The 68,913-nt window shown below is 44.3% G+C and overlaps 5 protein-coding genes across 7 annotated transcripts; 3 read left to right on the plus strand and 2 right to left on the minus strand.

Annotated features, from left to right (window-relative positions):
• Nucleotides 1-16,386: 16,386 nt before the first annotated feature.
• Nucleotides 16,387-17,428, plus strand: LOC119328037. Its single transcript, XM_037601087.1, has 2 exons — nucleotides 16,387-16,730; nucleotides 16,817-17,428. The coding sequence occupies exons 1-2, from the start codon at nucleotides 16,645-16,647 to the stop codon at nucleotides 17,367-17,369; spliced, it is 639 nt and encodes a 212-aa protein (XP_037456984.1). The 5' UTR covers nucleotides 16,387-16,644; the 3' UTR covers nucleotides 17,370-17,428.
• Nucleotides 17,429-28,899: 11,471 nt separating this feature from the next.
• LOC119334031 (putative F-box protein PP2-B12) lies at nucleotides 28,900-30,884 on the plus strand. Its single transcript, XM_037606706.1, has 3 exons — nucleotides 28,900-29,181; nucleotides 29,273-29,397; nucleotides 29,939-30,884. The coding sequence occupies exons 1-3, from the start codon at nucleotides 28,900-28,902 to the stop codon at nucleotides 30,456-30,458; spliced, it is 927 nt and encodes a 308-aa protein (XP_037462603.1). The 3' UTR covers nucleotides 30,459-30,884.
• An 8,769-nt stretch (nucleotides 30,885-39,653) lies between these two features.
• Nucleotides 39,654-41,826, plus strand: LOC119334032 (putative F-box/LRR-repeat protein At5g54820). Its single transcript, XM_037606707.1, has 5 exons — nucleotides 39,654-39,710; nucleotides 39,822-39,932; nucleotides 40,282-41,154; nucleotides 41,249-41,410; nucleotides 41,491-41,826. The coding sequence occupies exons 1-5, from the start codon at nucleotides 39,654-39,656 to the stop codon at nucleotides 41,824-41,826; spliced, it is 1,539 nt and encodes a 512-aa protein (XP_037462604.1).
• Nucleotides 41,827-45,483: 3,657 nt separating this feature from the next.
• On the minus strand, nucleotides 45,484-49,291 carry LOC119331147 (receptor-like cytoplasmic kinase 176). Of its 3 annotated transcripts, XM_037604321.1 has the most exons (6): nucleotides 49,237-49,291; nucleotides 48,496-48,764; nucleotides 48,207-48,342; nucleotides 47,940-48,082; nucleotides 47,725-47,848; nucleotides 46,001-47,002 (listed from the first exon to the last, which is right to left on the minus strand). In XM_037604321.1, exons 2-6 carry the CDS (start codon nucleotides 48,760-48,762, stop codon nucleotides 46,596-46,598), a joined length of 1,077 nt encoding a protein of 358 aa, XP_037460218.1. In that variant the 5' UTR covers nucleotides 48,763-48,764; nucleotides 49,237-49,291; the 3' UTR covers nucleotides 46,001-46,595. The 3 variants fall into 3 exon arrangements, with proteins under 3 accessions (XP_037460219.1, XP_037460218.1, XP_037460217.1); XM_037604322.1 differs by lacking the exon at nucleotides 49,237-49,291 and having other exon boundaries at nucleotides 45,484-47,002; nucleotides 48,443-48,568; XM_037604320.1 differs by lacking the exon at nucleotides 49,237-49,291 and having other exon boundaries at nucleotides 46,002-47,002; nucleotides 48,496-48,797.
• Nucleotides 49,292-51,202: 1,911 nt separating this feature from the next.
• LOC119331146 (pentatricopeptide repeat-containing protein At4g15720-like) lies at nucleotides 51,203-53,669 on the minus strand. The gene is made up of 2 exons (XM_037604319.1): nucleotides 53,550-53,669; nucleotides 51,203-53,140 (listed from the first exon to the last, which is right to left on the minus strand). Exon 2 carries the CDS (start codon nucleotides 53,018-53,020, stop codon nucleotides 51,233-51,235), a length of 1,788 nt encoding a protein of 595 aa, XP_037460216.1. The 5' UTR covers nucleotides 53,021-53,140; nucleotides 53,550-53,669; the 3' UTR covers nucleotides 51,203-51,232.
• Between the last annotated feature and the right edge of the window lie 15,244 nt (nucleotides 53,670-68,913).

Genomic DNA, 68,913 nt, shown 5'->3' on the forward strand with positions numbered 1-68,913 from the left:
GCAGCAGAGGCCCCGCCGCCACCTTCCTTGGCGACGTCCCGGGATTGCCCGGCGGATGCCTCTGGTGGCGGCGAGGAGGGAGGGGAGGAAGGGGGGAGGCGGCGAGATCTAGGGTTGTCGCCCTCGAGCCGCCCGAGAGGGGCGACGCGAGGGAGGGGGGGGGATCGAATCCTTTGCGTTGAAGAATCAGTGTCCCCTTCAGTTTCCAGCGAAGCCACGACCTAAAAGGGAGAGAGAGAAAAAAAAGCGAAGCCACGATCTCTCCTCGACCCCTCCTGTTCCTCGCCGCGATCCCCTCCGCGTCGCCGGCAGCCCAGGGTACTCCCACAACCCCCTCCTTCCGCTCGCGCCTCCCATCCTCTTCCTTCCGCTCGCGCCTCCTTGTTACTCCCTGGAGCCGCAGACCTCCGCCGCCGACGCAACCGTAACCAAGTTTCCTCACCGCGACCCCCCTCCACGTCGCTTCCTTGCCGGCAGCCCCGGATCCTACTGCAGCCCCTTCCGTGGTCTCCAGCTCGCACGCCTCCGGTCGGTCTCTCCTCGCCGGCAGCCCGGGGTCCTCCTGCAGCCTCCTCATCTGACGCTGCCGGACGTTCTCTTCCTCGGAGGCCGCTGCCGGTGCGCCTTCGACTTTCGAGCTGCTGGCCCCGTCGCCGGTCTTCCATGGACTCTGGCAGGTGCGTTTCTTCTCTCATTTAGAATTTCTGCATTTGGTAAGAGCTTCCAGAGATACTCTGTAATAGAGAAAGAGTGTTTTCCTCTCTTGTAGGATAAACAACCCTGTAGTGAAAGTAGATGTAGCTACTTGATTAGAATTCGTTCACCAGAATAAACAGCAACATTAGTTGTTTCCATCAGTCTATTCTCTGACTATTACTGTATTTTTTTCCATGAGCAATTTTGTATGGCTCACAAAATCAGCAAGTGGTTAAGACTTGAAATTAAATAGCCTAGATTGATGCTCGGCCACCAGAAGGTGTGTGGTACTGGGTTTACAAGAGCTTGAATAAGTTACACATCAGGCTCTCTTGATAAGAATTCCGGTGAAAAGTTGTTAATAATTTGCACACTGAAGGCTTAATCTTTCCTCTGTATACAAGCGTTTTGCAAATCATAAAATAACACTTGGTTGGGATTGTTACAACTTTACAATTACATCAGGTGCAAAATTTGACAATTATAAAAGCTGATGGAAACAACTAATGGAAATAAAATTTCATGTTGGGAAATGAACGAACTTCGAAACCTTGATGTCATTGCACATCAGATTTGAGTGTACCCTTTCTATGAGCTATACATCCTTTGCAATATGTAGTTCTTTGTTGTTTTTTCATATTTTCATTTTTGCTACTAGCAGTGAAGATGGGATGGGTGATTTGCGTGGTGATTTATTTGGATACAATACGTCTGACAACCGCAACATTATGAACTGAACTGATAGGTAAACTGATTTGGAGGTCAGATTGTTATGTTATAATTGGTTTACTTATGTTGAAGTTTATGTGTGATAGGGATAGAAATCATTATGAACTGAACTGATAGGTAACCTGCTTATATTTTATGATAGGAAAATAACAATGTGATAGGATCTCATGAGTCTGAAGCCATTCATGGTATGTTTTGTAATTTGGGGGCAGAAAATGAGGCTCTAGATGAGTATTGGAAAATTGTCAACATGACCTTTGAAAGTGAAGAAGACTCCTATAACTTCTATAATGCATACACTAAAAACAAACGGTTCAACATTAGGAATGATATCATGAGGCATGAGGAAAAAATAGGAGAGGTTTTCTATACGAGATTTGTTTGCTCAAAGAAAGGGATTCGTGATCCAGCCATGAGGGACATCAAGGACCGAAAAAGAAGGTAAAGAGCTGAGACTCGAGAGTATTGTGCTGAGCATTAGACTTGATAAGCAGCGTGGAATCTAGTTTGTGGACAATTTTGTAGATGACCACAACCACATATTAACAAGTCCAGATGAAACCCGATTTCTTCGTTCCCATGGGAAAATCAAAGACCATCAGAAATCATAAATAGTAATGATGGAATCGATGGGCCTTCGTAAGCATCACATAATGGATGTCTTTCAGTGCATGAGTAGTGACAGAGCGGGCGCTGGATTTATCGATAAGGACCTGTAAAATTTCTCATCTAGGTGCAAGAGGTTGGGTATTGTGGATGGAGATGCAAATGCTACAATACGGGCATTGAAGGCTAGGAAGGATAAGGATCCAGAGTTCTTTCTTGAGTTCCGAGTTGACAAAGAAGGCCGTCTGAAGGACCTGTTTTGGTGTGACGGGCAGTCCCGAGTGGATTACCGGTCATTTGTTGATGTTGTCGTGTTCGACAGTACATACCGGATGAACAGGTACAAGATGCCTTTTGTTACATTTGTGGGACTTAACCATCATCGCCAAACCACCATATTTGGATATTTGTGTCTGATGAGTGTGCTGACTCGTACATTTGGGAGCATCGTACTTTTTTGAGGGCGATGTGTCGGGTAAAACCAAAGTCGATAATAACAAACAGTGACAATGCAATGATCAAAGCGATCCGTCAGGTACTTCGAGGAACAAATACTGGTTGAATAGAATGTATAGAAAGACGAGGTTGTGGGCTGCAACCTTTTGTGCGACAAGTATGTCATGTCCATGAAAACTAACCAACAGAGCGAGAGTCTGAATTTGGTTTGCATCTACATCTCAATGGTTACATGTCCTTGTTTATATGCTAGAACTCTATAAGGCATGTGTTTCGAACATGCGTCATACAGAGGCACAATCTGATTTTGTTGCATCACAATCTTGGCCTGTTGCTGTTACGGATAGTTGTGCACTTGAAGAGGCTGCATCACGTATTTTCACATTTGCTAATTTTTAGCTATTTCAGGAACAACTACGGAAGGTACACATGTTTGATGTTGGTGAGGTAATTCTTGAGGGAAACTATACGAGATATAATTTTATTTCTAACATCGTACATGGATGGACATTCTCAGTTGAGTACACATGTCTTGGGGATGATTCCGACATCAAATGCAGCTGCTGAAGGATAGATCATGATGGCTTACCTTGCAAGCATATTTTCCATGTGCTAAAGCATGTTGGGATGCCACATATACCTAAGTGTTGTGTGTTGGAGCGGATGTCCAAAAAGGCGAAAGGTGGCCTTCCTTGGCTTAAGCATAGTGATTTGCATATTTGGACACAGAAGCAAGTACGGTATAATGAGTTGATGAGATCACTAGGGTCTGAGTTGTTTGACATGGTATCCAACAGTGATGATGACTTTGTGGAGGTGAAGGAGTATCTTAGTCAGTTGCCGAAGAAGAAAAGCTGTTCCAAACCAGTCAATGATGCCCGAGCACATGGCAATAAGAATACTGGAAGTGGGGTTGTCCCGAGCCTGAAGGTTTGGTCCTAGATCCCTTATGTGTAGTCACCAAGGGCACACCTAAAGGAAGAATAAAATGATTTGATGAAGGCCCAAAACCAAGACTACGCGGTCGATGTCGCAAACCTAGTCATGATATCCGTACGTGCCCTGATGCAATGTAGCAACGGTAAGTTGTTGCTGCAGATTGAGTTATATCAGGTACAAATTTGTATTTGCATTTTTTAAATTTATTTGTTGTGCAAACATTGTGTAGCCTGAAGTCTCATAACTTGCATATTTCATTTTTATGCCTTCTTGAAGGATCACTTGATAAAAATTACTAAACATGTGGGAGAAAGGCCATCATTATTTACCGATACCGCAGAATATGTTCATTCTGTCCAAGCGGTAATTGGTAATGGCATTAGGAACAACGTTTCTGTAAGTGCTGGGCTCTGACTATGCTATCATTATCTTCTGTTTTTCTTTAGATGTTTCGAACATGAATGCACCTGTGACTTTGACTTTGCTATCGTTATCTGTCTTGTTTAGATGTTGTAAACATGACTGCATGTGTGACCTGGAAGAAACAGAATGGTGGCTTCCCAATCTGGGCTCTTGATAGACTAGTAAGAAATGTACTTTTGTGGCAAGATGTCTCCCTTTTGATCTTTGGTAATAATGCAGATGTGGGCCTCGCAATTTGGTTTTTTTCAGGACAAGGTTTGCTTGACCTGGCGAATGAGACAACAGAGTTGCGTACCATTAGGCTGTGCAAACAAACATGGCAATGTGTTGTGCAGGTGCGGACGCGCGGCATTCGGCGTGCCGGCTGGAACGGCTGGATACACCTAATGAACACTATTTTTTTCAATTCTGGGAGGTAGGTTTGAGCCTGTTCAAGCATGTCCCCATCCAGTAGATTCACGTTGCTGGTAAAAAAATTTAAAGTACCACCGTACCACAACATAAATTTTTAAAGTACAAACGTACAACCCTTTATTTTCTGTGAGCAAATCACCGTCCATATCCACCACATCACATTGCCAAGAGAATTTTTTAAAGTACCATCGTACCACCATTTTTTACTACGAGCAAGAACGGTCCTTATCCACCACATCCCGTTGTTGTTGCTAACTAACCAACAAATTCAAGATAAATCCACTATCCGAAAATCTATAACAGAATTTGGAGGCTGTTATATATTGCTACACCCCATGCCATTATCTCATGTTTCAGGGCATTTATGAGTCCTATCAACTTTGTGGTTCGGCGAAACCCTCAGCAGAACCTCGGACGCGGAGCAGCTTCCCATATATGCATTGTAAGTTGTCTTGAACTTCCCTCCCTTTTATCATTTTCACCTCGTCCATCTCCTTCTATCCGATGGAGTACATGTTTGTGACGGACGAGAGTAGGAAAGTATGTTAGCGATCGATGTGTCTTTGCTAATAGTTAACGGATTGATGTCATGCTTCTCTTTCAGTCCAATTTCTGATGATACGGAGTTTGTTTGTTCATCGAAATCTCTCTATGAACTCATCAAAAAATTGACCGATTCTCAAATTAAAGTTGTTAAAAATTTAGGTTTTGGATGCATTTTAAAAATTAGAGAAATTAAACTACGACCATGTTTGTTGAAGCTTATTATCACTTCGTACAACCCAGCAACTTGAACTTTCAAAATTGAGGATGCGAGTTTAGAAATAAACAACAATGATGTTTACTGTATCCTAGGTCTCCCTTTTGTTGGAACGGTAGTAAACAATATTAAACCACTACCCGCTGATAGTGCTATGGTCGAGAAGTACATGAATAAAAAGATAAAAAATAATGATAAAAGATCTGGTGAAAGAAATATTAGACAATAAATGTGCAGACGAGCACTTCATCAGGATGTTCATGTTAGTATTGCTGGAACAGTTTTGGCACCTACATCCCACGAAGAAGTGCCAACGTTGTATTTGAGTCTCCTAGAAAATACAACGAACATAAAAAACATTAACTAGAATGAGTTCACACTTAAATTTCGGATGGACAACATCAATAGTTGGCTACTGGACATGGGAAGACAACATCAATAGTTGGCTACTGGACATGGGAACCCATTGGCTACCGGACATGGGAACCCATTAATTTAGTTCGGTATGGGTTCCCATTTCCAATAGCCAGACTAGTGATGTTGTCCATCAGAAATTTAAGTGTGAACTCGTTCCAATTAATGTTTTATGTTCGTTGTATTCTCTAGGAGACTCAAATACAACGTCGACACTTCTTCGTGTGATGTAGGTGCCAAAACTGTTTCGAGCAATACTAACATGAACATCCTGATGAAGTGCTCGTTTGCACATTTATTGTGTAACTAGTAAGCGTGCACATGCAACGCATGTCTCTACTAAACACATGAGTATTAATTTTGAATTTCTATTCCATTTTTACTTTGGAAAATAGAAGATATGCAGTCCAAGAAGAAATCACAATCATACAGCTTATGGCAGTCAATAATCAGTTCGGTTTGTTGTCCCACGATTTGCCTATTTGGGGATGGCATGTGAAGTTCGATCATACCATTTACCAATCACAATCATACAGTATGTGTCACACATCCAGGACAATTATATTTAACCTAGTGCATAACAAAAATGGAATTAAATATGTCATGAATATTTCAGAATGTTTTTATGAACTTGATATGACTTATGATAAACATAAGCATTGTCCAAGTGAACATGTAAGAGATACAAACTTGGAACAAAGAGAGAGAAATAACGGTCGTTGGAAGATCTGAATCCGTCCCCTCTTGGGTTTGGGATGCTTGTTATCTTCAGAAGTTTAGGCTCCGCAATGACCGAGAGGTTGTCCATGGAATAACAGAGGGCACTGCTAGCGAGCTGGAAGAGTCCACGGATAGTTCGGACAATTTTGCCCTATTCCCAGTTTCACACAACAGCTTCTCTTGGAGTACAACTATGGTTCAGACATACACTATCTGGTAATACATAGTTGCATAACATCTTCAAGCCAAAAAACAATCCTTAGTAAAACATTACATTTGATTTGATAATGAAATGAAGAGGAGGATTTTAACAACAACTATTTTCATGGTGCAGAAAAAAACAAGGCTTAAATGAATTAAATCACACACCTGTTATGAGTAGCATACTCCTAACTTCCTAAGGAAAAATAACCCAACATGCAACAGTCATCGAGGACCTGCAGGAAGAAAAATAGCAGGTATATATGTTGCCAACCTGCAGAATCCATACCCAACTATATAATACAGATGCAAACTTTCTTGATGCCCAAACAGACACACTATCCATTCTAAACTTAAGGCAACTCATATGGCTTGGTGCAAGGATATAATATGAAGCACTAAATATGTCAAAACAACCTTTTTTAGTACTTATTGGAACACAACATATAGAACGGACATCGAATCTTTTATCAAAAATCTACATACCTTCATGTTGTAGAGATCAAGCTAGCCGAGTCTTCAGCTCTATCCTCCAAGGCTGCAGCCTCCTATGGGTACAATAAAGTAGAGTACTTCTACAACCTTTTGCTGGATAGAATTAATTTGGGAATGAAGAAATTCATGTTTCAGAATGTCAGCTCTTCCAATAGCCCGGTTCAAGAGTTAATAACAACTGAGGTGATATACATTCAATACAAGAATCCTTTAAACCTCGAGGATGTAAAACAACTTCACTGCAACTATTATTTTTCGTACATGGTTTCTATTCTAATTATTGCCAGATGTGACTGTAGCTAAAACAGAACAGAAAACACTAATGAACTTTTGCAACTATTATTTGTTGGACATACTTTCCATTCTACTCCCTCCGTTTCTAAATATACGACTTATTAGAAATTTCAATAGGGACAACATATGAAGCAGAATGAGTGAATCTACACTATAGAATATGTCTATATACATCTCTATGTAGTCCCTATTGAAATCTCTAAAGTCTTATATTTAGAAACGGAGGGAGTAATTATTGTACCATTCCTATAGAAAAACAGAATAGGGAAAACTAATTAACTTTTTGTCCCATCACAACTATCACTAACTAATGAAAACCTCATCGATACATAGCCCTTTCCCAGGGCCTACATATTTGATCAGTTGGTGCATCTATAACATGTTACATATATTTATTCTATCACTACTACTACTGCAGATTGGCAACACAAAAATTATTCTATGTTTATCCCTTCCTTCATGTGTTTTTCTTGTTTCCCCCAATCCAACTTCTTGATCTGCGAATCATCATCTCAATCATGACTGAACACAAGAAAACATCCACCAAACGCTCGCAAATATGTACACGCTCGGATGCAAATGCAACAACTGTGCGTGCTAATGCAATAATCCAGAGAACAGGTTGCAGGTTCTCTGATTATGCAAAAGCTCATGGAAAACACAAATTGGCAGGTTCTCAGATTATGCATAGCTCATATATAAAGCAAATCTGCAGGTTCTCATACCATGGTAACTCAAGAAACTCAGACGCTATACAAAGTTCCTTGTACATCTCCGGTAATAGAATGTTTCTTCTATAAAGCACTTTATCAGTCTATCTCTTGACGGCAAATATGGAACAGGCTAAATAAACATTGCAATAGAAATAAAAATAACAATTCTTTGCACTTCCCCACAACCAATTTGGTTTGCATCTTGTATTTCAATTAAAATACTATGGAAGGCAACATGATTAACAACTTCAAAGAGAAATTAATTGTATACAAATTGCATACAGACAACCCTGGATAATATTGATTGAAGTGAAAGATCAATATTATATTACCACTAATATTTAGAGCAAAGAATGTAAATGAAGTATAAACTGGAATTTCTACTAACAAATCACAAAATGGGAAATAAGAAAGAACCTAGAAGATACAAAATGAGAATAATCTTCAAGGTAATGAACAGAAAAAAGAATGGAAAATAAGAAAGAACTGATAGATTTTATGTAATGGCTAAAAAGAAACTTAATGGGGGTATGTACTTACAGAATGCGTATTTTTCAAATATATGAAAACTATGTAAGATTGTAGGCAGCAAGACAGGACCAAGGCCCTAAGGGGGAGAGAACAACACGTGAATATGAGAGAGGCCTGTCAAGCCAACACGAAGCCTGTGAATTATAGAATGACATTTGATACTACTTCCACAATTATTCTCTGGTGAAGAAGATATTTATCAGCAACACACAATGCAACATGCAAAAGGAACTATTTTGCATGATGATATTTGTCTGGTGGTACAACGACGAAGCAAAAAAAGGCAATTATCATTTAACTACTATTATCCTATTTCACATCCATAGAATATGTGTAGGGAAAATGATAATAATCAGACATGTTCTCTACAGAATAGTAAACATGCACGTGCATAAACACTTGGAAGATATATTTCCTCATTCATCGTAGTTAAGAGGCACTTATTCAAATAAAAAATTTATAAGAATATTTTGCATGGCATGAAACGACAAATGTTACGGTCTCATTTGGGAAACAGTTGCGGCTCTTGTGATGTATAGGAAAAATTAATATGGCATGAAACGATGAATGTTCATGTCTCTGACACACAAAAATACATGAAGCTGGACAACTCCCTAACTAACATGGAACTGCCTAAGATACGGTTAGAACTATGCACTGGAAAAAATAAGTTTGAAATACAAAGGCCTAAGATTTCAGAGTATTGCGTCATCTCATATGAAACTAATAATTTGGGAACAATTCCTACATGCCTAGCAACAAGAGCAAAGATATGTGTACGAGCATAATGAGTAGAATTCAATTCTGAATATAAAGAAAAAGCCACAAAGATGACTTTGTTTTTCATTGCCATGTGAGAATCGAGGCTTGAATCTTTCATCATTTACGTCCGATGACATACAATATACTCATACAGCTCCTTGCATTAGTGTTTTCATAATTAACAAAATGAATAAAAAGGCTAGAAATAGAGCCTTATGTGTGATCAATGCAGCATACTACTAAACAATGGATCCAGAATGCACCGGAGCTAGTCTGGAAGGCAGAAAACAAAAGGCCTCTTTAAGACCTTGAGGGAAAAAAATACCAGGGAAAGTAAAGGTTAAATATGAGACCAAAATCATTTCCTTGTGGCCAATCCTGTATTATTATGCTGCTGCTACTACTATTATTAGTAAAACAGATGGTCTAAAATTTTCTGCGGGGTCTAGCTCGACACCTGTGCATGGCCGAAAAAGATGAGGAGGGTGACGCCATGGAGGTTGCACCTGTACATCAGAATAGTAGACCAACTCATATTTTAGAATGAAGATGGTCCATTTGTATCTCCTATTTGGAGTTCATCTTACCAATTGGAAAAGAGGAATTATGGGTGACATCGACATTATCTTTGTTTGAGGCATGTTTTCCTTTTAGCCGCGCAATCCGTTGCTTATTTAAGCACTCTGCCCTCTGTTCTTTGGATAGGTCGGCATACCAACTGGTGCCACTTCTTAATTTTCAGCCACCATTTACTTCTTCGAGACGATGACTCGCGGAGCTTGTAGATGTACACCCTACAATAAAATAGGAGATGAATTTATAGACAAGTAGTAATAGGTGCAACAATACAATCTTATATGAAGTGGATGAATATACCATCTGTATGTGTGTTGGTTATGTTGCTAAAAGCAGTACATTGCACAGACCCTACTGAAGAAACATGTATGTGTGCCACCGGATCATGGGTAACACTATCCCCAGCTGAAGGAATCTTCTGTTGGAGGTTTACATGACGCCGGTGCAGGGATGTTGGAGGTTTACACTATCCCCATCTGTATGTGATTTAAAATGTCAGGGTCATATATCAACATACGTCCAGATTGCCCGTCTTCAGTAGCAGACGACAAGAGGTGTACCACATCAGTGATGACGATGCCAATTTATTTGACGAAGTTCTCCCGTCTCTTCTCGTACTCGACAGCGGTATGAAACAAACAGAGCAGCAACAAAAAAGGGTCAGACAAATTAAAACACGATTTCATTAAGAATAAGTTGGAAAGCATTCATGATTCATCCATGTCGATCCCACGGACCTTGGCGATCATGCCGACGCCCATCTCCATGGCGAGCTTGGCGAGGAAGAGGTCGTCGGCGAGGAGGCACTCGCTGAACCCTCTGAAGCCCAGCAGCCAGCGGAGCAGCGGCGATCGCTCCATCTCCCCGAAGCGCCGCATGATGTTGCCCGTGACGCGGCCTCCCTCCACGGCCGCGGCGATGTCCGCCGGCAGGCTGGAGAGCTTCCTCCCTGCCTGCGCCAGCACGAACAGTGCCTCCCCACTGGCCGCCGCCGTCCCCTGTTTTGCGGCGGCCGCGGCCGCCGCTGTTGTTGCCACCGCCGCCGTCGTCGCCGTTGTTGCCGGGGAGGGTGAGGGGGACGAGGGTGGGGAGGCGGGGGCGGGGAATGGCAAGGCGGGGGCGGAGTGGGAGGGAGCGGAGGAGGGAGAGGCGGGAGGGGGGATTTTGGCTATGAAGGCGAGGGTGGAGGTGGAGGTGGAGCTGGCCGAGGTGGGGTGAGGAGGATTGGTGGCGGTGGGTGGAGGGGCAGGAGGGTAGCATTGGGGAGGGGGAGGCCATGGCTGGTGGCGAGGGGAGGGGGGAGGGGGAAGGCGGCGGCAGGGACGGCGTGAGGAGGATAGAACAACCGGCGGGAGAGCGTGGGGCTCTCGTGTTTTTTTCCTCGAGCCTGGGGGACGGATGACGAGGGTCGATCGTGGGATTAGTGGGCTGAGCTAACCATGGTGTTTGATGCCAAACATTCAGATGATTTGGATCGTTAGATCTTTCGATTGAATGGATGAGATGAATTGGTTCTCCGCCCTCTCGTGCTTTTATAGGAGTAGTAGATATTTCTTTCACATGATCTTTTATAATTATTTTGTATTATTTTTATTCATGTATTTCTCGACCATAGCACTATCAGCGGGTAGTGGTTTAATATTATTTAATACCGTTCTATTAAAAGGGAGACCGAGGATACAGTAAACACCATTGTTGTTTATACCTAAATCCGCATCCCCAATTTTGAAAGTTGAAGTTGTTGAGTTGTACGAAGTGATAATAAACTTCAACAAACATGGCCACAGTTTAATTTCTCTAATTTTTAAAATGCATCCAAAACCTAGATTTTTAACAACTTCAATTTGAGAATCGGTCAATTTTTTACGAGTTCACATAGAGATTTCGATGAACAAGCAAACTTTGTATCATCAGAAATTGGACTGAAAGAGAAGTATGATATCGATCCGTTAACTATTAGCAAAGAGACATCGATCGCTAACATATAGTTTCCTACTATCGTCCGTCACAAACATGTACTCCATCGGATAGAATCGAGATGGACGAGATTAAAATGATAAAAGGGAGGGTAGTTCAAGACAACTTACAGTGCAAATATGGGAAGCTGCTCGGTGTCCGAGGTTCTGCTGAGGATTTCGCCGAACCACAAACTTGGCAGGACTCATGCGTACCTTTGAAATATGAGATAATGGCGTGGGGTGTAGCAATATATGACATCCTCTAAATTATGTTATAGATTTTCAGATAGTGGATTTATCTTCAATTTCTTAGTTAGTTAGCAACAACAACGGGATATGGTGGATAAGGAGTGTGCTTGCTCCCAGTAAAAAACGGTGGTACTTTTAAAAAATTCCGCTGGCAACGTGATGTGGTAGATAAGGAATGTGCTTGTCTCCCAGAAAAAAGAATGGTACGTTGGTACTTTAAAAAATTATGTTGGCAACATGAATCTACCAGACGGGGACGGGCTTGAACATGCTCAAGCCTAACTTCCAGAATAGAAAAAAATAGCATTCATCCTATTAGCTAGCTTGTTGCATCCTGGTTCCTTAGCCCTTATGCGCGTTAGGCGTAGCCAGGTGGCACGCCGAATACCGCATGCCCGCACCTGCACAGCCTAATGGTACGCAACTCCGCTCTCTCATCTGTCAGGTCAAGAAGATTTCCAAACCCTGCCCTGAAAAATGTTACCTTTCTTACTAGGCTAGCAACAGACCAGGTTGGGAAGCCACCATTCTATTTCTTCCAGGTCACACTTGTAGTCATGTTTACAACATCTAAACAAGAAAGATAACGATAGCAAAGTCGAGTCATAGGTGCATTCATGTTTGTTCAAAACATCTAAACAAAAACATAAGATAATGATAGCATAGTCAGAGCCCAACACTTACAAAAACGCTGTCCCTAATGCCATTACCAATTATCACTTGGATAGAAGAACATATTCTCTGGTATCGGTAAACATTGACGGCCTTCCTTCCACATGTTCAATTATTTTTGTCAAGTGATCCTTCAAGAAGGCAAAAAAATGAAATATGCAAGTTATGAGACTTCGGGCTACACAAATGTTAGCGCAACAAAGAAATTACAAAATGAAAATACAAATTCGTATTGTTGACCTGCACCAACAACTTACCATTGCTGCATTGCATCAGGGCACATACAGATATCATGACCAGGTTTGCCACATTGACCACATAGTCTTGGTTTTGGGCCTTCATCAAATGATTTCAATCTTCCTTTAGGTGCGCCCTTGGTGACTACAGATAAGGGATCTAGGACTGAACCTCTAGACTCGGGAACAGCTCCACTTCCAATATTCTTATTGCCATGTCCTTGGGCATCATTGACTGGTTTGGAACAACTTCTCTTCTTCGGCAACTGACTAAGAAGATAGTCCTTCACCTTCAATAAGTCATCATCACTGTTGGATACCATATCAAACAGATCAGACCTAGCGATCTCAATTCATTATATCATGCTTGCTTCTGTGTCCAAATATTCAAATCACTATGCCTAAGCGAAGGAAAGCCACCTTTCATCTTTTTGGACATCCGCTGCAACACACAACACTTGGGTATATGTGGCATCTCAACATGCTTTAGCACACAGAAATATGCTTGCAAGGTAAGCCATCACGCTCTATCTTTCGGCATCTACATTTGATGTCGAATCAGCCCCAAAACATGTGTACTCAACTGAGAATGCCCGTCCACGTACGATGTTAGAAATTAAATTTTATCTCGTATAGTTTCCCTCAAGAATTACCTCACCAACATCAAACATGTGTACCTTCTGTAGCTGCTCTTGAACTAGCTGAAAATTAGCAAATGTGAAAATACGTGCTGCAGCCTCTTCAAGTTCACGACTATCCGTAACAGCAACAGGCCAAGATTGTGATGCCACAAAATCAGATTGTGCCTCTCTACGACGCATGCTGGATACACATACCTCATGGTGTTCTAGCATTATCAAACAAGGACATGTAACCATTGAGATGTAGCTGCAAAACTAAATTCAGACTCTCGCTCTGTTGGTTAGTTTTCAAGGACATGAAATACTTGTCGCACAAAAAAGCCGCAGCCCACAACCTCCTCTTTCTATAGATTCTATTCAACTAGTCTGGGTTCCTACTAGTTCGGTACTTCTCAACAAATGCATTCCACTTGTCCTCAAAGACATCAGGTGAGCAAACCATGTATATGAATGACCTAAATAAGTCGAGGAATGAAAAGTGAAGATGCTTCTTGATTCCCTTCTCGATATGCCAAGAGCATACACGATGATTTGTTCCTGAAAGTACCTGACGGATTGCTTTGGTCATTGCATTGCACTGTCTGTTATTACCGACTTTGGTTTTACCTGACACATCGCCCTCAAAAAAGTACGAAGCACCCAAATGTACGAGTCAACACACTCATCAGACACAATACCACATCGAAATATGGTGGTTTGGAGATGGTTGTTAAGTCCCACAAATGGAACAAAAGGCATCTTGTACTTGTTCATTCGGTATGTGTTGTCGAACATGACAACATAACCAAATGACCGGTAATCCATCCGGGGTGGCCCATCACACCAAAACAGGTCCTTCAGATGACCTTGTTTGTCAACTTGGTACTCAAAAAAGAATTCCGGATCCTTATCCTTCCTAGCCTTCAATGCCCATATTGTAGCATTTGCATCTCCATCCACAATTCTGGACCTCTTATACCTAGATGAGAAATTGTACAGGTCCTTATCGATAAATCCAGCGCCCACTTTGTCACTACTCGTGCACTGAAAGACATCCATTATGTGATGCTTACGGAGGCCCATCAATTCCATTATGTGAAAGAGATCCATTTCTGATTTCTGATGGCTTTGATTTTCTTATGGGAACGAAGAAATTGGGTTTCATCTGGAGTCGTTAATATGTGGTTATGGCCATCTACAAAATTGTCCACAAACCAGATTCCACGCTAGTTATCAAGTCCAATGCTCAGTTCAGCCCGACAATACTCTCGAGTCTCGGCTCTTTCCCTTCATTTTCGGTCCTTGATGTCCCTCGTGGCTGGATCACGAATCCCTTCCTTTGAGCAAACAAATCTCCTATAGAAAATCTCTCATATTTTTTTCACACCTCACGATATCCTTCCTAACACTGAACCCTTTCTTTTTATGTATGCACTATAGAAGTTATAGGAGTCTTCTTCACTTTCAAAGGTCATCTGGACAATTTTCCAATACTCATCTAGAGCCTCATTTTCTGCCCCCAGATTACTAAACATGCCACGAATGACTTCAAAATCATGAGATCCTGCCACATTGCCATTTTCCTATCATAATATAAAGATATTTGGATGCAAATTAGGAAATGGTGGAGTGTTGAGTGAATTTGTTGAGCCGCTGGTTAACTCATTAGACTGCTGGCTCAATCGTTCCAATAAGAACACCATACTTAATTGATACTTAAACTAATTTAGAAAAGAATGTCCTCATATCATATATATATGCGCATAATATGCGATGTATTTTATCATAATAAATCATATAGCCAGCTCAGCCTAGTTGTTCGTGGGCCAGTAATGGAGGCGCTTCTATGTGTGTTTGAGCCTACGGTTTCGCCCCTATCAAATACTCCTGCCAGTCCAAAATATAAGGTGCATTAGCTTTCGAAAAGTCAAACTTCTCTATGTTTGATTGCGTTTATATAGAGAAATGTCAATATAGAAGATACCACATCAGTACCATTAGATTCATCATGGAATATATTTTCATAATTTTTTTATTTTATATTGTATATGTTAACTTTTCTACAAACTTGGTCAAACATTGAAATGTTTGACTTTCGAAAAAAATAATAGACCTTGTATTTTGAGGAGTGATTACAACTAAATAATGTAGCATTTTCCGGATTTTATGTCCAAATGGTATATTAATGAGGGTCCATATTAATCAAGATGAGTAGTTCTACCCTATCAGATACAACTCAGAAATCCTTTGAAAAACAAAAATGCAACTCAGTAAGCTTTGTCACCGAAATAATATGAGTTTTCCAAACAGCTGCTTTTGCACCCAGTGGAAATTTTCTCCTTACCAAGTTTGTACTATATTTGTAATCAAATCTTAATTTGTAATGGATTATGTATCTTCATTTTAATGTTTTGGTTTAGAAGGTAGTTATGATCCAGCAATTATATTTGTCTTTCAATCTAGTTCTATTTTTTGTCACTTTTCTCTCTCTTTCTCTTCAACCATGGGGCCAAAAATTATGTTTGCCCAATCAGAGAATAGAAGAGTACGTATCACACTAGTCCACTAATTACGTGTGCTACCAAAATAAGCTTCAGGAATGTCGTCACTATGTGCCCACAGCCAGCCATAGCCATAGCTTAGTCGCAGCGCAGAGCAAGAGATGTTGTCATCTTGGCAACACACTGTGATCAACATGTGCAAGCATCCTTGTGCAAGTCTGTATCATCGCTTCCAGAGGCAAATGATCAATCAACGCGCACGCATGGAAACGGAGACGGGCATCTGCGACCTTCCAGCGGACTGCCTGGCTCTCGTCGCCTCCCTGACCTCCCCCGGCGACGTGTGCAGGCTGGCCGCCACCGCCCCAGCTCTCCGGGCGGCTGCCAACTTCGACGAGGTCTGGGGGAGCTTCCTGCCGGCGGACTGCGTCAACATCCTCGCGCGGTCTAGTACTGCCAGTGAGGAGCACCGCCGGGAAGGTGAAACGAAGAAGGAGCTCTTCTGCCGACTATGCGACTGCCCTGTCCTCCTCGACGGCGGCAAGCTGGTAAATCTGTTGATAACTTGTTATGATTCGAAAATGCATGTGCGTATCAAGAGATCTCGTCTGACAGTGGCATCATCCGGCCGGGCAAGAAGAGCTTCTCTTTGGACAAGCGTAGCGGGGCCAGGAAGTACATGATACCAGCGAAAGCTCTGTGGTACGGGTGGAGTGGCTACCACTACGGAGGACTCGTGTGGTCACGCTGCCACCCTCACTCCAGGTTTTGCTTTCGTGGCAACAGATTAGGCTGCATTATTTAGGCCGCAGCACAAAATTTCAACTGAGCCTTACTCTTTCGTCCTGTAGATTCCGCGAGGTGGCGGTTCTCTCGTACCTGTGCTGGGTGGACGTGGACGTGACCTTGAACACCAAGAACCTCTCCGGCATCGATAGAGGCTATGCGGCCTATCTTGTATACAGGGTGCATTGGTTGCACGCAGACACGGCTCAGAACCAGAACCAAGAAAATGCAGGGTCATCGTCCGCGGCCATTTGCTATCATGAGTGCAACCATCTCGTGCCGCAGAAGCACTCGCGATCTCTGTTATGGGACAGGGGCTGGGAACTCGATGGATCACCATCGCCGTCGATGTCAGCAGACACAACGGAGAAAATCCGAAGTCACAAGCAGCGGCTCATACCTGATGGCGTGGGCATGAGGAGAGATGGACAATGGATAGAGCAAGAGATTAACATAGAGTTGGACGAGCAGTGTCTGGAGGGGAAGGAGAGCAATGTTTCCATTGAGTTTAGAGGGTTCACTAGGTCACATAGGTGCCAGATTATCATAGAAGGGATCGAGATAAGGCCGAGAGGAATGGAAAAGTTCAAATCACGACTAAATTCATTAGATAGATAAATTCACCGCATGGTTAAGCCTGTTTTTGGCAATATTGCAATTTGCAACTATGATGTTGTGTTAATTTTTTGCCTTGTAGTTATTTATTGTTTTAACAAAAAAGAATCGAGAACAGAGCTCTCATTGCATCTTCCACACAGAATTATCGAAGAGCATAATTCTTAATTTGTTTTCCTAAGGTTTGAAGGCCAAACACTTTCCTAATTCATCTGTCTAGAAATAAAATACTTCTCTCTTGCTACATCTGACCTTTTGGTTCTTTCTTCTTTTTTTGCGGAAAAATTTATGATCTACTCATCTTTAGACATGACAGTACAACGAATAGCAGAAATAATAAAAATTACATCCAGATCCATACACCACCTAGCGACGACTACAAGCATTGAAGCAAGCCGAAGGCGCACCGCCGTCATCACCCCTCCCTCGCCGGATTCGGGCAAAACTTATTGTAGTAGACAGTTAGAAAGCCGTCGTGCTAAGACCCCATAGGACCAACGCACCAAAACAACAGCCACCGCCTATGAAGAGTAGCGTAGGTCAAAAGAACCCAACGTGAAGACACACGAACCTAGACGAACAACGAACAGATCCGAGCAAATCCACCAAAGATGGATTAGCCGGAAACACACCTCCACACGCCCACCGACGATGCTAGATGCATCACCAGGATGGGGGCTAGGGGGGAGAACCTTATTCCATCTTCAGTGAACCGCCGCCATCTTGTCTTCCTTTTCTCGAAAAGGGGGGACTCCCCGGCCTCTACATCAGAATGATGCATACGACCATCTTATTAACCAAATGAAGCAGTGCCAACATGGTTCCAAGGTCTCCAAAAGTAATAAAAAAGCAAAGAAAGCTCACACAGAGCCAAAAAGGGCTAGAAACACCAACTAGCCATGAAAAGACGCCACAACCGGCTGGCTAAAACTAGATAGGTAAACTAAATGCCTATCCTATTACATGACCACCATCCAAACCGGTTGAAGATATCCCGAGCTACCATCTCCCAGCGGAAAGATCCAGTAACCAAATGCTCCCTGGCCTCCGTTGGGGTGAGTAGTGACCATGAACGAATCAGTGCCGTAGTTCGGAATATAACCTGCAAAAAATGGATATATGATATTCTGTTAAAAACCAAATCATTTCTGCAAGTCCAGAGAGTCCATAGCAAAGCGCAAACTCCAACCCGAATGTGTCTCGCTAATGCAGGCTCAATCCCATTAAGCCATGTCCCAAATAATGCATTAACAGAATTCGGTGGATTGATATTAAAAGCAATGTGGACCGTCTGCCAAAGTACTTTGGCAAACGAGCAATCAAAAAAGAGGTGTTTGATTGTCTCATCCCGATCACAGAAACTACACCTAGTAGGTCCTGTCCAATTACGCTTTATCAAGTTGTCCTTGGTTAAAATAACTTGTTTATGGACAAACCACATAAAACTTTTATTTTCAAAGGAACTTTGACATCCAAACATGCTTGGAGGTAGGAATGGAGTTCGAATTAATAACATCAATATACATTGATTTAACAGTGAATACTCCAAACTTAGTCAATTTCCAGCGTTATTCATCGAGTTGTTGAGAAAGCTGGACCACCATCGGTCTCCTAACTAGACGGAGCCATTCTTCCCAACGATTGCCCGCTAGGGTCCGTCGGAACTGAATATTAAGGGGGATAGATTGAAATACCGATGCGACGAACACCTCACGTTGTTGAACAATACGGTACAAAGACGGATATTGGATGGCCAAGGGTGTCTTGCCGAGCCAAGTATCCTCCCAGAAACGTGTACTAGTGCCGTTTCCAATAACAAACTTCATCCTATTAAACAAAGATTGTTTGACTTTCATCAGACCTTTCCAGAAAGGTGAATCGGTCGGCTTGACTGTAACCTGGGACAAAGTTTTTGTCTGGAGGTACTTGCTGTGAAGGATTTGAGCCCACATGGCATCATTCTCCGTTGAGAGCTTCCACAACCACTTGCTAAGAAGGCATATGTTCTTAACTTCTAGATTCTCAATACCGAGACCCCTTGGTCTTTCGGTCTACAGATGATATCCCATTTAGCAAGCCGATATTTTCTTTTAATCTCATCACCCTGCCAAAAGAAACGCGATCGATAGAAGTCCAGTCTCTTCCTAACACCAACTGGGACCTCAAAGAACGATAGGAGAAACATAGGCATACTCATGAGCACCGAATTTATCAGGATTAATCGGCCTCCGTATGACATGAGCTTACCCTTCCAGCAACTCAGTTTCTTCTCAAATCGGTCCTCGATGCACTTCCACTCTCTGTTTGTCAGCCTACGATGGTGGATTGGAATACCTAGGTAAGAGAAGGGTAACTCTCCCAACTCGCACCCAAACAATTGCCTATAAGCCTCCTTTTCGTCTTTGGCTCTACCAAAACAGAACAACTCGCTCTTATGAAAGTTAATCTTTAACCCGGTCAATTGTTCAAATAGGCATAACACAAGCTTCATATTTCTCACCTTGGCCAAGTCATGCTCCATAAAGATAATTGTATCATCAGTGTACTGAAGGATGGATACACCTCCATCAACAAGATGAGGTACCAATCCACCTATTTGACCATTTTCCTTAGCCCTTCCTATCAAAATTGCTAACATATCCACCACAATGTTAAACAGGATAGGGGACATCGGATCTCCTTGTCTTAGGCCTTTATGTGTCTGGAAGTAATGACCTATGTCATCATTAACTTTAATTCCCACACTACCTTTTTGCGTAAATGATTCTACCTGTCGGCGCCAGGCTTCATCAAAACCTTTCATACGCAATGACTGTTGGAGGAATGGCCATTTGACCTTATCGTACGCTTTCTCAAAATCCACCTTAAAAATTACTCCATCTAATTTTTTGGAATGGATTTCATGGAGCGTTTCATGCAGGACGACCACCCCTTCAAGGATATTTCTGTCCGACATGAAAGCAGTTTGGGACTGTTGCACCACAGAATGCGCAATCTATGTGAGCCTATTAGTCCCGACCTTGGTGAAAATTTTGAAACTAACATTGAGGAGGCAGATCGGCCTGAATTGCTCAATTCTCACAGCATCCGTCTTCTTAGGAAGCAGTGTGATAGTTCCAAAATTCAAGTGAAATAAGTGAAGCTGTCCAGAGAACAGATCATGGAACATAGGTAGCAAATCCCCCTTAATAATGTGCCAGCACTTTTTCTAGAACTCGGCCGAGAATCCATCCGGTCCGGGAGCCTTATTGTTTTTCATCTATGCAATAGCATCAAACACCTCCTTCTCTGAGAACGGGGCAACCAGAATATCATTTTCGGCAGCCGATAGCTGAGGCACATCCTCAGTCCTGGACTCGTCGAGGGACACACAATTATCCTCCGGAGGTCCAAATAACTGCTTATAATACTCGGTAATATATGTTTTTAGGTTATCCTGTCCTAAAATAGTGCCCTCATCTTGTTCAAGCTGAAAGATACGCTTCTTTCTATGCTTACCATTAGCTATCGAATGAAAGAATTGAGTATTCGCGTCCCCTTGGACCACTTTGCGGACTTTAGCACACAAGGCCCACTTCAATTCTTCTTCGCGGAGCAGTTCTTTCAACCTCTTCTCCGCCTCAGTTTTAACCTGAAGCTCAGCTGGCAGTAAAATCGTGGATTCGGCCTTTATGTCCAGGGCCTGTATAAGAGAAAGGAGTCTATCCTTTTCAATCTTATACACACCACTGAGGTGCTTAGCCCAACCCTGTAAGAAACTTCTCAAATGCCTAATCTTATTCTGCCAACGCTCGATCGCAGTCGTGCCTCCTGCACCTCTATCCCATTCCCTGGCAATCAAGTCCAAGAACCCCTCACGTTCGAACCATGACATCTCGAAAGAAAAGGTGTTCTTGTTACCCACGTGGTTCGGCTCCCCTGAGTCCATGAACAAGGGTGTGTGATCGGATATTCCCCTCGAGAGAGCTTGCACCGTAACCACAGGGAACTTTTGTTCCCACTCCACGCTCGTGAGAACTCGATCAAGTTTTTCATAAGTTGGGTTTGGCAGAGCATTAGCCCAGGTAAACTTTCTACCAGAAAGCTCTATCTCCCTCAAATCCAAGCTTTCAATAATGGTATTGAACATAAACGACCATCTACCGTCAAAGTTATCATTGTTCGTCTCCTCTCTCCTCCTAATGATATTGAAATCACCTCCAACTAAAATTGGAAGCTGTTCTGACCCACAAATCCAAACAAGGTCCGCCAGAAACTCCGGTTTAAGCTCGGGCTGTGCGGCACCATAAACCGCCACCAAAGCCCAGTTGAAACCATCTATCTTAGACCTGACTCGAAACTTCACCGCGAAGTCACCTATCACTACACTTCGGACTTCAAGCGAATCGCATCTCACACTGAGTAAGATACCACCCGATCTTCCTCGCGGAGGGAGGCAATGCCAATCGAAATCAATACCACCCACAAGAGAAGAAAGAAACTGGGGCGCAAAGTTTTCTCTACCAGTCTCTGATAGAGCAATGAAATCTAACCGCTGCTCTAAAGATGCCTCAGCAAGGAACCTTCTTTTAGCCAAGTCCTTCAGACCTCTGCTATTCCAAAAGATTCCTTTCATATTTCATCATGGAATTTTTTAGTGATTCGAATCCTAGCACTCCTACGAACTGCGGAATCGGGATAGATCTTCCGTTTCCACTTACGCTTTGGTTTACTAGGCTCTGACGCTCGGTCCTCATAACTGGGTTCACTTATACTACCAGCATCATTCTCTAGGGGTACATCATCGTCCTCAGACTCATGATTGGGGGGTGCTAGATCCGCATACAGATTATCGAGCACTCTAACCCCTAACGCATCAATCTCATCATCATTCATTGGTTTAACCGCTGCAAGATTACGAATAGTCTCTAAGGCACGTTCCGCCTCCAAATCTAACAGATCATTCACCAAATTGGTAATCGCACTATCCGTAGCACCTAGTGAAACTCCTAATTGGTTTGCATTATTTATAATCTCCTCATTAGAAAAATGCAATAAAGAATTAGATATGTTGTCTTCCTAAGCAGGACACAAACCGTAACAAAACTCGAAGAAACATGAAAAAAATGGAGCCCTCCCGCCGGCAAGGTCCGGGATCCACCACGCCCCCATGGCCCTAAGGCCATCAGACGAGACTGACCGGTGACGGCGCCGGCAGGAGGCAGAAAGACCATATGTCCTTTATTGGAGCCGAGGGGACGCGTGCTCTACTCCTATCAGGTTTTCTTCTTCTTTTAAAGTGTTGCCTCGTGGTTAAACCTTGTCATTTGGAAATTGCTACTGCTAACTCTAGCATTTGGAAATCCGATACACTAGGACATGCAAAAAAGACTTTACCTCCTTTGATAGGTCTTCTTCAAATCAAGTTATGCAGATTCCTATTGTTAATGCGGAGTTTGATGATGAAGTTTGTTGAAGCATGCTCCTAATGCATAAGTTCTCCCACAAATATGGGTACAATGTATGTTGTAGGAATCGGCTGCTCGTTCTAGCCATCTAATCTAAGGCCATGTGATAAGAAAAATAACTTTGCACCGCTTGAGAAGACCAGATCATTCTAAACCATTAAAACATTCACATGGAGGCTTCACACCCATTGTTGCCTTTTGCTGCCTCTAAGTGTATAGAGGCAGGCTAACAAAAAATGTTTGGCATCGCTCCAAAGGCTAGAGGCAGCTGCAAGCTGAATGCACACTAGGTGACCGTCGGGACGTTCAGGGCTCATTCGGTTTGGAGGAAATCTAAACGTAGGAATTTGGAGTAGTATAGGAATTTGATAGGATGACACTTGCCACCCTAAGGAATTGACTTGCCTCGTTCCTACGTGCAAAATAAGCTTTGAGTGGATGTGTAGTTTGCTTCAAAAGCATAGGAAATGAATAGTATTCCTACAAAATTCATGTACCCATTTCCTACAAACCGAATGCATATATAGGAAATTTTCCTCTGAAATTCTTGTACCCATGTTTTTCCTATAAAAATCCTCCAAACCGAATGAGGCCTCAACAGTGAAATTGGAAAGAGTAAAACTTTCTCTGCATCTGACGTACACAGCACTCACATACAAATACAACCGTTGCTTCTGAAGAAATAAGAAATAATTTCCATGACCGTTGCAGCCAGTGTGCACCCAGCCACACACAAACACATATTTATACCAATGCTTTGAAAAACAAACTTCACACAAGCGTAGCAATCATCAAGGCGTTCTTAACAAATTGTATGCTACTTCGGCGATGATCATTCACACATGCATAGGGTTTTTTTTTCTTTCGGTCCGAAATTCGACCGCTTACCGGAATTTTTTACGGCCTCCGAATTTTTTGGTTACCAACCATTCTTTTTGAATTTAAACAACAGACTAACTGTAACACCCTCGATGCGGCTATATCTCCTACGTGTCGAAGCACGACTTAGAGGCATAACCGCATTGAAAGCAACGTCGCAAGTGAGGTAATCTTCGCAAACAACCCATGTAATACATAAGGGAAAGAGATACATAGTTGGCTTACAATCGCCACTTCACACAATACATGAATAAAGCATTACATCATCCAGATACAATCGAGGTCCGACTACGGAACCAAAATAAAAGAAGACTACCCCAAATACTACACAGATCCCCGATCGTCCCAACTGGGCTCCACTACTGATCAACTGAAACGAAACAACACTACGAATAAGGTCTTCATCGAGCTCCTCCTTGAGCTCGGTTGCGTCACCTGCACGGTATTATCGGCACCTGCAAACTGGTTTTGAAAGTATCTGTGAGTCACGGGGACTCAACAATCTCACACCCTCACGATCAAGACTATTTAAGCTTATGGGTAGGTAAAAGGTATGAGGTGGAGCTGCAGCAAGCGACTAGCATATATGGTGGCTAACATACGCAACTGAGAGCGAGAAGAGAAGGCAAAAGCACGGTCGAACAACTATGATCAAGAAGTGATCCTAGAACAACCTACGTCAAGCATAACTCCAACACCGTGTTCACTTCCCGGACCCCGCCGAGAAGAGACCATCACGGCTACACACGCGGTTGATGTATTTTAAGTAAGATCAACTTCAGGTTTTCTACAACCGGACATTAACAAATTTCCATCTGCCCATAACCGCGGGCACGACTTTCGAAAGTTCAAATCCCTGCACGGGTGTCCCAACTTAGCCCATCACAAGCTCTCACGGTCAACGAAGGATATTCCTTCTCCCAAGACAATCCGATCAGACTCGGCATCCCGGTTACAAGACATCCTCGACAATGGTAAAATAAGTCCAGCAAGACTGCCCGATGCGCCGACATCCTGATAGGAGCTGCACATATCTCGTTCTCAGGGAAACACCGGATGAGCGCTCCGTACAACTAAAACCAGCCCTCAAGTTTCCCCGAGGTGGCGCTGCAAAGGACTCTAGTTCGGACCAACACTTAGACAAGCACTGGCCCGGGGGGGGGGGGGTTAAAATAAAGATGACCCTTGGGCTGGCCTAATCCAAGTGAAAAAGAGGCTAGGTGGCGAATGGTAAAACCAAGGTTGGGCTTTACTGGAAGAGTTTTATTCAAAGCGAACTATCAAGGGGTTCCCATTATAACCCAACCGTGTAAGGAACGCAAAATCCGGGAACATAACACCGATATGACGGAAACTAGGGCGGCAAGAGTGGAACAAAACACCAGGCATGAGGCCGAGCCTTCCATCCTTTACCAAGTATATAGATGCATTAATTAAATAAGAGATATTATGATATTCCAACAAAATAACCATCATGTTCCAACAAGGAACAAACTCCAATCTTCACCTGCAACTAACAACACTATAAGAGGGGCTGAGCAAAGTGGTAACATAGCCAAACAACGGTTTGCTAGGACAAGGTGGGTTAGAGGCTTGGCTTAACAATATGGGAGGCATGATAAGCAAGTGGTAGGTATCGCAGCATATGCATAGCAAAAGAGCGAGCAACTAGCAAGCAAAGATAGAAGTGATTTTTTGATCCTCGTAAACGTACTCAACGGGTCCTCGAACACGAACTCGTCTCCCGGCTCTACCCAAGCAAGAACAACAAGCAAAAAGGAACACAATCAACCACGTGCAATGCTCAAGCAACATGATGCAAAACATGTTATGATATGCGGGATGCGATATGTGATGCATATGCGTGATTTGGAAAGGAATGATTGAACCTGGCCTCAACTTGGAAATCCAAGAGTGACACTGGAAAGATGAGTTGATTTCGGTCGAAATCGATATAAAGATCACCGGAATAGGATGCACGGTTTGGAAATGGCAAGCAAAACAAATATGGCACCGGTCTGTGATAATCAGCACGAGACCATCTAAATGCATCAAGAACAACATGCTACTGCACCCAAACATAGCAACAAAATGCATGGCAAGGATCCACTCATGATGCTTGACAAAAGATGAACACTGAGCTATGGCTAAATGACTCATTAACAGGTTCAAACAAGCATGGCAAAAATGCAAAAGATAACAGATTTCAGACTTAGTGAAATTAACAGCATGTCAGGAATTTATCATCAGGAAAGCAATTTTTAGAGCACGAAAGCTACATGCTACAGGAACATATCATGGCAAAGCAAGGCATGGAATGAAGCTACTCAAAGCATATAACAAAAGTCCCTTAGTGACCATGAGCCAAAAGAGATCAGAAAATACAATTGCAAGCATGTGAACATAGCAAAAATATAAACAAATTCAGACTTAGTGAAAAACTGGAGCATGGCAAAACAGATAACGAGTAGGCATGTTTACGAGCTCGACGCACTCACTACAAAGTATGGCATGACAAACTAAGCATACACCCAGTAATTAGACATGACATAGAAGCTAGACATGGCAAGAACAACAACATAGCATGCACGGATCAACAACAATAAGCTCGGCAAAATTGCTAAACATGTTAACAATCTGCCAGGAACATTTTATAGCAAAAGTAGAGCTCGATTGACTCAAGTTAGGGTGCTCCATAAATGCAAACAAAGATATGTATGGATAGAGCACCACAATATCTACAAAACATCCTTACCGATCCTCCTCAAAATAGGCATGGATCACTCAATATCAACATGAACATATGGCATAAAGATAATGACAGGGCAAGGACTTAGTGAAATTCTAAGTCCCTGAAATCAGCATCATTGAGTAAGCTACTTTGCATGCTTGCGCTAGTCACCACAAAGATCACAAAAATACATGACATACACTCCTGTAAAGATGGCATGGCATATTTCAAAACACATGTAGAGCTCAGGATCATAGCGTGCACACATTAATCATGGCAAAAATGACAAAAATGCATTTGCTGAATCAGATCTGGAACTATCATCACATAGCCCTCTTCCAACAGAATTTCGGGCATCAAGATGAGCTCAAATGAAAATGATGTAATGATATGAAATGATGTACTCGTCGAGACGAACATTTTGATATGCTACAAGCATGAATCGGAGCCACGATGATGAAGTTATGGCATGTCAAAGTATGCAAAAAGTATCTGGGAAAGGGGGAAGTCAACCCTAGTTAGGGTTTACTGTAGCAGCGGCGAATCCAGATCCAGATCGCGTTCGGGCACTGTAGCAGCTCGCCGGACATGGCGCCGTGGTGGTCGGAGCAATGAGGGCGCTCGTCGGAGGGGAGGGACTTGCCGGAGAGCTCGCCGGCCGGACTTGCGGGAGGAGCTGACGGCGCGGGGGAGACGGGGCTCGTCGCGGGCGCGGGGCGGCTACCGGAGAGGAGTGGAGGCGGCGGCTCCCGGTGCGGTCGCCGGCGAGGCAGGCTGCGGCGGCCGGAGCAAAAACCGGCGGGGTTCGTCGCCGGCGCAGGAGGAAGTAGCGGCGCGCGGGCGAAGGGGGCGCGGCCCAGATCGGCGGCGGGGAGGGCCGGCCTCGGGCCCGTGCGGGCCGCGGTGGCGGCGGGCGCCGGTTGCCATGTGTCGGCTCCCGGTTGGCGGCGGCGGAGGAAGCGGACGTGTCCGGCCCAAATCGGACACGTCCTGCGGCGAGGGAGGCGGATTTCTAGGGTTTGGGAGGAGGGGATCCGGAATTTCGGAGGAGGGGCTTTATATAGAGGTAGAGGGAGGTAGGAGGCTCCAATTGAGGTGCGGTTTGCGGCCATGCGATCGTGATCGAATGATCTAGATGATGGAGGAGGTTTAGGTGGGTTTTGGGCCACTTTGGAGGAGTGTTGGGCTGCAACACACACGAGGCCTTTTCGGTCCCTCGGTTAACCGTTGGAGTATCAAACGAAGTCCAAACGGCACGAAACTTGACAGGCGGTCTACCGGTAGTAAACCAAGGCCGCATGACAAGTCTCGGTCCAATTCGAAAACGTTTAACACCCGCACACGAAAAGAGATAAAAGGGGACACCGGAGGACATAGGAGCGCCGGAATGCAAAACGGACAACGGGAAAAATGCTCGGATGCATGAGACAAACACGTATGCAAATGCAATGCACATGAAGACATGATATAGAATGCATGACACGCAAGCAAAAGACAAGGCAACAACAGCGAATAACTGGAAGACAAAGGTGAATCGGTCTCGGGGCGTCACACTAACGTCAAATAGTATTTTTTTTTCCAAACGGTACAACAACTAAGCGGTAAGGCGCGTGAGTTACTGTTCTCGTGTCGACTTAGCAGTAGGGCGCACAAGCTACTATTCTCGCATCGCAAGTTCGAACCCCACTTAGCGGAATAATCAACTTTGTGTGTTATTCAAGCATTTAAAAAAATATTATTCACAGTGCGGACTCTCAACCTTCAAAGAAATGAGACCAACCTAAGAGCTAACCCTCGTTGGCATTTTTTATAGGAGAAACTGTGCGAGCACCGGGTCGACGCCCCGTCCTCCGGACTCTCAACCTTCAAGAGGTAACTATGTGACCTAACCACTACAACAAGAGGCACTTCCTGTACACAAAGGGTTAAACTCAATACATTTTCACCCGCAAAAAAAACTCAATACATTTTGACATTAAAAAATTGAATTCAAAATCCATTTGAAAAAATCGGGCGAAGAAAATCCGAATTCCTGAGATTTATGAATGTGAAGAAGCTTGTTGTCCAAGCTACTAGAGGAGCTCTCCGAGGGAGATAAGGAGGACAGTAGTGTGGGACAGACAGAAATAAGTGGAGGCATGAGACAAATCTTGTTACAACGCTCGCGCATTTGTGCTAATTTAGATATAGAAGATTTGGATCAGTTTTTTCAAATAGAAAAATATATAGAAGGGTTGTTATCACACTAGGCCACCAATCACGAGTGCTAACAAAATTGTCTCGAGGGATGTCGTCATTATGTGAAGAGATGTTGTCATGTTTTTAGTTCTTATTTTAGGGAAGAGATGTCGCCATGTTGGCAACACCATGATCACCATGTGTTGTTACCAGCAAAGCCTACTACTAGTCTACTAGCATTGCTTTATCATCGCTCCAGGTCGAGGATCGACCAAAGCAAATTAATCAACGAGTACGCATGGAGGTGGAGACGGGAATCTGCGACCTCCCAGCGGACTGCCTGGCCCGCGTCGCCTCCCTGACCTCCCCCGGCGACGCGTGCAGGCTGGCGGCCACCGCTGCCGTGCTCCGGGAAGCCGCCGACTCTGATGAGGTCTGGGGCAGCTTCGTCCCGGCAGACTGCGCCGACATCCTAGCACGGTGGAGCACGAGTGATGAGCGCCGCCGGGACGGAGAAACGAACAAGGGGTTCTTCTTCCGACTCTGCGACTCCCCAGTTCTCCTCGATGGTGGCAAGCTGGTATATGTGCTGCTGCATTACTAGTATACCATGTACATGTGTGTATCAGGAGATCACGTCTGACATTGGCATCTATCGACGGGGCAAGAAGAGCTTCTCGCTGGACAGGCATAGCGGCGCCAAAAAGTACATGATACCGGCGAAAGCTCTGTGCTACGGGTGGAGTGGCTACCCCTACGGAGGCCTCGTCTGGTCACGCTGCCACCCTCACTCCAGGTTTTGTGTTCGTCCAATCTCGCACAATCTATTTAATTTCTGGTCAAATTTCAATCATTTCTGTGTTCCTTCTGCTCATTAGCTCACTTTGTGTAGTCACTGGATTGTTCCTTTCCTCCACACAACAAAATGCACGCTTCCATGCTGCCATTTTAATATAAGTAATGGGAAAATTAGGTGAGTGAAATCCACAATTAAATTCACTCAGCAGCTATGTTAGCAAAGTAACATTATGATATAGCCTCTCGGATGCTGAAGAGTACACTTTTAATTTTTTAGATTTCTAATGCCCTGCATGAATCCTTCAACTGGTAAATGAGTATAGGGAAGTACTCAAGCCCATAGTATAAGCTGCGTTTAGTGTTGCGGCGGCTTATATGAGAATCCCTATTGCCCAACCCATTTTTTTTCTTATTTGAGTGTTTGTGTGACCCAGTTTTGCTTACTTTTGGGTGGGTAATTTTGCACCACAAGTTATAAAATAAGCGCAACACACACGGTTCAACCACCGCAAACTGAGGCTAACTCTTTCGACATGTAGATTCAGCGAGGTGGCCGTTCTTTCATACATATGCTGGCTGGACGTGAACGGCATTTTAAACACGAAGAACCTCTCGGGCATTGGTAGAGGCTACATGGCCTATCTCATATACAGGGTGCATCAGCTGCACACAGACACAGCTCAGAACCAAGACCAAGAAGCTGAAGTGTTGTCCTCTTCTGCCAGCAGCAATCATGAGTGCAACCATCTCGTCCCTCAGAAGCACTCGCGATCTCTTTTATGGGACTGGGGCTGGGAACTCGATGGATCATCATCGTTGGCATCAGTAGACACGGAAGAGAAGAATCGAAGTCTGAAGCAGCGGCTAAAATCTGATGGTGTGAGCGTGAGAAGCGATGGACGATGGATAGAGCAAGAGATCAACATAGAATTGGACAAACCGTGTCTGGACGGGGAGGAGAGGAATGTTTCCATTGAGTTTAGAGGGTTCACAGGGTCGCATAGTTGTCAGATTATCATAGAAGGGATCGAGATACGGCCGAGAGCAATGGAAAGTTAAAAGCATGGCCAAATTTCTTAGATAGATGAATTCAACAATATGGTTAAGTTTATTTGCGGCAATATTGCAATTTTCAAGTATGTCGCTGTGTGAATTTTGTGCCTTGCATTCCATTGGTATTTAAATTTTGTGCCATGCATTCCATTTGTAACATATGAGGCATGTATATCTTAGCCTTTTTATTCACCCATAGACCAATGGTGAAACTTGAAACCTACCATATTGAAGGTGTGCCTAGCTTTGGTTGTAAGTGTTGTGGAATAAGTGGAATTCCGTAACTCATGCAACCAAAGCTGGCATACCTTCTATATATAACATAAGGTTCATGTTACATCACGGTGCATGGACAATATTTTTTGGTTTGCCTCATGTATTTTCTCGATCTCAGTTAGCAACCTATTTTATGAAGTCAATGATCGCTGTTAAGTTGTTACTGGAAGATAGATATTTGTTTCCTCTAACCACTAATTTGTACTTAAGCTCTTTGTCCTCATTGGTCAAAACTTGATCAGAGTTGTTATTTTGAAAAGAATAACTAATTTTAGTCGTAGTACACAAAAAAACATGTGATGGATTTGGCTCATGATAGAGCTTTGGGCATATGAAGAGCATCGACATAAGTAACAAGATATGCTCTGTTTTTGAACACTACCTTATTCTTTGGAGACGATGTGAGAGTCATCATAACGAATTCCCTTTCTTGAAGAAGCTGGGAGGGCTGGTTTTCTGAACTTCTTGGTAAAGTTAGGTGTTGTCTTCAATGAAGTTGCCTCATTTTTTAGGAGAGTGTTTTGTGCTGTCCGACCAAATTTTCACGACAGTGACATTGCTTGATTTTTGGTGGCACCGCACAAAAAAAGAACGGGTGGTTGAGCCTCTAGTCGGTACAATGTAAAGGTTTATAGATCAGATCGAAGAAACTTAAAGTCGTGCTTTAGTCTGCTTTAACTTTCTTAGATCCTCTCTTAAGCCCTTTGCACATGCGATTGCCTCGGTTGCCTCATAAAGCTGGGTAGAGAGTGTTGAGATAAATATTATTGCCATTTCTCTCATGACATATCCTCTACAATGCTAAGGTATAAACATTCTGAACTAGCTTCATTCATTTTAGATAAATTCATGTTTATATATTAATTCAAAAGTATCTTTAGCAGCATTGAGCTGAGATTCTCATAGTCAAGAATTAAGGACAGTATAACTGCACCTAAAGCGAGCCCTCACAGTGATTTGGATTTTCGGCCATCCGTTTCACGATCTAATCTTTCCTGGCCGTTAGATTTCGTGTGCAAAATCATCTATCCCGTAATTTGGGTAATCTGACCCGGCTGTCCTGTGGGCTGCTGTTCCAGAGGCCGAAACGAAGGCCAAGAATATATCTTATACTCGACTCGATAATAAGAGCTAACATGAAGATGCGAGATTGACACTTCTACTAGACGACGGCAATGACACAATTATATTTCCAGAAGAATCTACTTTTATGTTCTCTTTGCTTATGATTACACCTCTAATATTGCTCCCAAAGAATAATATTATATAGCCAGCTCAGCTTAGTTGGTCATGGGTCAGTAATGGAGGTGCTTCTGTGTGTGCTTGAGTCTACGGTTCTGCCCCTACCAAATACTCTTGCCATTTCAAAATATAAGGTCTATTAGTTTTTGAAAATTCAAACTTCTCTATGTCTGATTGAGTTTATAGAAAGAACTATCAACATACTCCCTCCGTCCGAAAATACTTGTCATCGAAATGAATAAAAAGGGATGTATCTAAAACTAAAATACGTCTAGATACATCTCCATCTATCCATTTTGATGACAAATATATCCGGACGGAGGGATTATAAGATAAGAGATCATTATCATTAGATTCATCACGGAATATATTTTTGTATTTCATTTATTTCGTGTTGTATGTGGTCCTGTAAACCTGGTCAAACATTGAAATGTTTGAATTTTGGATTAATTAATACACCTTGTATTTTGAGAAGGAGGGATTACAACTAAATAGTGTGGCGTTTTCCGGATATTATGTCCAAATGGTATATCAATCAAGATGAATGGTCTCAATGGCAATTGTTGTTGTTATAATTCGAAAATGCATGTGTGTATCATGGTAATTGATGTAGTTATAATTCAAAAATGCATGTGTTTATCACGAGATCTCGTCTAACTCTGACACTGGCATCAATCGGCCGGCAAGAAGAGCTTCTCGTTGGACAGGCGTAGCGGGGCCAAGAAGTACATGACACCAGCGAAAGCTCTGTGGTACGAGTGGAGTGGCTACCACTATGGAGGACTCATCTGGTCAATCTGCCACCCTCATTCAAGGTTTTGCTTTCCTGGCAATAACTTAGGATTGTTATGTTGTGATTCGAATTCAAGTATCATTAGTGCATGATCGGCCATTAATCCCGGTTCGTAAGGGCCTTTAGTTCCGGTTCACCAACCGAACCGGACCTAATAAGTCAGGACTAAAGGCCCACCACGTGGCACGAGCGTGCGCTGGGGACTGGGGATTCTTTAGTCCTGCTTGGTGACACCAATAGAGACTAAAAGGTTTAGGGGGTTATGGCTTATTTTTTTTTTAATTTTTTGCTTTTCATTTCAAACATATTATACGCTACTACATACTGTACACGTTATGCATATATAAATAGAATTTCTCGTAGAACCAATCATATAGAATAGAATTGCTCATACAAGCAGGCACACACACACACATAATTTGGTATATACAATTTCTCCTACAATTTGCAGATCATTACGGGGCAGTTTGGTTCAAAGCCTGGACACTATGCCTGAAGAGGACCCCTGCCTGAATCCAGCCTGGATTGTTGGAAAAATTCGCCTGGCCAGGCTAGCCTCGCACGGATGCGTTTGGCCTGCATCCTGGAAGTGCTGCTACTTTGCAGTATGATTAGTACATAAAAGAAGCCCATCCCATCACTTGTACGCAAAAGAAATAGTATAATATTACCAGGCACGGCAGCAGGCACACCCAGGCGTCCCTCTTCCAGTGCCTGGTCCAGACTAAATAGGATGCCTGGTTTATACTCCAGGCTGATCAAGTTGTCCCATCAACAGCCTAGGCTAGCACTCAATTTTCCAGGACAACAACCAAACACCACCCAGGCACACTTCAGGCAGGCTCCAGGCCAGACATGATTGAACGTGGACACCATCCAAACTGACCCTACATGTAGGCATTAGGTAAAATGGTATTCTCCTTTGGATATATGACCTGGTCAAGCAAAAATCCCGTCATTTTCTCTTGAAATACTCGTATGCGGTCCATTGGTAGGAGCTAGTGCTCGTATGCGGTCCATTGGTAAGAGCTGATCCCGCATCTATTGCATCTTTATTAAAGGAGATCAATATGATATATTAGTTGTGTGTGTATATATTACATCATGATAAAAATAATTGTGAATTGTGTTTACGTACCAAAAGATATCTTGCACTTTTGCTCCTTTCTGTCATAAAGCGAATGCTCTCGCAAACGTAATATGCACATAAATTATTCCCCAATACCTGCCTCATGCACTTTACGAGAATAAAATTCAATCAGACAATAATTAATGAAGCATGATAATGGTATTAAAACAAGAATTAAAGAGATGCGCGGACGTAGCTAGTACTACTTAATTACCCTGGGTCGCCACCATTTCAGCTCTGGTTTCCATGGGTCGATTACCTCTTTGATGAACTTTTGCCAAACCCTGCCCGACAAAAAAAATGAATAAATGAGTTATTAATTAGTTTATATCAGAAAATGAACTAAAGAGGCCGACATAGTGCGATAATGATTGAAATTGCCTGTCGAGCATCAACTTCACGTTGTGGTATTCTTTAGTTTCTTTAAGTAGTGAGTCCAGTACTTGAATTTTTCCCTCGTCAACTTCAATGATTAGCAGGATCCAGTGGAAACTGCATGCGCACATGTTAGTATAAGCGAGCATGTGCATAACTCATCAACTACACTTATTAACATCTAGTAAGCAAAATAGAATTTGTAGTACAAGACAGTAACACTCACCCGAAGTTGCAAGGAAGTAGTATTTTTGGTTGGGTATTTAGTTGCTCCAAAAACTCTAGCAAGCTATTCCCCGTGTCTTTTGCGCTGATTTTCCACACACCTTCATTAATAGTATTTGGGTCAATGAACCCAATGCCATAGACTCCATCTCTTTACATTTCATAAATCTTCATTCTGCATAATACCACAGAAAAGAATATAGTGAGGATAATTACAGGCAATGAATGAACACAGCTAGAGACTTACATTACAGAAATAAATCACTTACAGACAATAGCAACTAATGAGAGATTTGCCGAGTGTGTCTTGATTGAATAACTGAAACATTTCTTGAAACTCTACCCATAAATCTTTTTCATGGAAGTAATGCTCTTTCTTGACTTTTACCATGAGGCTCTCTCACCCGTTCTTTATTTCTCTCAGGTACCAGTCATGCAATCTGCGCATTTTTGTTGATAAAAACGAGACCTCCTCAGGCCTGACCAGAGGTTGGATGGGGACATATTTCCATACTATTTCCTCTTCTTGAATCATGGGAATAACCATCTGACGATAGCAGACGGCTACAACCGGCAACCAAGGAAGATGCAACCTGTAGACCAAAATGCTACAACCGGCAAACAGAAAAAGCTATGGCGCACGGAACTGATATGCTGCAATCGGCGAGCTGCAATGGTCACTGCACCGAGCTGCTGCGGTCACCACGGCGTTTGGGACCATGGCCGTGGCGAGCTGCGGTAGTCACCACCGAGTTGGAACCGTGGTTGCGTTTTGCTGCATCCGCAAACTCGGTTTCTTTTTCTGGAACCGTGGCTGCTCCGAGAGTGAGGATGGAGAGCGGCGGTAAGCCGGCGACCATCGATGCCGGTGTCTTGCTCGCCCTTGTGGTGGCTCGGTCGTCAGGCGGTTTTCTTTTGCGCATTGGTGTGCAACGACGCGAGGTGGAAGATCCATGAGGGGGCGAAGAAAACGGTTGCCGGATCACACATCTGCGAATCGTTGCACCGGACTGCGGGGCAGGCAACCAAAACCTCAGTCAGTCAACGCGCACCTAGCACTGGCCAAATTAAATTGAACTACAAACATAATTTGAATAGAAACAGCCTAAAATAGAAGATATGGATAATTTGTCATACGAAGGATATTTAATATTTTCGGGATGAATGCAAAGCCAAAAGTCTCTAAAAATGTCACTAAAATTCATTAAATATTATAGCGCTCACATTTACGGTTTGCTAGCCCTGCCCCCTTCTGTCCATCTTTCCCTTTTCCCTTTACTCACAACTCGGCAATGGCGTCGTGCCGCTGTGCTACGCGCCATGCGGCTTAGTTGACTGAACCTGGGTACTAAATGGATTCCGTGAGGCTTGCTCGCCATCGACTGCTAAGAGCAACTCTAGCAGAATCCGCATCCCGCCAGCCCGCAAAACGCGTTTGCAGTTCGCGCAAAATCATTTTTACGGGCTGGTACATATGCAAACTCCAAATGGATCCATAAAAAAAAATATTCATGGAATATACCTTTTTACGGGTCGGCTTTGCGGGGTCTGCTCTTCATCAGCCCGCAAATATCAAATCCAACATAATTCAACAATCGAAAACAAACTGAATTATTCAAATCAAACATAATACAATAATCATCCGCATTACAAATAATTATTCAAATCACCGTAGCAAACTTAAATGATGCAATACAAAATTAGTCATTGTCCAGCCCTTTGTCAATGATGCTCAATGAGATCCTGCTGAAGTTGAAAGTGTGTGTCTGCATTTTCAATCTCTTTGCATGTCTAAAGAAAAGCTCTAATGCGGGTTGGGTGGTTTGACACAGCTACCCACATTGTCGTAAAAGAATTCTAAGTTCATTCCTCTCTCATCTTCAATAATCATATTGTGCAGAATAACACAGCATGTCATGATGTTCTTCAAGATTTTCTTATCCCAAAAACGAGCAAGACCACGGACAATGGCAAACCTAGATTGCAAAACACCGAATACTCTTTCAATATCTTTTCGGGCTGCCTCTTGCACCCTTGCAAATTCACATTGTTTTTTTGTTTTGTTTTGGGTTCTTTGATACTTTTGACAAATATGCACCAAGAAGGATATATACCATCTGCAAGATAGTACCCCTTTGTGTATTCATGCCCATTGATAGTGTAGTTGCAGGCAGGAGCATCACCACTAGCAAGCCTGGCAAACAAATGAGATCGTTGCAACACATTGATATCATTGAGAGTGCTCGGCATACAAAAAAGCAATGCCAAATCCATAAATCCTCGGATGCTCCGGCCTCTAGCACAATTGTTGCATCACGAGACTTGCCACAATACATTCCTTACCAAGCCTTGGGGTAATTTTTCCAAGTCCAATGCATACAATCGATACTACCTAGCATGCCAGGCCAACCTCTCCTCTCATTAGATGCCATCAATTTTTTTGTGTCATCTTCATTGGGTGCCCGAAGATACTCAGGACCAAAGACACGGACGATCACTTTCGCAAATCTACGCACAGACTTAATTGTAGTATCTTCACCAATGCGAAGATACTCATCGGCATAGTCAGCCGGAACGCAATATGCAATCACCCGCATAGCTGCGGAGATTTTTTTGATATGCACTAAATCCCTTTAAGCCCGTGGCATTCCTTCTTTGAGTAAAATACCGGCAATTTTCCTCGCAAGCTTCAACAAGTTTCACAAAGAGGGATCGGCGCATTCGGTACCTTCTCCGGAAGAGGTGCGGAGGATATGTAGGATTGTCCGTGAAATAGTCTTGCATCAACATCTCGTTCCCAAGATGGCGATTCCGAGGAATGCACAGACGCCCGACAGTCGATCCTCGCCTCCTCTTCCGATGCTCGTCTTCATGCTCCTTCACGGCAAGCGCCATGACTAATGTTTGCTGCCGAAAGTTCGCAAGCATGGTCTCAACATCCGAGTCGTCCGAATCGGATGAATCGGAGAGCAAGAATTTCTCACACGGGCTCAAATCCATCTACACGCACACCGGCGCGTCAATCAACAACACAACTCGCAAGAATCACTAAAAAGGGACTAACCGGTGGCGGCGGGGCGGCGGCGACGGGGGCGGCTCTTCTCGCCGAATCCGGGAGGGGGGGCGGTGCAGCGGCTCGGCGCGGGAGGGTGTGGGGCGGCCCCGTGGCGCGATTCTGCCCGCAGATATGTCCGGAATCGTCGGCGGCGTGCGGGCGGAAGCAAGGGCGGGCGACGGCGGAAGGAGGGAGAAAAGAGCGCGGGGCTGAAATGTCCCTCCAGCCAACTGATTCTCTCTGATGCAGGGCATCGCAGCCGCGAGGGGAAACCCGCATTTTCTCGAGTTGGGGTCGGGATTTTGCCGCGCCCCTCAAAAAATTTTGCGGGCCGTGGCGGGATACAGGGTCTAGTCGGGCAGGTTTTCTGGCCCGTACCCGTATTTTGACAGTTATTTTGCGGGTCAGGAAAGGATGCGGGATCTGCTAGAATTGCTCTAACCAAGTACCGAACCGTTGTGGCATGTGGGTGCCGACCACCATCGCTGGGTTGCCGGTCGCGTCGTCCGCTACCCCGCTTGCCTCTCCATCCTGGCTGTCGCCTCGGCCATCATAGCCTGCTTCGGTAGCCGCTATGGTTCGTGTGTCGCGTGCACCTGTCAGTGGGCGTCTCCTGCGCGAACGAGCGACCTAGCCCGTACCCCGACAGCCTATGATTCCTTTTGGACCGGCCCATTTTGGACTCCTTCCCCACTGGTTTTGGAAAGGTTCTAGAACCTTTCCCTAACGGTTTTTTCATTTTTCCCGACCTTTCTTTTCATTTTCTTTTACGCTATTTTTTCTATTTTCATTATTCTTTATTTTCTTATTTTTACTTTCTCTCTTATTTCTTATTCTCTATTATTATTCGTTTTGTGATCATCTTTTAAATTTGTGAACACATTTTCTCAAATGGTGAACACTTTTTGAAAATAATAAAAAAATTGAACTCTTGAATATTTTTTGAAATCATGAACATTTTTCAAATTAGTGAATGTTTACCACAAAATTGTGAATATTTTTTTAAATCATATACATGTTTTCAATTGACGAACATATCTTTAGAAATCACAAATTCACAAACATTTTTAGAAATTGTGAACATGTGTTTTAAGCCTCTGAACATTTTTTGGGTCTGCAAACATTTTTTGAATCGACGAATTTTTTTCAGAAATGGGGGAACAAATTTTGTAATTCACTTTTTTTGACAAACATCTTTCCAATGCATGAACAGTTTTTGAATACATGAATTGTTTTTGAATCAGCGAACATTTTCCCAATCAATGAAGATTTTTGTAATTCATGAACATTTTTTGAATTTTCTGAACATTTTTGAAAAATCATGAAAACATTTTAAATTTACGAACAATTGTGCAATTTCATCACATTTTTTGAAGACATGAATATTTTGAAAATTATGAACATTTTTTGAATATGCAAACAGTTTTTGAATCTGCGAATATTTTATGGTTTCTTGAATATTTCCAAAATGCACAATTTTTGAAAATTTTGGAATGTTTTGAAATCCCAATTTATTTAATTAACATAGACAAAAATAAAACCATACTAGAAAAAAAGAAAAGGGAAAAAGAAAAGAGAAAAAAAAGAAACTGACAGCCGCACACATGGGCTGACCCAAAAACACGCGGTTGGGGAGCTAGGAGTGCGCGCTATGTCTCCTCCCAGTGCTCAGCACGCGGTATAGGAGATCCCCTGTCAGCATGGGCACATGGTGTGTGTTTTGTTTGATTCGTTTGTCGGCCGGCTGCTCATGGCCCAACATCAAGGACATCATCAGGCTTTTTCACTTTCCCTTTTTTGAGTGATTTTTTCACCTTTCCTTTTTCAAGCGATTTTCCATCGGTCGGCGATACCTATGCATGCGTATACCTGTATATGTGCAGAAACATCACATGAATCAAGGTAGGGTGGCCACCCTACCTTGCCCTACAGAGAGCTACGCCAGTGGTGTAAACTTGAAATTGGCTGAAATCAAATAAAAAGGGCAAATCATCAATGTGCCAACAATGTGCCCACAAAGGTTTGTGCCCAAATGTAACCCCCCACCCCCACCCAATGGAAAATGGGCTAAACTACCCCGGCCTTTCGTCAATGCGGAGGGTATCGATGGCCAGAACAGGAGAAGAGGAAGTAGTACCTCCTCCTCCCCCTCTAGATCTGCGGGTAAGCGGCGATATCATCCTCCACCTTATCCCTCCTCCGTAGGTGTTTCCGCTAGATCGATCGATTTGGAATCCCTTTCTCCATTGACCTCTGGATTGTCCTTCCTTGCAGCAACCCATGGAAGAGGCAGCGACGGGCAAGCTGCGTAGATCTGACCATTACCACCGCGTCACTGATACGCCCAGCTTGCCGCCGCCATTCCGGATGGAGGACCTTCCTATCGTAACCTCCATTCCATTTGTTTTGTATTTCATTTTTCCTTATACTGAAAGCAACCAAAATTAAGTATTTACTAAAATATCCCCATACATATATGCTTCATATTTTTTTTGTGAGTGAGGCCCAATGTTTATGTTGTCTTGCATAATTTGGTTCCTCCTGAGTAGGGCATCAATTTGTTTTAAAATATTATTAAATGCTCGGTGAAACTACAAGAAAAAAATATATATTTTGCATCTGCTCAAATTTCTCTTTCAAATATATGCACTTTCACCTCATTGTGTCTACCAATGGCAATTAGTTCTAGTCAAAATTCAACTCACCTGAACATTTTCATCATTTCTTGTTGTAGGAGATTCAACCTGTTATAATGTCACTGCTACCACTTAAAGAGGCTATGAGGGCCAGCATTGTTTCAAAAGGTTGGAGAATGCTCTGGAGATTCCATAGTAACCTATGTTTTGACAGCCGCAATGATATGGATTCTGACACAGATGATGAGTTTACTCATCGGGATAGTACCAAAATAAAACAAGCAAAGTTCATTGAGACTGTAAATTGTGTTATTCAACATCATAGTGGGCTAGGAATCAATAAGTTCAGCATTAGGTGTGGCCTGCACAAAGAGGACTCTGAACATCTTAACAGATGGGTTAGCTTTGCTGCTTCATCAAAGGCAAAGATAATAGATTTTAATCTGAAGATAATTGATTGCCCGTTCGACATAGTTCATCACTTTCCTCTTGAGGTCTTAGATGCTCAAGGTAGCTCATTTGTGCAGTCATTGTTTCTTGTTGAAGTTGCTATAAACCCACACTCGGGCATACGTGGCTTCATAGTACTCAGAAGACTTGTTCTAAAATATGTTGAGATATTTGGAGACTTCCCAGGCTTTTTAGCAAATTTGCTAGCACTCGAGGACCTAGAGATGATCAAGTGCTCCGGTGTAACAACTTTGAGCATACCACGCCAAGTTGATAAGCTCAAGCATTTGCTAGTTGATATAATGGATGTTGAGATGGTTGAGTTTCATGCTGGTGATCTAACTCATTTTGAGTACCAAGGGCCAGTGATCCCTATAGTGCATCATGGTTGCTCAAAATTAGAGAAGGCAACAATAATGTTTGAAGGTAGTAAAGGACTGAGCCATGTGTTCAATGATGTTCCAATCATTTTGGGAGTGAATACACTAAGTGTGCAAGCTCATGTACTTGCATATGAACAGGTTACCTGGTGTCTATTTATCTATTCTGGTTTGCTTACCTCATTGTTCTTGAAACTGTGTTCTAATATTATCGTATTTCCCTATCATGTTTCAGTTGGAGAAGGTGGCACCAAGACCACATGGCATGTTTATGCATTCGCGGCACATGACTTGCGGATTAACTATCATCTCTAGCGTACCAAAGGCTGACAATGGAGTTCTTCAGCTTGCTTGTTGTCTAAATCTCACACCACAACTGGAGACGTTGCACTTGGATGTGAGTGGCACTTTGTTGGTATAGTTAAGACCCGTACTTGGATTGTTTCTGACTGAGTGGTTGCTAACATCCAAATGCAGATGACGTATTCACACTGTAATGTTTCGGTGCCTGATGATTTCGTGGAGGAGGAAGGTCCCCACATGCATCGCCATGATCATCTCAGGAGTGTCGGCATCAGCGGGTTCCGATGTTACACGGCTCAGACGGCACTTGCGTATTGTCTCCTGGAAAATGCTTGTGTTCTTGAGCACATGAGATTACAACCCTGGATCGTGACCTGGATATGCCCTAATCCTGGCATGGAGAATATCGGCGTCGAAGGAAGATTTCTGCCGGGGGTTCGTGAATGGGCACGACTCACCTCTGAGCACTTCGGTAAGGCGATCACCGTCTTAGATGCCCCTTCAGAGTGAGTAAGCATGTATCATCTCCTCATCTGTGAACCACCAAACCATATTGTCATTCATCTTTAAGGTTAATGTTGGCTGGTGCAGCTTCTGTGCGCGCGCTTGTTTTCTACATTTCTTCGGGCTATAGCCGGTGTGTTGTGTTATTGGCTTGGATGGTTGGATGTTCTTATGTTGAACTGGCTACTTCCAGTAGATATCCATAAGTCATGACCAGCATAGTCTTTCTCTTACAAAATAGCAAAACTATCTCTAGGTTCGTATCTTCAGTGAAAATGGAATGTATCTTCTAAGTATGCGCTAGGCTGTCTTGGGCCATACAGAACATGTACACAAATTTTGTTGCATGTCATTTTACATGGCTGGCACCCCGCACCCGTATGAACATGCATGCTCTAAAACCGTGCTCGTTTGCTAGCCCAACCACAGATGAGCATGGTTTTCTATAGCATGTTGTAGGGGCGAAGAAAGGCTCCCGGAGGGGGGGTTTCACTGTAGCGGTTCAACATGGGCATAGATTTTCGGTTTGTTTGGGCGGAATGCCACCCAAGCACACAAATTGTTACCGAAAGTTGGAGATGGCATGTTCACCGCATCGACCTCGCCAGAAAGATGGTCAGGAGGAGAAGGGTTGAGGACTTGAGGATGCACATGCACGAGGAGAGGAACATAGAAGGTGTTTGATTGACAACCCGTAATGAAAACTTAAACACATGATCCGATAAAGATGGGTAAAACTCATTTTTTTTGTTTGGTTTCTGCAAGTACCGGTATCAACAAAACGAAGGATGAACAACCACCCTTCTCCATAAAAGAAAATTCAGAAGAAAAAAAAAGGATGTCAAAGGACGAATCCAAAACATGGATATTAAACTGAATAATGCGACAAAGGAAGACGAGGAATTTTCTTGCAAGCGCCATCGCCTGATCGTTGCCCAACCGTGGAACACAATGTGACCCGTCGAATCTGGGAAAGGTGACGTCGTCAACCAAGTCAGATTGTGCCTAGATGTGGCTGGATTGACCCAAGCACCACCACATGAGAATACAGCCACGGGTCTCGACCAAGATATGCTGTTATGCTATCTTGTTGAATATGGGCATCAGAGGAAGATTTTTACCGGAGGTCCATGAATCGGCACGGCTCACCTCGGAGCGCTTCGGTAAGGCGATCACTGTCTTAGATGCCCCTTCAGAATGAGTACGTGTATATCATTTTCCTCATATGTGTATCGTCAAATTATCATTTCATCACCTATGCCTTTTTAAGCTTGGAACGAGAGGTTATTTTGTGTGTAGTAGCATAAAAGCTCGAACAGAATCATGACTTTCTTTTTATCCATTTACCTTTGCTGACTCTTGTGAAAGAAGTAAAACTATCTGTCTCTCGGTTGGACATGAAATGTCTCTACAAAGCACACTTGATTGGCTTGCCTGAACATGTACGCAAAATTAAATTTACTTGGAGCGGTTTTTGGTACGTTTTACATGGCATGCGTGTACGTGTGTAATCATCCTAGGAAGCGAAGGTGAGTGTCACAACCTTCTTCTTCCTCCTCCAAAGTGGAGAGGAAGTGGAAGTGCAAAAAGGGAAAGAAGAATAGAAGGTCTAATAGGCAGAAAAGGAAGTGGAAGCTTGCTTGGCAGGGAGCTCACGGCGGTGTCAAGGTGCCATTGTCCAGCCACCAGTTCTTTTTCTACCTCTTTGGCCTTCTATTCTTCCCCAATCTCCTTCTCCCAGGCCGACGGTGGACGGCGGGCGTTGGAGAAGTTGCCGCTTGCCGCATGCAGCTGTTGGTTACCTGGTCACTACAAATGCTTTTACAACATGAGGTTCTAATCACGGTAGACGAGACTAAAATCAATACAAGAAACTAAATTGGAAACGGAAAAGGTGAAAATTTAAGCAACTTAACAGTAGCTAAGCCCAATTTCCCCATCTGAAGTGTATAAACTGAACCATGCCGAAAAATCCCAGAGATTCTAATCCTGAAAATCATACAAGCCTCGGAGGAAAAATTTCCGATGATTCTTTCCGAACATACAAAGTTCTTTTAAAAACTTAAAAAGTCCCTTAGAATAAACAATTTATATTTACATACATGTTGATTGAATATTTCTTGGTTAGAGGTACAAGTCCTTTTAATATAAAAGCACAACCAACTAGACTCCATAACTCAACAACAGCGACTCAGAAACACATCAGTACAAGAAGAATAAACTTAGATGGCCATGAACAAACTAACGTTTTACTTTTATGTTGATGCATGTTATCAATAAGAAAAATAATAACCACCCTGATTTTTTAGATGTTCTGTCACGCTCTACCACCATTTTCCCTATGCTTCGACCTTCCATCAACAAGATTCCACTCGGAAACACATCGGTACAAGGACATCATCAAATTCATCATGGTGGCAATCTGCTCTTGGTTTCTAGCACACGAAGCTGGAGCACGTCAGCTGGGGCTAACTTCAGACTCTTACTTGCTCTTGCCATGCTTCGCTCGGAGGTCAGCAGTGGCGGCCTTGATGGTGCAGAACCTGGCAAGCAATGCATCCTTCTCGTTCCCGGCAATTCCATGGCGTCCCAAATGTATCTTTCTTGTTGAAACCAGTACAAGATACACAAGCCGGATGACGTAAAATCGAATACCACAAAAAAGTAAGTAGTTCCCCTGTTACAGGGTTTAAGAATGGTGTTCAGGCACACAGAGCTTCAACACACCTGACGGCGAGACACAGCAGAGCAGATCATGAGATGCATGATTTGGTATGAGACTATTTGACAACAACAGCAAGTGCATAACACAATGTGCTCCCAGGACTAAATATTTTGGTTGACTCTGCCATATTGGGGTAGGGTCAACCAGCATGCGAATTAAACTATAACCATTTTCACTCTTTGGAGTATGATGGCATCACACGGTGGCGAGCGCCCATCAGCCACCTGTACTACATACTAACTACGATGACTGCAGTAGCTGATAGCTGGCCTAACATGACTACCTTATACAAGCAGAAGCGCAGCAGTAACTAACTATTTTTAGTGTATAGGCCTCAAGTATGACATAAAAAGTGGACCACATACCAAATCCATCAAAAGAAGCAAGAACAATCTCTCCAGGCAATGAGCTGAAAACCTCTCGCCAGCCTTTTGAGTTAGCTGATGACCTTGTAAAGTAGTCACTGCACTCTTCACAAGTCCAAATAACAGTACACTTTTCTAAGCCTGCCATCAACAACAAAACTAATGTTTCGATCAAGATTATGTACATAAAAATTGTGTAAATTAGCTCAAGGAAAACAAAATTCAATATTCTCATTAAGAAAACTCAGAAAATGAGACATCTGAATTTGTTGGACCAATAAGCACAAGCTGCATAGAACATGTGGTGCTAGGTACCTCGAGATCGCTGATGAACAGTGTGACAGTACCTGCAAGGCACACTGTTTAGACTCCATGTTCATTCACATGAATCTTTATGCTCAAATGATATATGATGTACTCCCTCCGTTCCCAAATATAAGTCTTTCTAGAGATTCCAACAAGTGACTACATACGGAGCAAAATGAGTGAATCTACACTCTAAAATATGTCTACATACATCCGTATGTTGTAATCTATTTGAAATGTCTAAAAAGACTTATATTTAGGAACGGAGGGAGTATTTACCAGCTCGCGATTATATCAACATAATGTACATAGCAGTAAAACAAGCTTAAAAAGAAAGGTCATCGTTAGAAATAAATACATTCCACGGTGAAAATCCAGTCAAAATGCAAATATCCACAATCACGGGCCATTTTGATACGAATGCTTGGGATTCTACCTATATGACATAAGGATCGAACCAAGGCATCAAGCCATAGCTACGATTTAACAGAGCAAGAACACAAGTTACATAGCAGTATAGCACCAGGGATGGCAAACAACAGAACTAGTAAAAGGCATGTAAGTGCCATCATGGTTACAGGAAGGATTAAAGAGATTGTCCCTAATGATCATAAGATTTTCTAACTCAACTGAAAGTATGAAATACCCTTAAAGAATAACGATATACTAATCTATCTTTGAATTATGAAGTGCCAAAAGCCATAGACGACAATCCCAGTTCCTTAAACTCCACCACGTTAACCTTTTTTCAAGATGAGTTGAGTATCTTCTAAAAAGAATTAACATGATTGTTGGACTATGCCAAATCCATAGTGTGCAGCAAATGCGAACGTCCATGTCTGTGGAAAAAAAAATCTTGCTGCTGACTTACTTCTGGATTATGTCAAGATTTGTTATGCAACTCCAATATTATCCTTTGATTTTCCTGTGGGATGTAAATAACTATCAATTTTGAAACGGAAAAATTATTATGAGAGAAATGTTTCTAGCTGGTAGAATTTCAGCATTTCTTGGAGGAAACATGTACAAGATAACCAAACAGTTAGAAATATAGTACAGTTCAGTTCGGTAGTGGTTCAGTTCATAACTGATTACCATTTAACATCAGGTCTGATTACCATGCATCATTGATCAATCCATCCATGGAAGTAAAGACATTTTCTCATGCTATTTTTGAGCTCATTTCTACCGGGAAACCAGCGACACAGTGGAGTTGCCTCAAAACAGAAACTCAACCCGTCATCACCGTGCCCAAAGAAGCAAAAAAGAAAAGAAAAATGAAAACCCTGAATTTGCAAAAGCAAGAAGCACTAATAAATCATCTCTCGTTACAATGAATCCTTTATCAGTGCTCACCCGTGCAGCCGCCTTACCGCGGGCTACGGTTGCTGCTGCTGCTGCCGGCCACCACTACACATCCTGAAGAAGCCGCATGTGCCGCCGCCATTTGCCTTCCCCTGACCACTCGTCACGGTCTCCTTGTCGTCCTCGAGCTGCTCCAGCGCCACCACCACCTGCTCCATGCCCGGCCGGACTCTCGGGTGGATGGAGATGCACCGGAGCGCGAGTGCAGCAGCCTTCTGCGCGCCGCCAAGGGAGTACTGCCCGTCCAGCCGCGCGTCCAGGATGTGGGAGATGCGTCGCTTGCTCTTCAGGTACGGCCGCGCCCACTCCACCAGGTTGCGCTCGCTGGACGGACGGCTCCTGCTCAGGGCTCGCCGGCCGGATAGGATCTCCAGGAGCACCACACCAAAACTGTACACATCGCACTTCGTCGTCAGATGGCCTGTTAAAACAAAGATTCAGAAAGACCCAACTAGATACTCCTCCTTCCAAGGGTGCAGATTCCATAGGCGTCAAAATCATATTTGTTTTTTCAGATGCTGCAAAGGAACAGACAAATGATCCAGCTTGGATATAACCCAACATGGATTAGCATACGCATTAGCAATATTATATGGGGATTACACTACACAGCTCATCCCTACCTAGGAGGCTAGGAACAAACAACTAAACTAAAAGAACATGTACTGGCCGCCGTTGACCGGTTGGTACAAAGTACATGGATGCTTATCTAGCTGCAAGATTATGCAGGATTCTTTTATGGATCGATCCCCTGCTACTCCCTTACAATTAAAGTGGTGGTGATACTTAATCAATCTGGTTTAGTGCATGCGGTGAAGGGGTCCAGTTAGGCCTGTAACCATGACAAATTGGAGCAGTTGTGCTGCAACTAACTAATATGACCTCCTCAAGACCTCAGCGCCCAACCCAAGGATTTTAATAGTGTTCTTTGCTGCTTCTCACAGTGCTTCATGACGACATCAAAATTATCATACTGAAAGTTCAGGGCATTTCTAGTATCTCCCCAATGCTAAATATACTCAATAAATTGAAGGTTAGAACCATTTCAACGACGCCAAAGCATATTATGAATATAAATTTACGCTAATCCGGTCATGACTTTGAAGAACAAATTAAGCTATCTGTTCATTTGATGTAAAGTACCTGTATCCAGATATTCAGGGGCTGCATATCCATCTGTGCCCATGACCCTTGTAGAGACATGGCTCTCATCATCGTTTGGCCCATCCCTCGCCAACCCAAAATCAGACAACTTTGCGCTGTAGCTCTGCAATCCACCAGTCAACACAACTAGCATCAACAAGGTACTGAACAAATTGTTTTCTCAATCAAATTAGAAGGCAAAAACAGAAACATACCGAATCAAGGAGAACATTTGACGTCTTGAAATCGCGGTAGATGACGTTGGCCTTGTCGCTGTGGAGGAACGCAAGCCCCTTAGCTGCTCCAAGAGCAACATTCATCCTCACATTCCATGACAGTGAGTGGAAATTTAAGCTCCCTACGTCACCATTCAATCAAAGTTGTTATTATCCCACTAACCACTATTTCACCCAGTAGTAACTAAGCTGGGCCATGTTGACCGATCAACGGAAGGCTAGAAGAGAGTTAGAAATTGCATTTACTCCCGAAAAGATGGTTCTCCAAGCTTCCCTGTGGCATGAACTCGTAGACAAGTAGGTGCTGCACGTCTTCGAGGCAGTAGCCTAGGAGCTTCACCAGATTGGGATGCGACAATCTGCCAAGGTAATTCACTTCAGCCTGCATGGGATTCAGAAACAGATCCAGAAATTAAGAACATATCATTCGGTAATAATGTATCCAGAAATTTCATTGACATGTTGATTGTGGATGTACATACATGCAGAATTGAAGAGATGAAATGAATTGGGATGATTGGTGGTGAGTACTGACCAGCCATTCCCTGTGGCCCTGGATGCCTTTCTGGCTGAGCCTCTTAACGGCAACGGGCATGCCAGTGTCGCTGCTGGCCGGGGCGAAGGTGCTCTCCTCGACCCACCCTTTGTACACCACTCCAAAGCCGCCCTCACCGAGGATGCTGTCCCGCCGGAAATTCCTAGTGGCTGTCCTGAGCTCCTTGAAGGTGAAGCTCCTGATGTTGGCCGAGTGGAGGATCTCGCCCTCGCTCCTAGAGGTTGGCTTCGCGAAGCAGTTACTCATGGCTGGTGATATGCCAGATCAAACCAAACTCCACAAACCAGCAGATGGATTAGAATGAATGAATACAACTATCTGAGCACCTTAAGACTGATAGTTGACTACTGACTAGACATGCACAAACGAGATCCCAGCTGAGCTTAATTATTTACTCCTCAACAACTACCACCACTACTCTTATATTCAGGAATTAATGAGCACAGAAAGGAGAGGATTAATTAATTTAATCATGTTAAAGCAGCAGGCACCGGCCAGTACATTTGTAATGGATAAACATATGACGCTACAGCAGTACTACATTGTGTTCACACTTTTCATAGGCTCTTCACCTCTGTACCATACAGTAGTCCCATAAGTGAAGAGCCTCATCCATCTATCTCCTTTGTTAAACAACTAAGCAACCAATGACCTATCTGCAGTTCTGTTCTGCACTACACAAAAAGCAATCTGTGCATACATCCATATTATCTAGTTGACCTTTGTTAATTCTGGCACGTGTCTTTTCTTGGAAGCTTCTGCATCGTGGCTGGCTTCATTGCAACAAGTTATAGCTCTTTGGCGCATACATAGTACAATGTCCAAGTGGCACCAACATTGTGTTCAACATAGGCCGCAATGAAACGGAGTGATGGCCCAAGAACAGAAGAACCTATGCAAGAAAGGAGTCAACTGGCAGAGTTAAGCTCCCACACACCACAAAATAATGTTGTTGAATTTCAGCAATGCACACAACATCTTTCATGAACAATCACCAAAACAATATGGAAAGCCTAGGCTGCAAGGGAACATATTGGTTTATATAGCACTAGTATTAGAATAATCTTGGTTTCATCTAAATTTGTCTGCGTTTTCAGCAACTTTTGGCAACAAAAATAATTAAAAAAATCAAACTGATTTATTGACAAAAGAAGTATCGCTTAACCAGTCAAACAAGATTTATTTCATGCAACAATATCTGCAGCTGTTGATGTGCATATTTAAAAGAATAAAAAGAGAAGTCTCACATGGGAACAGACATTTTAAGTACTATTTCTATCTATAGTTAAGTGTTTTTAGCCCCCCGCCCCTCTTTTATGGTCATATTCTTGGGAGGCATACCTCACTACTCGCTAGCAGTGTAGCACTATGGCAGCAAGTTCATTATGCGTATGACTGCAGTAACCGATAGCTCGACTAACATGACAGCCTTGTATGATGAGAGGCAGCAGTAATTAATTATTTTTAGTGTAGGCCTGAAGTATGACATAAAAGGGGATCACGTACGAATCCATCAAGAGAAGCGACAACAATCTCTCCAGGCAATAGGCTGAAAACCTCTCGCCAGCCTTTGAGTTAGCTGATGAGCTTGTAACATGGCCAGTACTCTTCACAACTCCAAATAAAAGTATTCTAGCTGCCACTTTCTCAGACATTTTGGTGGTCAGCTTCTTACCCCTGCCAGCAACCACATGAGGTCATTCTTTCAGACCGACAACAAAAACTAATATTTGATTGAGATTATGTTCATGCAAATTGTGTAACTAAGCTCAAGGAAAAAATTCAGTATTCCCATCGAAACAACTAATCACAAAATGAGACATCAGGATTAGTTGGACTAATCAGCACAAGCTACATAAAACATGCGGTGCTATGTGCCTCGAGTTCGCTGATGAACAATGTGACAATATGACATCATTCACAAGGCACAGGGCTCAGACTCCTTGTTCATTTGAATGAATCTTCATGCTCAAATGATATACGGTATATTTAGCACCTCAAGATTATATCAACATAACATACTTAGCAGTAAAGCAAGCTTAAAAACATCTATGCCGTCGTCACAAATAAACAGTAAATACACACCCCAGTCTAAACCTTAAAAAAATGCAGATATTCACAATCACGGGGCATTCAATACGGGCATAAAGATCAAACCAAGGCATCAAGCCATAGCTATGATTCAACAGAGCATGACCAAAAAGCTACTTAGCACCAGGGATAGCAAACTACAGACCTAGAAAAAGGCATGTAAGTTCCTGCATGATTACATGAATAATTTAAAGAGATTGTCCCGACCTATCATAAGATTTGTAACTCAACTGAAATACTCTTAAAGAACAATAAGATACTCATGCTGGACACTGTACCAGGGTATGAATTATGAAGTGCCAAAAGCCAGAGACAATCCCAGTTCCTCACCACTTTAACCTTTTGGGTTTTGTAAGATGAGTTGCATATCTTCTAAAAAGAATTCAAATGATTTGTTGGAATAAGTCGGGCTCATATTGTGCAAATGTGATAAGTCCATGCCCATGGAGACTATGGTCAACAAAATCTTGCCGCTGACTCCCTTTGGAAGAATGTCAAGATTCGTTGTGCACTCGAACATTTTGACATTGTCCTTTGACTTTCTTGTGGAATACTCAAAGATTTGTTGTTTTCCCTCTGTATCACAATTCACAAAGTTGACAATCACTTTGCTTTCAGCCTTGAATCACCAGTAGTCATTGCAAGAACATGACCCCATCTTGAAGTGATGGAATCTATTCAGATCCCTCACAACAAACTCACGCTCCATAATGTCACTTATGAGCTTGAACGCGTCATGGCAGTCGCAGCACATCCTCAGGTTCTTCATCACCCTGATGGTCATCCCCTTGGGGGTAACCAGCAAACCAAACCCCAAAGCCAATAACTCGCTGTGCACTCCAACCATCTCGCCTTTCCCATCCTCTCCATCCTCTTCATGAGCATCAAAGACTCTGGTACTACCTAGTCCACCCTTGTAACCCTTCTCCCGCATCTTACCCTCTAACTCATCAAGCAACATCATCACTTCACCTGCCCTTGCACCGGCGGGTGATACCAATCCGGCGTAGAACACGTACGGTATGTCTTTTATCTCAATCCAGCTGCACCCAGGGTCTTTCTGTATGCCTCGTCGTCTCATGTTCGACCATACAGCAGCAGCATTGTCAGTCTGGCCGGCTGAAGTGTATGCATTTGACATCACTACCAGTGCACCTGCTACATCTTGGTTGAACTCTGACACTCTGTGGGCAGCCCTGGTGGCTAGATCTAAGCGCCTATGTGTCCGGCAAGCTGACAGCAATGAGCTCCACAGCATGAGGGCATCGCGGCCTTCAACCTGCGCTTCGTTGGCCAGCTCAAATGCCTCCTCAAGCCGTCCTGCTCGGCCGAGCATGTCAACCGCACATGTGTAGTGGCTGGCGCATGGATGGATGCCATATTTGCTCTGCATGGAGTGGAGGAGATGGAGGCCAGTGTCAACAAGACCTGAATGGCTGCAAGCATGCATGACGCCAAGCAGTGTAACACTGTTCGGTAGCACATCTCGATCGATCATCTCATTGAAAAAAGTGAGTGCGCACCTCCCAAGACCGTACTTTGCTGCTGCCACGATGATGGAGGTATAGCAGATGACCGATGGATGCTCAATCCTGTCAAATACCTTTCTTGAGTACTCGTAGAATCCACACTTGGAGTACATGTCAACCAAGCCTACAACAATCACGCCATTGCATCCATGCCCAAACCGAAGGACTGTCCCATGCACAGACTTGCCAACTCCAAGCCGCCCAACACCTGCACACGCATTCACAACACTTGACAGCATGAAGTGGTTGGGCGCCATGAAATTGCTTTTCGTTCTGAACTCGGCAAAAAGTTGGATGGCCTCACGCCCAAGCGCATTCTGCGCGTATACAGACAGCATCGAGCCCCATGAAACTGCATTCCTCGCCGGAGCAGCCATACCATCAAACACTGCACGTGCAGTCTCCACATCTCCGGCCTTGCCATACATGTCAATGAGCGCGGTGGCAACAACAGCATCAGACGCATAGCCCTCGACCTCAGCACGGGCATGCACTTTCCGCCCAAGTCCAGCATCAGCAAGGCGTGCGCACGCGCTAACGGCAGTCGAGAAGGTGAAGGCATTCGGTGGCACACCGCTGTGAGACATGTCACGGAGGAGGGAAACAGCAAGGCGAGGTCGGCCGGTGCTAGAGTACCCGGACATGAGGGCTGTCCAGGAGATGACGTCCCGCTCGGGCATTCCATCGAACAGGTCGTGAGCGCGGGCAGTGACGCCGCATCGGCAGTAAGCAGCGATGATGTGGTTGCAAGATGAGACAGCGGAGGCGGTGCCGACCTTGAGCAGCTTTGCGTGGGTGGCGGCTACAGACGCGTGGTCGGTGGCGCCGCGCAGTAGGTGGATTAACAGCGGCGTGACCGTGGCTGTGGTTGATGTCGCCGCCATGGGAGTGGATTGTCATCCGAAGGTCATTACGTTCCATTCTCCCAGAGAATCAGCCCACCACTAATACCTCCTCTTAATACCATATACGAATGTAGAATTTGGCACAACTGCTACTTCTGCCTGCAATTCCACACACACACAAAAAAAAATCAGAAGAACTATTGAACATTCAATACAAATTGAACATTTGAGAACCAGATTACCCTTTAAGCAAAATCACCTATAATGCTAGCTAAGATGGTCCAAGGTTTCAGGCAGCCTCTCTCTTACATCAGAGTGCAACTGCAAACCTATAAAAATGAAACTTTCTAAATGACCACTAACATGATTAAGGATCCTAATCAGTTGAAGACGCATTTGTTTTCCCGACATTCGAGAGCCCACTATCCAATGTTTCTAATTTCATCAGCCTGCAAATTTACGATGCCGTGGTAAACTAATCTGGTTAGCAAGTCGCGGCAACACATGACACTGAGTTGATATGCACGAACTAGACAGACATGGAAATAGAATCGGAAAATCGAGTTACCAAGGTGAGCGGCGCGGGGTCGCTGGGCAGCTCCGTGGACAATCAATCCACCTCGGCCTGTCGGGTCCGCGCCGGATTGGGAGTGGACACGCCTCAATCCGTGGCCCGCTACCGCGAAGCGGAGGCCTGCTGTGGCTGGGGAGCGCCGGGGCCTGGACGACGGCAAGCGGCGCCTCCCCTTGGGACTCGACGAGCAGGCGATGGGGGCGGCGGCGCGTGGCGGCGGGAGGAGATAGTGGCAGGGGCGGATGGCTGCTACTGTCGTTCTTCGGTCGTCACCCCCGTTCAGGTAACGAACGGCCGTGATTGAACAAGGAGAAGAGACACGGATGGCCCAGATCAACTTAGTTACAGTGGAGCTTAATTTTCTGTTATTTACGTTGGAGGTAAGTTGAGATGGATGTGTGGCCACACGAGGAAGGATCGAGTCCGGAATGATGATATACGAGATAGAGTTGGGGTAGCACCAATTAAAGAGAAGCTTGTCCAACATCGTCTGAGATGGTTTGGGCATATCCAGCGCAGGCCTCCAGAAGCTCCAGTGCATAGCGGATGGCTAAAGCGTGCGGAGAATGTCAAGAGAGGGCGGGGTAGACCGAATTTGACATGGGAGGAGTCCGTTAAGAGAGACCTGAAGGATTGGGATATCACCGAAGAGCTAGCTATGGACAGGGGTGCATGGAAGCTTGCTATCCATGTGCCAGAGCCATGAGCTGGTTGCGAGATCTTATGGGTTTCACCTCTAGCCTACCCCAACTTGCTTGGGACTAAAGGCTTTGTTGTTGTTGTTGTTGTTGTACGTTGGAGGTAACTAGGAATTGTCCAGTCTAGATTTTTTTTATCTTTTTTGAGAATCTGTCCAGTCTAGACAGGGAGGAACAAGAGCATAGATGGATGAGGCGGGAACCAAGGTTTTTTTTTTCTTTTTGAAGGGAGGCGGGAACCAAGGTTTGTCAAAGTGGCTGCCTTTCATGAGGATGCAGGTAGAGGAGCAACAGTTGTAATAATCCGAGATGAGAAGGGACACTTTCTGGCTGCCCAATATAGATACAATGATTTTGCTCCACATGCTACAACTATGGAGGATAGAGCAATGCGTGATGGTCTTCAACTTGCCAACTCTCTAGGCTTTAATCGAGTGGAAGTAGAATCAGACTCCCTTGAGTTGGAAGAAATGATTTGCCGTGAGTAATTGCTTCAGGCTGGTCTTGTATTTATAGTCAGGAGATATACATGGTGCAGAGTTTGTTACAACAAACATTGGCCGGATAAACATTGGCCGGATAGGAACAACTCTATCTCGTGCTAGATAAGCTATAGGAGATACTAACAGACTAGCTATACGACTAGCTATACTAACTGACTAGTATCCTGGCTAACTCAATACGATTGCGTTAACATTCCCCCGCAATCTTAACCTATATGAAGGTTCAGATTGGTTCGTAATCGATTGAGCATGATCTTCGTGAGAGGTTTGGTGAAAGCGTCCGCCACTTGGTCTGCTGTTGAGACGAACCGAACATCAAGTGCTCCCATGGCGACCTTCTCTCTCACAAAGTGAAAATCAACTTCAATGTGCTTAGTGCGAGCATGAAATACTGGATTGGCCGTCAAATACGTAGCACCGAGATTGTCACACCACAGCACAGGAGCTCGGGGCGAGGAACTCGCAGCTCTCTTAGCAATGACAGTAGCCAAGTAGCTTCGGCAGTCCCATTCGCCAACGCCTTGTACTCAGCTTCAGTGGATGAACGGGACACTGTTGGCTGCTTCCGTGCACTCCATGATACAAGGTTGGGTCCAAAGAAAACCGCAAACCCACGCGTAGACCTCCTGTCATCGCTGCAACCCGCCCAATCGGCATCAGTAAAGACACGCAGAAGAGTGGAAGGTGATCGCCGAAGGGTTAAACCAGTGGACAGTGATCCTCGCACATACCGCAAGATCCGTTTCACGGCCTCCCAGTGAGCATCAGTTGGTCTTGACAAGTACTGACAGACCTTGTTTACGGCAAAAGACAGATCAAGCCGTGTCAAGGTCAGATATTGAAGAGCTCCAACTGTACTACGATATCTGAAAGCTTCATCTTCACTAAGTCCATGACCTGAATCCAGTGTGAGCTTCTCATGAGTGCACATGGGCGTTGAGACTGCTTTGCAATTCGCTATATCTGTACGTTGCAACAAATCAAGAGCATACTTCTGTTGTGTAAGAATAATTCCCCCGGAATTGGGAAGCACCTCAATGCCAAGGAAATAATGGAGAGAACCAAGATCTTTGACAGGAAAAGTAGCTGATAATTGGTGTAGCAAATGCGTCATAGCCGAAGAGGAAGAGCTCGCAATGACGATGTCATCAACATAAACAAGCATGTAGATGGTGACACTGTCTTGGGCAAAGATAAACAGCGAGGTGTCGGCAACCGAGGGAACAAAACCGAGCTGCTGAAGACGCTCACTGAGACGAGCATACCATGCCCGAGGCGACTGCTTCAGACCGTAAAGCGCTTTATGGAGCTTGCAAACATAATCTGGACAAGAGGGATCTTGGAAACCCGGTGGCTGCTGCATATATGCTTCCTCGGCGAGAATTCCATGGAGAAAAGCATTGCTGATGTCCACCTGCCGGAGATGCCAGCCACGAGAGACGGCAAGAGAGAGCACAAGACGCACTGTGGCTGGTTTGACTACCGGAGAGAATGTTTCCGAGTAGTCGATCCCATACTGCTGAGCGAAGCCGCGAGCAACGAGACGTGCCTTGAACTTATCCAGGGAACCATCAGCTTTGTGCTTGACCTTGAAAACCCATTTACAGCCAATGATGTTCTTCCCGGGAGGACGAGGAACAAGTGTCCATGTCTTGTTTTGCTAAACAGCCGAGAATTCAGACTCCATGGCTGGACGCCAGTGATCATCGGCAAGTGCCTGACGATAGGAGCGTGGTTCGGCATGAAACGCCCGCCGACGTGGATCATAGCGAGTAGTGCCGTCGCTTGGCACCAGCTTTTTGACGATGTTGTCCTTGAGCCTGGTCGTCATCGGATGTGGCGCACTCGCGGGCGCGACGTCGGGGACGGCCTGGGCGGTCGATGGAGACGGCGGGTCGACGAATAGCGGCCCACGTGTCGAGCTGGATGCGGAGTCGCTCGCCGCACTGCCCGCCCCGTCAGCAGTGGAAGGGCCAGCCGGTGACATGGGCGAGACCGGGGCATCCGGTCCAGTGGGAGTCGATGGAGACGTGGGCTCATGCGGCTGCTGAGAAATCCCATCTACATGGGAGTGACCTGGCCTGCATGCCGACATAGAGTCGCTGGAGGCCAATCCAGCAGCACCTGCAGGAGACAAAGACGAACTGCATGTAGCATCAGATAGCAAAGTCGTGTCATAATTGCGCATGCGATCATCCATTAGAGCCGGCTCTGTGATAGGAAAAAGAGTAGGCGGTGTGGAGAGTATGGAGGAGGAATTTTCCGCTGGCAAACTAGTGGAGAACGGGAACACTGTTGGGGAACGTAGCAGAAATTCAAAATTTTCCTACGAATCACCAAGATCTATCTATGGAGAGACCAGCAACGAGTAGAAGGAGAGTGCATCTACATACCCTTGTAGATCGCTAAGCGGAAGCGTTCAAGTGAACGGGGTTGATGGAGTCGTACTCGTCGTGATTCAGATCACCGATGATCAAGTGCCGAACGCACGGCACCTCCGCGTTCAACACACGTACAGCCCGGTGACGTCTCCCACGCCTTGATCCAGCAAGGAGAGAGGGAGAGGTTGAGGAAGACTCCATCCAGCAGCAGCACAACAGCGTGGTGGTAGTGGAGGAGCGTGGCAATCCAGCAGGGCTTCGCCAAGCACCATGGGAGAGGAGGAGGAGGGAGAGGGGCAGGGCTGCACCAACGAGAGATCAAATCGCGTGTTATGGGCAGCCCCTAGGCCTCATATATATAGGGGAAGGGGAGGGCTGCGCCCCCTTTAGGGTTTCCCACCCCAAAGGGGCGGCGGCCAGCCTCCAGATGGCATCTGGTGCGGCGGCCAAGAGGGGGGGGAGGAGTCCATCCTCCCCAAGGCACCTCGGAGGTGCCTTCCCCCTTGAGGACTCTTCCCTCTAGGGTTCCCTAGGCGCATGGGCCTCTTGGGGCTGGTGCCCTTGGCCCATGTAGGCCAAGGCGCACCCCCTACAGCCCATGTGGCCCCCCGGGGCAGGTGGCCCCACCCGGTGGGCCCCCGGGACCCTTCCGGTGGTCCCGGTACAATACCGATGACCCCGAAACTTGTCCCGATGGCCGAAACAGGACTTCCTATATATAAATCTTTACCTCCGGACCATTCCGGAACTCCTCGTGACGTCCGGGATCTCATCCGGGACTCCGAACAACATTCGGTAACCACATACAAACTTCCTTTATAACCCTAGCGTCATCGAACCTTAAGTGTGTAGACCCTACGGGTTCGGGAAACATGCAGACATGACCGAGACGTTCTCCGGTCAATAACCAACAGCGGGATCTGGATACCCATGTTGGCTCCCACATGTTCCACGATGATCTCATCGGATGAACCACGATGTCAAGGACTCAATCAATCCCGTATTCAATTCCCTTTGTCTATCGGTATGTTACTTGCCCGAGATTCGATCGTCGGTATACCGATACCTAGTTCAATCTCGTTACCGGCAAGTCACTTTACTCGTTCCGTAACACATCATCCCGTGATCAACTCCTTGGTCACATTGCACATATGATGATGTCCTACCGAGTGGGCCCAGAGATACCTCTCCGTTTACACGGAGTGACAAATCCCAGTCTCGATCCGCATAAAACAATAGATATTTTCGGAGATACCTGTAGTGCACCTTTATAGTCACCCAGTTACGTTGTGACGTTTGATACACCCAAAGCACTCCTAAGGTATCCAGGAGTTACACGATCTCATGGTCAAAGGAAGAGATACTTGACATTGGCAAAGCTCTAGCAAACGAACTACACGATCTTTGTGCTATGCTTAGGATTGGGTCTTGTCCATCACATCATTCTCCTAATGATGTGATCCCGTTATCAACGACATCCAATGTCCATAGCCAGGAAACCATGACTATCTGTTGATCACAACGAACTAGTCAACTAGAGGCTCACTAGGGACATATTGTGGTCTATGTATTCACACGTGTATTACGATTTCCGGATAATACAGTTATAGCATGAATAAAAGACAATTATCATGAACAAGGAAATATAATAATAATACTTTTATTATTGCCTCTAGGGCATATTTCCAACAGTCTCCCACTTGCACTAGAGTCAATAATCTAGTTCACATCGCCATGTGATTAACACTCACAGGTCACATCGCCATGTGACTAATACCCAAGAGTTTACTAGAGTCAGTAGTCTAGTTCACATCACTATGTGATTAACACTCAATGAGTTTTATGTTTGATCATGTTGCTTGTGAGAGAGGTTTTAGTCAACGGGTCTGAACCTTTCAGATCCGTGTGTGCTTTACAAATCTCTATGTCATCTCCTAGATGTAGCTACCACGCTCTATTTGGAGCTAATCCAAATAACTGTTCTACTTGGAGCTATTCTAAAATGTTGCTCCATTATATGTATCCGGTATCTCTACTCAGAGCTATCCGGATAGGTGTCAAGCTTGCATCGACGTAACCCTTTACGACGAACTCTTTTACCACCTCCATAATCGAGAAAAATTCCTTAGTCCACTAGTTACTAAGGATAACTTTGACCGCTGTCCTGTGATCCATTCTTGGATCACTCTTGTACCCCTTGACTGACTCATGGCAAGGCACACTTCAGGTGCGGTACTCAGCATGGCATACTGTAGAGCCTACGTCTAAAGCATAGGGGACGACCTTCGTCCTTTCTCTCTTTTCTGCCGTGGTCGAGCTTTAAGTCTTAACTTCATACCTTACAACTCAGGCAAGAACTTCTTCTTTGACTGGTCCATCTTGAACACCTTCAAGATCATGTCAAGGTATGTGCTCATTTGAAAGTATTATTAAGCATTTTGATCTATCCTTATAGATCTTGATGCTCAATGTTTAAGTAGCTTAATCCAGGCTTTCCATTGAAAAACACTTTCAAAAATAACCCTATATGCTTTCTAGAAATTCTACATCATCTCTGATCATCAATATGTTAAGAACATATACTCATCAGAAATTCTATAGTGCTCCCACTCACTTCTTTGGAAATACAAGTTTCTCATAAACTTTGTACAAACCCAAAATCTTTGATCATCTTATCAAAGCGTACATTCCAACTCCGAGATGCTTACTCCAGTCCTTAGAAGGATCGCTGGAGCCAGCATACCTTTTAGCATCCTTAGGATCGACAAAAACTTTCTGATTGTATTACATACAACCTTTCCTCACGAAAACCGGTAAGGAAACTCGTTTTGACATCCATCTGCCAGATTTCATAAATACAGCTAATGCTAACATGAATCCGACGGACTTTAAGCATCGCTACGGATGAGAAAATCTCATCGTAGTCAACTCCTTGAACTTGTGAAAAAACTCTTCGCCACAAGTCGAGCTTCATGGACGGTGACATTACCGTCCACGTTCGTCTTCTTCTTAAAGATCCATTTATCTCAATGGCTTGCCGATCATCGGGCAAGTCCACCAAAGTCCATGCTTTGTTCTGATACATGGATCCTATCTCGGATTTCATGGCTTCTAACCATTTGTTGGAATTTGGGCCCACCGTCGCTTCTCCATAGCTCGTAGGTTCATTGTTGTCTAGCAACATGACTTTCAAGACAGGATTACTGTACCACTCTGAAGTAGTACGTATCCTTGTCATCCCACGAGGTTTGGTAGTGACTTGATCCGAAGTTTCATGATCAATATCATAAGCTTCCACTTCAATTGGTGTAGGTGCCACAGGAACAACTCCCTGTGCCCTGTCACACACTAGTTGAAGAGACGGTTCAATAACCTCATCAAGTCTCCACCATCCTCCCACTCAATTCTTTCGAGAGAAACTTTTCCTCGAGAAAGGACCCGATTCTAGAAACAATCCATATTGCTTTCGGATCTGAATTAGGAGGTATACCCAACTGTTTTGGGTTTCCTATGAAGATGCGTTTTATCCGCTTTGGGTTCGAGCTTATCAACCTGAAACTTTTTCATATAAGCGTCGCAGCCCCAAACCTTTAAGAAATGACAACTTAGGTTTCTCTAAACCATAATTCATACGGTGTCATCTCATCGGAATTACGTGGTGCCCTATTTAAAGTGAATGTGGTTGTCTCTAATGCTTAACCCATGAACGATAGTGGTAATTCGATAAGAGACATCATGGTACGCACCATATCCAATAGGGTGCAACTATGATGTTCGGACACACCATCACACTATGGTGTTCCAGGCGGTATTAATTGTGAAACAATTTCCACAATGTCTTAATTGTGTGCCAAAACTCGTAACTCAGATATTCATCTCTATGATCATATCATAGACATTTTATCCTCTTGTCACAATGATCTTCTACTTCACTCTGAAATTATTTGAACCATTCAATAATTCAGACTTGTGTTTCATCAAGTAAATATTCTCAACATCTACTCGAATCATCTATGAAGTAAGAACATAACGATATTCACTGCATGCCTCAGCACTTATTGGACTGCACACATCAAAATGTGTTGCTTCCAACAAGTTGCTATCTTGTTCCATTTTACTGAAACCGAGGCTTTTCAGTCATCTTGCCTATGTGGTATGATTTGCATATCTCAAGTGATTCAAAATCAAGTGAGTTCAAACGGTCCATTTGCATGGAGTTTCTTCATGCATATATACCAATAGACATGGTTCGCATGTCTCAAACTTTTCAAAAACGAGTGAGTCCAAAGATCCATCAAGATGGAGCTTCTTCATGCGTTTTATACCATTATGACTTACATGGCAGTGCCACAAGTAAGTGGTACTATCATTACTATCTTATATCTTTTGGCATGAAAATGTGTATCCCTACGATCGAGATTCAATAAACCATTCAGGTTTAATACTAATCTTGATGGTAGAGGGAGCGTGCGATGCTTGATCACATCTAGCTTGGAAAAACTTCCAACACATATCGTCAGCTTACCTTTAGCTAGTCTCTGTTTTTTCCGTAGCTTTTATTTCAAGTTACTAACACTTAGCAACCGAACCGGTATCTAATACCCTGGTGCTACTAGGAGTACTAGTAAAGTACACATCAACACAATGTATATCCAATATACTTTTATCGACCTTGCCTGCCTTCTTATCTACCAAGTATCTAGGGTAATTCTGCTCCAGCGGCTATTCCCCTTATCACAGAAGCACTTAGTCTCGGGTTTGGGTTCAACCTCGGGTTTCTTCACTGGTGCAGCAGTTGATTTGCCGTTTCATGAAGTATCCCTTCTTGCCCTTGCCCTTCTTGAAACTAGTGGTTTCACCAACCATCAACAATTGATGCTCCTTCTTGATTTCTACTTTCGCGGTGTCAAACATCGCGAGTACCTCAAGGATCACCATATCTATCCCTGATATATTATAGTTCATCACGAAGTTCTAGCAGCTTGGTGGTAATGACTTCGGAGGAACTATCACTATTTCATCTGGAAGATCAACTCCCACTTGATTTAAGTGATTGTTGCACTCAGACAATCTGAGCACAAGCTCAACAATTGAGCTTCTCTCCTTAGTTTGCAGGCTAAGAAAATCGTCGGAGGTCTCATACCTCTTGACGTGGGCACAAGCCTGAAATCCCAATTTCAGTCCTCGAAACATCTCATATGTTCCGCGACGTTTCGAAAACGTCTTTGGTGCCTCTACTTAAACCATTTGACTGAACTATCACGTAGTTATCAAAACGTGTATGTTCGATGTTCGAAACATCCACAAACGACGTTTGGGGTTCGGCACACTGAGCAGTGCATTAAGGACATAAGCTTTCTACTGTCCGCATAATTGCTACTTTCAACTTTCAACTATATTTTCTCTAGGAACATATCTAAAACAGTAGAACTAAGGCGCGAGCTATGACATAATTTGCAAAGGGTCTTTTGACTATGTTCAAGATAATTAAGTTCATCTTATGAACTCCCACTTAGATAGACATCCCTCTGGTCATCTAAGTGATCACATGATCCGAGTCAACTAGGCCGTGTCCGATCATCACGTGAGACGGACTAGTTATCATCGGTGAACATCTTCATGTTGATCGTATCTACTATACGACTCATGCTCGACCTTTCGGTCTCCGTGTTCCGAGGCCATGTCTGCACATGCTAGGCTCGTCAAGTTAACCCTAAGTGTTTTCGCTGTGTAAAACTGTCTTACACCCGTTGTATGTGAACGTAAGAATCCATCACACCCGATCATCACGTGGTGCTTAGAAGCGACGAACTGTAGCAACGGTGCACAGTTAGGGGAGAACACTTCTTGAAATTTTGTAAGGGATCATCTTATTTACTACCGTCGTCCTAAGTAAACAAGATGCATAAACATGATAAACATCACATGCAATCAAATAGTGACATGATATGGCCAATATCATTTTGCTCCTTTTGATCTTCATCTTCGGGGCTCCATGATCATCATCGTCACCGGCATGACACCATGATCTCCATCATCGTGTCTTCATGAAGTTGTCACGCCAACGACTACTTCTACTTCTATGACTAACGCGTTTAGCAATAAAGTAAAGTAAGTTACATGGCGTTCTTCAATGACGCACAGGTCATACAAAAAATAAAGACAACTCCTATGGCTCCTGCCGGTTGTCATACTCATCGACATGCAAGTCGTGAATCCTATTACAAGAACATGATCAATCTCATACATCACATATCATTCATCGCATTCTTCTTGGCCATATCACATCACATAGCATACCCTGCAAAAACAAGTTAGACGTCCTCTAATTGTTGTTGCATGTTTTACGTGGCTGCTATGGGTTTCTAGCAAGAACGTTTCTTACCTACGCAAAACCACAACGTGATATGCCAATTGCTATTTACCCTTCATAAGGACCCTTTTCATCGAATCCGTTCCGACTAAACTGGGAGAGACTGGCACCCGCTAGCCACCTTATGCACCAAGTGCATGTCAATCGGTGGAACCTGTCTCACGTAAGAGTACGTGTAAGGTCGGTCCGGGCCGCTTCATCCCACAATACCGTCGAAACAAGATTGGACTAGTAACAGTAAGCATATTGAACAACATCAACGCCCACAACTACTTTGTGTTCTACTCGTGCAAAGAATCTACGCAATAGACCTAGCTCATGATGCCACTGTTGGGGAACGTAGCAGAAATTCAAAATTTTCCTACGCGTCACCAAGATCTATCTATGGAGAAACCAGCTACGAGTAGAAGGAGAGTGCATCTACATACCCTTGTAGATCGCTAAGCGGAAGCGTTCAAGTGAACGGGGTTGATGGAGTCGTACTCGTCGTGATTCAAATCACCGATGATCAAGTGCCGAACGGACGGCACCTCCGCGTTCAACACACGTACAGCCCGGTGACGTCTCCCATGCCTTGATCCAGCAAGGAGAGAGGGAGAGGTTGAGGAAGACTCCATCCAACAGCAGCACAACGGCGTGGTGGTGGTGGAGGAGCGTGGCAATCCCGCAGGGCTTCGCCAAGCACCATGGGAGAAGAGGAGGAGGGAGAGGGGCAGGGCTGCACCAACGAGAGATCAAATCGCGTGTTATGGGCAGCCCCTAGGCCTCATATATATAGGGGAAGGGGAGGGCTGCGCCCCCTTTAGGGTTTCCCACCCCAAAGGGGCGGCGGCCAGCCTCCAGATGGCATCTGGTGCGGCGGCCAAGAGGGGGGGAGGAGTCCATCCTCCCCAAGGCACCTCGGAGGTGCCTTCCCCCTTGAGGACTCTTCCCTCTAGGGTTCCCTAGGCGCATGGGCCTCTTGGGGCTGGTGCCCTTGGCCCATGTAGGCCAAGGCGCACCCCCTACAGCCCATGTGGCCCCCCGGGGCAGGTGGCCCCACCCGGTGGGCCCCCGGGACCCTTCCGGTGGTCCCGGTACAATACCGATGACCCCGAAACTTGTCCCGATGGCCGAAACAGGACTTCCTATATATAAATCTTTACCTCCGGACCATTCCGGAACTCCTCGTGACGTCCGGGATCTCATCCGGGACTCCGAACAACATTCGGTAACCACATACAAACTTCCTTTATAACCCTAGCATCATCGAACCTTAAGTGTGTAGACCCTACGGGTTCGGGAAACATGCAGACATGACCGAGACGTTCTCCGGTCAATAACCAACAGCGGGATCTGGATACCCATGTTGGCTCCCACATGTTCCACGATGATCTCATCGGATGAACCACGATGTCAAGGACTCAATCAATCCCGTATTCAATTCCCTTTGTCTATCGGTATGTTACTTGCCCGAGATTCGATCGTCGGTATACCGATACCTAGTTCAATCTCGTTACCGGCAAGTCACTTTACTCGTTCCGTAACACATCATCCCGTGATCAACTCCTTGGTCACATTGCGCATATGATGATGTCCTACCGAGTGGGCCCAGAGATACCTCTCCGTTTACACGGAGTGACAAATCCCAGTCTCGATCCGCATAAAACAATAGATATTTTCGGAGATACCTGTAGTGCACCTTTATAGTCACCCAGTTACGTTGTGACGTTTGATACACCCAAAGCACTCCTACGGTATCCAGGAGTTACACGATCTCATGGTCAAAGGAAGAGATACTTGACATTGGCAAAGCTCTAGCAAACGAACTACACGATCTTTGTGCTATGCTTAGGATTGGGTCTTGTCCATCACATCATTCTCCTAATGATGTGATCCCGTTATCAACGACATCCAATGTCCATAGCCAGGAAACCATGACTATCTGTTGATCACAACGAGCTAGTCAACTAGAGGCTCACTAGGGACATATTGTGGTCTATGTATTCACACGTGTATTACGATTTCCGGATAATATAGTTATAGCATGAATAAAAGACAATTATCATGAACAAGGAAATATAATAATAATACTTTTATTATTGCCTCTAGGGCATATTTCCAACAAACACATGCTCATCAAATATGACATCACGTGAAATATAAATTCGATCGCTTGAGCGATCCAAGCATTTGTAACCTTTGTGCATGGAACTATATCCCAAGAAAACGCATTGCTGAGAGCGGAATTCTAGCTTGCGATTATTGTAGGGGCGTAGGTTTGGCCAACAGGCACAACCAAAAGCCCGAAGAAAGGTATAATCGGGTTTGTCACCAAAAAGACAGGAAACTGGTGTGGAGTTTTGGAGAACCCGAGTGGGCATGCGGTTGATAAGATAGCAAGCTGTGAGAAAAGCCTCATCCCAAAAACGAACCGGAAGGGAGGAGTGAGCGAGAAGGGCGATGCCTGTTTCAACGATATGGCGATGTTTCCATTCAGCGATGCCATTTTGTTGGGAGGTGTGAGGGCAGGAGACCCGGTGCGCAATGCCTTCCTTTTGGAAGAAGCGAGAGAGACGGCGATAGTCGCCACCCCAATCCGTTTGTACAGTTTTAATTTTAGCATCGAGCATGCGTTCAACATGTTTTTGGAAAGTGTAGAAGGCTTGTTCAACATCGGATTTACGCTTAAGGAGATAGATCCATGTAAAACGGCTATAATCATCCAAAAAACTCACATAATATTTGAAACCACCCACAGAGGTAATAGCAGGACCCCATACATCCGAATGAATAATTTTAAGAGGAGCATGAGTGACATGAGTAGAATCTCGAAAGGGTAGCTAATGAACTTTTGCACGTTGACATGCATCACAAACACTAGAATTGGTAGAGGGTGCACAAGCAAATTTATTTATCCTAAGAACTGAATCAACGACGTTTTTGGACGGATGACCTAATCTTGTATGCCACAAATCTGAAGATAGCCTGACACTGGAGAGAGCTCGAGGACCGGACACGAGGGACGACTGCTTGTAGCTTGGCACCGGGTAGAGACCATTGCGGCATCTACTTTGAAGAAGAACCGCCTTCGTTGCTCGGTCCTTAAGACGAAACACATGAGGGTGAAATTCAGCAATGGCATCATTATCAGAAACAAGTTTGTGCACAGATAGGAGATGTTTGTTGACGTGTGGAACATGCAGAACATTACGTAGATGAAGATTTTTGCATGAGCCGGGTATAGTGGATTGACCAACATGTGCAATAGACATACCTGCTCCGTTGGCTACGTGCACCTTGTCCTTGCCACCATAGCGCTGATGGAGGCTGAGACGATCAAGGTCGCTTGTCAGGTGGTCGGTCGCGCTGGTATCTGCATACCAGTCCATGTCAACGGAGTAGGAGCTAGAGCCGGTGCTGGCGAAGTTGCCGGAGCGCTCACGCTGCTCCTCCGGCTGGAAGGCGTGGTTGAAGCGGTTGCGGCAGTGGAGAGCGTCGTGGCCGAATTTGGAGCAGACCTGACACTTCAGGTTACTCCGGCCATTGCCGCGGCCGCGGCCTCCACGACCACGTCCGCCCTGATCGCCTTGTCCACCGCGTGCGCCTTGGCTGCCTTGACCGCCGCGGTGACCATCAGAGTTGCGTGCAGCAGCGTTGGCGGATGGGTGGATGTTGCCGGACGAAGCTTGTTGCTCGAGGCGAAGCTCAGCGCTAAGGAAGAAGGCGTAGAAGCTGCTGAGGCTGATGGGGTCGTCACGCGTCGTAATCGACGCAACCGGAGGCTCGAACTCGGGACCCAGTCCGGCGAGTATGTAGCCGAGCACCTCGTCGTCTTGGAGCGGCTTGCCGATGGAGGCCATGGCGTCAGCAAAGCCCCGCATCTTACGGTAGTACTTCGAGGCAGTGAGGTCATTTTTCTTCGGATTGGAGAGTTGATAACGCAGCTGCATGATGTGTGCACGATTCTGTGAGGCAAACAAATCATGCAAGGTAGTCCAGACCTGAGCGGAAGTGGTGAGTTGGGTCATTTGCCCAAGAATGTCCTCCGTCATGGAGCCGAGGAGCGCGATCATGACGAGCTGGTCCTTCTGGTACCAGCTAAGGAACTCCGGGTTGGCGACCTCGACAGCTGCATCGCCGGTGCCCTGTGTGAGGGTCTGCGGCGGCGCTTCCTCGGTGCCGGCGACGTAGCCGAACAAACCGGTCGAGGCAAGGGTGGGGACGGCTTGAGTCTTCCACAACAGGAAGTTGTCTCGCGTGAGGCGAAGCGTGATGAGGTTGCCAAGAGTGGTGACGGAGATCGGAGCGGAAGAGGAGGAGCCGGCGGCAAGGGTGCCGGCGTTGATGGTGGAAAGGGTGCCGGAAGTGTTCGAGATGGGAGCAGCGGTGGAGCCAGCCATGATGGGCGAGATTGGATCTTACTGCTCTGATACCAAGTTGGAAGAAATGATTTGCTGTGAGTAATTGCCTCAGGCTGGTCTTGTATTTATAGTCAGGAGATATACATGGTGCAGAGTTTGTTACAACAAACATTGGCCGGATAAACATTGGTCGGATAGGAACAACTCTATCTCGTGCTAGATAAGCTATAGGAGATACTAACGGACTAGCTATACGACTAGCTATACTAACTGACTAGTATCCTGGCTAACTCAATACGATTGCGTTAACACCTTGAAGTCGTCCAATTTTACACAGGACAAACTTAGTGGTGGGATGCTTCGGTGGCGGTTTTTGCGGAGTGTCTGGATATTGTTACGTCCATTAGAAAGGTCATCAACTAGCTAAGTTTAGTTTTTGTAATAAACTCTCAGGTTGTTGATTGACGGACCACCAGGGTGTGTCGCAAATAGTCTAGTGAACGATGCAATTTTGATCTAAATTATTAATAAAGCTAGCCATGATGGCCTTCCCTAGAAAAAAGAATTTGTCCTATTAGTTTATATCGTTCATGACATGATGATGAAAATACTCCTCTTTGTTGCGAGGCGGGTTGTAGTGGAAGTATTATAGCTAGTACCATGCATGTCAAATAGACAATTTTGATGAGATGACGTAAAATTAAATGAAAAAAAAGGTTGAGTATCATATTATCATACTGTCTCATAATAAATTCTATACTACTATTTGTCATGCATGGCAATATATAAAACTACCTATGATACTACTCGATTATACTACTACCTCTGTCCTGATTTATTGATCCCATTCGTATTTTGTGCTAAATTTTGACCTTAAATTTAACTAACAAAAAGTTGATGCATGTCACTGAAAAAAACCTCATTGAAAAATATGTACAAATATGAATCAAAGGATATAATTTTTTATGATATGCATTCATATTTTGTCATTTAAAGCTATGGTCAAAATTTAACATAAAATACAAAGAGAGTCAATAAACTAAGATGGAGGTACATAGTG

The sequence above is a fragment of the Triticum dicoccoides genome, chromosome 7A (genome assembly GCF_002162155.2).
Source record: "Triticum dicoccoides isolate Atlit2015 ecotype Zavitan chromosome 7A, WEW_v2.0, whole genome shotgun sequence".
NCBI lineage: Eukaryota > Viridiplantae > Streptophyta > Magnoliopsida > Poales > Poaceae > Triticum > Triticum dicoccoides.

What these genes read in the sequence shown, in the direction of transcription:
- LOC119328037 (XM_037601087.1), top strand. Translation starts at nt 16,645, where the DNA reads ATGATACCAGCGAAAGCTCTGTGGTACGGGTGGAGTGGCTACCACTAC. An exon ending in CGCTGCCACCCTCACTCCAG is followed by an intron (nt 16,731 to 16,816) that starts GTTTTGCTTTCG and finishes TTCGTCCTGTAG; the next exon opens with ATTCCGCGAGGTGGCGGTTC.
- LOC119334031 (XM_037606706.1), top strand. Translation starts at nt 28,900, where the DNA reads ATGGAGGTGGAGACGGGAATCTGCGACCTCCCAGCGGACTGCCTGGCC. An exon ending in TCCTCGATGGTGGCAAGCTG is followed by an intron (nt 29,182 to 29,272) that starts GTATATGTGCTG and finishes CGGGGCAAGAAG; the next exon opens with AGCTTCTCGCTGGACAGGCA. An exon ending in CGCTGCCACCCTCACTCCAG is followed by an intron (nt 29,398 to 29,938) that starts GTTTTGTGTTCG and finishes TTCGACATGTAG; the next exon opens with ATTCAGCGAGGTGGCCGTTC.
- LOC119331146 (XM_037604319.1), bottom strand. Translation starts at nt 53,020, where the DNA reads ATGGCGGCGACATCAACCACAGCCACGGTCACGCCGCTGTTAATCCAC.
- LOC119331147 (XM_037604321.1), bottom strand. Translation starts at nt 48,762, where the DNA reads ATGAGTAACTGCTTCGCGAAGCCAACCTCTAGGAGCGAGGGCGAGATC. An exon ending in AGGGCCACAGGGAATGGCTG is followed by an intron (nt 48,343 to 48,495) that starts GTCAGTACTCAC and finishes AATCCCATGCAG; the next exon opens with GCTGAAGTGAATTACCTTGG. An exon ending in GGAGAACCATCTTTTCGGGA is followed by an intron (nt 48,083 to 48,206) that starts GTAAATGCAATT and finishes ATGGTGACGTAG; the next exon opens with GGAGCTTAAATTTCCACTCA.
- LOC119334032 (XM_037606707.1), top strand. Translation starts at nt 39,654, where the DNA reads ATGGCCAGAACAGGAGAAGAGGAAGTAGTACCTCCTCCTCCCCCTCTA. An exon ending in CTCCCCCTCTAGATCTGCGG is followed by an intron (nt 39,711 to 39,821) that starts GTAAGCGGCGAT and finishes CCTTCCTTGCAG; the next exon opens with CAACCCATGGAAGAGGCAGC. An exon ending in TGGAGACGTTGCACTTGGAT is followed by an intron (nt 41,411 to 41,490) that starts GTGAGTGGCACT and finishes ATCCAAATGCAG; the next exon opens with ATGACGTATTCACACTGTAA.